Source organism: Muscardinus avellanarius, assembly GCF_963383645.1.
Source record: "Muscardinus avellanarius genome assembly, chromosome: 3".
Classification (NCBI taxonomy): Eukaryota; Metazoa; Chordata; class Mammalia; order Rodentia; family Gliridae; genus Muscardinus; species Muscardinus avellanarius.
In genome coordinates this window covers 20,488,971-20,557,349 of record NC_137788.1, presented here as the reverse complement: position 1 = coordinate 20,557,349, position 68,379 = coordinate 20,488,971, and the positions used below count along the sequence as shown (strand labels likewise).

The 68,379-nt window shown below is 48.5% G+C and overlaps 1 protein-coding gene across 1 annotated transcript; it reads left to right on the top strand.

The window, feature by feature from the left end:
* Positions 1 to 26,996: 26,996 nt before the first annotated feature.
* Positions 26,997 to 31,971, top strand: STMN1 (stathmin 1; the record flags this gene model as incomplete). The annotated part of the gene is made up of 4 exons (XM_080691353.1): positions 26,997 to 27,231; positions 28,840 to 29,012; positions 31,229 to 31,420; positions 31,900 to 31,971. 4 exons carry the CDS (start codon positions 26,997 to 26,999, stop codon positions 31,969 to 31,971), a joined length of 672 nt encoding a protein of 223 aa, XP_080547479.1.
* Between the last annotated feature and the right edge of the window lie 36,408 nt (positions 31,972 to 68,379).

Sequence of the window (68,379 nt, the reverse complement as noted above, 5' to 3'; positions counted from 1 at the left end):
CACTATGCCCAGCCCTGTGCCAGGGCTGACAACGCTTTTGTGAAGGACTCGGCAGCCCAGGATGGAGCATCCCCATGTGGTACACAGGCAGCAGTGCTGGCTGGAGGGGACGGTGCAGTCTATTGCTCAGAATCCAGCTTCCTTCCTCCAGGTGAAGTTAATTGTGTGAGCAAAGACTGAACCCATGACCTTAGCTCATGGGGACATAAAAAGAAATAATAGCAGAATAGTAAGTGGCCTTTTTTTTTTTTTGCGAAACTGGGGAATACCCCAGCCCTATTTTTTATTCTTTCTTTCTTTCTTTCTTTCTTTCTTTCTTTCTTTCTTTCTTTCTTTCTTTCTTATTATTATTTTGTGTGTGTGTGTGTTGGTACTGGGGTTCCTGGAAACCCTTCTACCTCCGGGCTACACTCCCAGACAATATATAAATACATATATATATATTTTTTGGGGGGGTCTGGGGATGGAACCCAGGGGCATTTGACCCCCGAGCTACACCCCCTGCCCTATTTTTTATTCTTTATTTTGAAACAGGGTCTCACTAGGTTGCAGAGGGCCTCACTAAGTAGTAGCTGAGGCTGTCCGCGAACCACAATCTTCCGGTCTCAGCCTCCCGAATACTGGGATTACAAGTATGCGCCACCACACCTGGCTCCATTTTATATTTTTATTTGGAAACAGGGTCTCTTAAACCAGCAAGGCTGGCTTCAAACCTGCGCAATCCTCCTGTCTCCGCCTCCCAAGCACGGGGATTACAAGTGTGCACCACCACGCCCAGTTTATTTTTGAAACAAGGTCTCACTGAGTTGCAAAGGGACTCACTAAGTATCTGAGGCTGTTTGGGAACCAATCCTCCTGTCTCTGCCTCCCAAATGCTGGGATTACAAGCAAGCGCCACCATGCCCGGCTCCTACATGTGGCCATTTCTGCAAGAAAGTGTAAAATGTCACACCAGCCAGCTGGGGATTTCATCTTATCCTCCGCTGAGCCTTGTAGGATTTGGTGCTGAAGTCAGGCGTGGTAGTACACCACTATAATCCCAGTACTTGGGAAGCTGAGACAGGTGGATCACAGGTTTGAGGTCAGACTCAGCAACTAAGCAAAGCCCTCTGCAACTTAGTGAGAACCTGTTCCAAAATAAAAATGAAAGTCAAGTGTGGTGGTGCACGCCTGTAATCCCAGGACTTGGGAGGCGGAGGCAAGAGGATCACAGGTTCAAGGACAGTCTCAGCAAGTAGTCACTCTCATCAGCCTAGTGAGACCCTGTTTTAAAATAGAAATAAAATAGGGCTACGAGGGAAGCTTAGAGGTAGAATGCCTCTGGGTTCAATCCCCAATACCACAAAATAAATAAATAAATAAATAAATAAATAAATAGGTCTTGAGGTGTAGCTCAGAGGTGAATGTCCCTTGGTTCAATCTCTCTGGTACCACAGACACACACAAAGATTTGGTGCTGGGTATCTGAAGAGGTGAGTGTGGCTCTCCTGGGGCCTTCTAAAAGGATGTGTCCCTAAGGCCCTGCACCTGCTGACCCCTTCCTCTGCTCCCTACCTTGCTCAAGGCCAGCAGGGTCCATTCTGTGAGTCATGTGTCCCCATGCACCTCCGGGAAGAAAACAAATAGCAAAGTGACTAAAGGGTGTTTGGGAAGAGGATGCTGGCTAAGTCACCAGTCAGCAGATCCTTTTTATGAGATCAAAGAACTAGGAAAATTACCTTCTTTCGGGGTTAGGTTGAAGTAAAACCCACCTGTTCTTCTTCGGCTGGAACTGGGTGATGGCAGGAGAGGCGGGAGGGTGTGGCTGCGGCCTGGGCCAGGGGATCCATCTAGGGGTCCTGGTCAGGGTGGGCCTGAGGCCTTGTCCACCCTGCGGGGTGTGCACTATGACATTTTCATCTTTCCCCTGGCATGTATATGATACCTCACAGGACATAAACTCTCTTCATCCCTGTATCTTCATAGATTTCTGTATCAACCCTGGGAAGCAGGTTCCTGTCACTTCTCAGAAAACTGAGGCTTCAAGAAAGCAATAACATTTCCAAGATCGGACAGCTAGAGAGGAAATCCCAAGTCTATGGCCCAGTTTTACTAGCTCTGAGTCCAGGCTTTCATAAATCTAGAAGCTTCTTTTTCTGGAGCCATGAGTTGAGCTTTTGCTAAGAAAGAGAGGTTCCAGCTGGGCACATGCCTGTAATCCCAGTACTTGGGGGCTGAGACAAGAGGATCACAAGTTTGCGATCAGCCTCAGCTACTTAGTGAGGCCCTCTGTAACTTAGTGAGACCCTGTTTCAAAAGAAAGAATAAAAACTAGGGCTAGGGATATAGCTCGGAGGTAGAATGACCCTGGGTTCAATCCCCAGAACTGACGAGAGAGAGAGAGAGAGAGAGAGAGAGAGAGAGAGAGAGAGAGAGAGAGAGAGAGAGAGAGAGAGAAAGGGAAATGTTTCCCAAAGGACCAAAGGCTCTTTGTTGACAAAGCTTCCTTTCCTTTCCTATGGGAGGTTGGCAGGGCCATCCAGGAGCCATGGAGAGGTGGAATGAGCCCCAGCCTCAGATCAGGAGGTGGGAACGCCCAATAGCTGGGCTGCTGTCTCTTCTGTGACCTTGAGTGGCATTGGTTTTCCATGGACCAGCCAGACCGGATTTTAGCCAGGCCACTGTGGTGGGAGCTGGTTTCCACAGGGTCCAGAGTACAACAGTCCATCCTGTCCTAGGTCTCAGCAGAATGGGTTTTTAATAACAACCCACTACACCCTTACCCAGACAGAGTGCCTGCTCTTGACCTGGATTCCCCTGTGGAGAGCTTTGTGGACTTCTCCTGGGGAAATCCATAGAGAGCTGGACCGGAGAGATTACAGTCCAATTTACTCAGTTTACAGATGGGGAGAGCGAGGCCCATAAAAGGCTATGGACTTGCTCACAATTGTCCAGCTGGTTAGCTGCAGGGCTGGGCCTAGAACCCGGGCTCCTGCCTCCAGCTGGGATTTCTGGTCAGTACATCAAGGTGCTCAATGCACTGTGTATAAGGCAGTGGGTCACATCCTGGGAATGGACAGGACACATAACCCCTGTTCTCTAAGAAAGTTACAACCAAGGTAGCAGAATACAAATAGAAAAAGAGAGCTGCCTGCTTCTAAATGGCCCCAGGAGAAGCCATTACAGTTAGGCCTATGACATTGTGTCCAAGAGAGAGAGGAGTAGGCTCTGAGCACAGCCTGACCCTGGGCGACCTAAGAAAGGTGATCACCAACATCTTTTATGCTCCAGTCTTGTTAGAACTAGGCAGGCCCACAGCGGGACTTCTGGACCCAGCCACAGGCCAGCAGAGAGCAGGGAACAGCCTGAAAGAATAAAAGAGGGTAAGAGCCACACCTCCTTGCTTACAACCTGTTCCCCAATCCATCTGCTCTTGCAAATCCCTATTTAGCATCCCAGAGCAGCTGGGGAGATGCTGGGGGCCTTTGATACACCAATCAGTGATTCAAGCGATTCCTTTGGGTCGAGGCTTCTCTTTCCTTTTTCCAAACAGATGAGGTTTATAAGGTGTGGGGTATATTGCCGCTGGGTGCGGCACCGTAGTCCAGCTACTCAGGAGGCTGAGGCCAGAGGAACAAATTCAAGGCCAGCAGGGTAGCTCACGCTGGTTGATCCCAGTACTTAAGAGGCTGAGACAGGAGGATCACAGGTTCAAAGACAGCCTTAGCAAAATGGCAACTCTCAACAACCTAGTGAAACCCTGTTTCAAAATAAAAAATAAAAAGGACTGGGGGTGTAGCTTGAAGATAGAATGTCCCCCCACCCTTTCAATCCCCAGTACCACCAAAAAATCAATAAAAAGGGCTTTGGGGGGGAAGGATGTAGCTCAGAGGTAGAACTCCTCTGGTTTTAGTCCCCAGTACTGGGTAGGGTGGGGGATACATGGAAACCACACATGGTATTTGGAAGACTGAGACAGGAAGATTACAGATTCAAGGCCAGTCTCAGCAACTTAGCTAGACCCTGTTTCAAAATTTAAAAACAGCTGGGCGTGGTGGTACAAGCTTATAATCCCAGCATTCAGGAGGCTGACACAAGAGGATCGCAGTTCATAGATAGCCTCAACTACTTAGGGAGGTCCTTTGCAACTCAGTGAGACCCTGTTTCAAAATAAAGAATAAAAAATCAGGCTAGGGGGTGTAGCTCGGAAGTAGAATGCCCCTGGCTTCCATCCCCAGTACCGAAAAAAAAAAAAAATTTAAAAACAAATTTTTAAAACAGGGCTGAGGGTATAAAATGCCCCTAGGTTTGAGCCTCAGTACCAAAATCCAAAAATAAAATAAAACCAAATATATAGAGTGTTTTTTCTGACTGGCCCAGGGCCTGCTGCTACAGTCACCAAGGATGCTGTCAGAGGATGCAGGGAGTGGCAGCGGCCTGACTTCCAGAAAGACATGTTGAAAACCCAGCTCCAAGGTAAGCTCCGGAGCCCAGACCCTGGCAAATTAGTCTTTTGGCCTGGTTGCCATGGAGACAGACAGGCAGCAGCTGCTAGAGAAGAGGAAACTGCAGCTTCCCCCACATCTCGCAGGCAGAGGCAACCGTGGAGGAGGGGGGGGGGGGCTGGACATCACCTTGTCTCCCCCAGATGCAGAGCCCCCTGCCTACACCCGGACTCCCAGACTCACAGGATCTCGGGCATTGCCCGGGGTCACCAAAGCAAGAAAGAGTGACTGTGCCAGAGACCACGGTTGCCTCCTGTTCCGTTTTTGGAGCAGACCGGTCTTCCGGTGCTGAGTCTCCAGGCCCCGGGAGGGTTCCTGAGCCCCCTCCTTAGAGGGGACAAGTCAACAGAGGTGAATCCCAGCATGTTGGCCACAGGAGGCCAATTTGGCCCACTGCTCTGTGCCCGTCTCTCTGGAAAACCTGGCAGCGGCTGTGTGGGTCTGTGACCAGCCATTGTCTGAGAAGGGAGCCTGACGCTGAGCCCGGAGGGAACTCGGCAAACGATGGGGTTTATCGTTTCTTCCTTTGATGCTACAGCGATATCATCATGCTGTGGCTTTTTTGGCCACATTGTCTGGCTGGCCGCCCTTCACACTCTGACCTCCCTGGCCTGTTGGACACAGTCCGGGCGCTCCCCTTCCCTTACGGTTATCTCCGGACATTGAAGGTGGGAGAGGAGGGGCTGGGATCCAGGTCACCCGAGTCCACATTCTCAGCAGCTGCCAGGAGGGAGCATCTCAGCATCTCGGTTTCATCCCTGGGTGAAAGGAGACCCGAGGCTGGAATCTGGGCTTGGAGTTCCTGTGCTGTGCCCCTGCACAGAGTCCTTACGTAAGGGAACAGAGACCTAGCGTGGAGGGACCCAGAAGACTGAGGAGAGTAGAGGCTGCTATTTATCATTTGGCCCATCTGGACTTTTGATGTTGCTGTTTTATTATTTATTTATTCTTCTTGTGGTACTGGGAATGGAACCCAGGGGTGTTCTACTTCTGAACCACACCCCCGTCCCGGTTTTATTTATTATTTGGAAACAGGGTCTCAGTTGCGAAGGGCCTTGCTAAGTTGCTGAGGCTGGCCTTGGGCCTGCGATCCCGTCTCAGCCTCCCAAGCACTAGGATTACTGGTATGTGCCACCATGCCCAGTGGGTTGCTATTTCACTGTGACAGTAGTTCAGGTATGGCTGTTAGTAAAGGAAAATCTAGTTTTACAAGGATTCTCAAGGAAATTGAGAAAGTGACGCATCACCTCGGCTGCTGTTCCTCCCTCCCGGGCACCACTTATACTGTCTTTGTACTTCCTCGCAGATCTCTGTCTGTACTCGCTCCCCACCCCCGTTTCATTGTTATTTTAAAATTACACAAACAAGATGAGAAGATGCAAACACTGCAGATAAACTCAGAGCCCAGAGCAACTCCATTTTGCTTTTTGCTTCACCAGACAGCTATTGTTAAGAATCTAATGTCAGCTGGGCACTGTGGCTCGGGCCTGTCGTCCTACTACTTGGGAGGCTAAGACCAGAGGATTGCAGGTTCAAGGCCAGCCTCAGCAACTTAAAGAGACTCTCCGTGACTTGGTGGGACCCTGTTTCAGTTTTATTTTTTATTTTGGGGGGTTTTTTTGTTTTTGTTGTTTTGTTTTGTTTTTGTTTTTGCGGGTGTGGGGATGGAACCCAGGGGCATTTGACCTCCGAGCTACACCCCCTGCCCTATTTTTTATTCTATATTTTGAAACCAGGTCTCACTGAGTTGCAGAGGGCCTCACTAAGTAGCTGAGGCTGTCCGCGAACCGCGATCCTCCAGGTCTCAGCTTCCCAAATGCTGGGATCACAAGCGTGCGCCACCACACCTGGCTCTATTTTAACTTTTTAAAATTGAAACAGGAGCCGGGCGTGGTGGTGCACGCTTGTAATCCCAGCATTCGGGAGGCTGAGACAGGAGGATCTCGGTTCAAGGACGGCATCGGCTACTTAGTGAGGCCCTCTGCAACTCAGTGAGACCCTGCTTCAAAATAAAGAACAAAAAATGGAGGTAGGGGTGTAGCTCAGAGGTAGAATGCCCCTAGATTCCATCCCCAGTACTGTAAGTAAATAAATAAATAAATAAAGTAGGCCTGGGGTAGAGCTTGGAGGTTGAATGCCCCTGAGTTCAATCCCCAGTACTAAAAAAAGAGGAGAAAGAAAGAAAGAAAGAAAGGGAATTTAATGTCCTCAAATCTACGTGTAGAATTTTAATTTTCCCCTCTTTAGCATAAATGCAATCATGACCTCATTTTGCTTTGCAAGTTGCTTTGCCCATCATCATAATAATCTTTAGATTTTTCCGTGGTGAATCTTCTCCATTCTCCATAATTGCTGCTTCATATCCTACAGTACAGATGTTCTGAAACTTATTTCCACGATTTCCAATAGAAACAAGCTATTTAATCTTTTCTTATTAATAATAATGTTTTGAGCAGTTGAATCACTACTTTATGCAAGGCTTATTTATAGAAGTAGAATTTCTGGGTTAACATGCCTGTGCATGTTTAATTTTTCCAAATACCATAAGGATTTATTTTTAAGTTTGTTGTTGCTGTTATTGTGGTACTGGGGATGGAACAAGATACACCCCCCAGCCCTTTTTTAATTTTGAATAGGGTCTTGTTAAGTTGCTAAGGCTGGTCTTGAACCTGTGATCCTCCAGTCCCAATCTCCCATGTACTGGAATTATAGGCATGAGCCACCACGCCCAGCTATTGTTACTGTTTTTTAATGATCCAAGGCATTTTCTTTGTCCATTGCAAAGAAACTGAAAAATATACAAAGTTATGGAGGAAGGAAAATCATTCACAGTCCTTCCCCACAGAAGTCATGACTGTTTACATAATTTTGGGCATGTTCTCTTCCATTTATTTTTTATGCCTGCAGTTGTTTCAATATTCAGATCATACTGCATAGATCTTTCTTTCTTTCTTTCTTTCTTTCTTTCTTTCTTTCTTTCTTTCTATTCTTTGCGGGTCTGGGGATGGAACCCAGGGACATTCAACCTCTGAGCTACACCCCCTGCCCTGTTTTTTATTCTTTATTTTGAAACAGGGCCTCACTAAGTTGTGGAGGGCCTCACTAAATAGCTGAGGCTGTCCGTGAACCGCGATCCTCCGGTCTCAGCCCCCCTCCCAATGCTGGGATTACAAGCATGCGCCACCACGCCCGGCTTGCATAGATAATTTTCTAACTGGCTTTTCTTAACAATGTAAGCATTTTTTAGGTCACTAAAATATTATTGTAAACATCCTTTTACAATTTCATGATAGGTATTATATGCACCTACCATTATTTTAAATACTATTCTATTGTTTAGCTTTCAAGTTGACTACATTTTTTCACTAACACCTTGGTGGATTTTTTTTTTAAACATAAATCTTTGTCAAAATTTCAATAATTGGGCTGGGGATATGGCTCAGTGTATACTGCTTGCCTATTATGCATGAAACTCTGGGTTCATTTCTCAGTACCACAAAAATCAAAACAACAGCAACAAAAATCGAGTAATTTTCTTAACCTAGATTCCCCTCAAAAGTACTGTAGCTAGAGGTAGAGATTTTAGTGAATCTATTTTTCTAAGTTTAATTTTGAATTTCCAATATGTACACGTGGTACAAAATTTCAGAGATACTAAAGATTATACAATAAAAAGAATGTCTTCCTCCTACCTGGTCCTTCAGCAGTGGCTCTCCTCTTTAAAGGCAATGTGGCTACCTGTTTTCTTGTTGTGTATGTTTCTTGTGGGGGGGACATAAACATATATTCTTTTTTTTCATATAGAAATAGCACATCAGATACATGTCTTTGCGCTTCTCTCTTTTCACTATTTCTTGATGACTCTTCTCCCTATAAAAGTGAGAACGGCTTCATTTTCTAAAAACATTGCAGAGAATTCCTCTAGATAGATGTTCCATAATTAAATCGACGGAATCTATTGATACGTGTTTAGGTCGGTTTTCCACACGTCGCTACTGGAGCAGGGCAGTAATGACTGTCCTTACTTATATACCATTTTCTGCGTGTGTGAGGCTTCTTGTCTGTAGTACAGATTCCTGTCCGTGGAATCGCTGGGTCCTAGGGAAAGGCCATTTTACTCAATAGCCATTGTTCTCTCCACAGAAGGTGACCATTACCTCGTTAGAGAGGATGGACAATGTTTAAAGCCCTTCATGCCAACGCCGGAGCGTGCTGCCTGACCAGCTCACCGCTTGCAGCCCACCAGGTGCTCCCTCCCCCGCTGCTTTCCCCACATGACAGGTAAAAGGCAGTGTGGCCATGTTTGCTGGGCTCGTCTCAATAGTCACCCCTCCCCCGCCCCAGGAGCCGCTCCAGATTAGCAAAAGTGAGCAAATGGTTAATTTTTGGAGAATCTCCTAACCCCGCTTCTTTGCCGCTGTGCAGTGTAGCCTTGGCGCCGGGCTTAGCCTCCGTAAGCCTGCCATGTCTTACACCTGTCGCGAGGTGGGAGTGAGACCAGACACCTGCTGAGGGGCCTGGCGCCAGGGCTCCAAGGGCGGCAGCGGCGGGAAACGTGTGTTCAGGACAAATGCCGGCCCTGGTCACAGGGCCCAGGGCAAGGCAGGCTTCCCGGCCGGGAAAGGGGGCTTGGGCGTGGCCGCGGCTTTGTTCTTGCCGTCAAATCCTCCCGCGGGTCTTTCCTGCCCTGCGAGCTGGTGGTCTTTCCACCCCCGCCCAGGGCTGGCCCTCAGGGGGACGGGGCGTTGCAGAAGCCCGGGGTGCCCACACCCACCCCCGCCGGAGGGGGCGAGGGACCCCTTTCTTGCTCGTGCTTACTCCGTTCTGCACTGGGTCCAGGCGCCCCAGAGCGTGGCCGCCAGTGACCCGGTGCCCACGCTCCCGCTGCCCAGGGGCGCGGGCCCCCACCCTCGCCGCCGGCGCCCGCCCGGTCGGAGCCCCCCACCCCCACCCGCCGCCCGGGCCCCCGGTGACGCGGGCGCTGCAGTCAGGTGGCACCTGCGCCCATCTGGGTCGGGCCTCGCGGGCTCCGCGCCTGCACAGACCCTGCGAGCCTTGGCTACCTTCTTCCAGCACAGAGCCGCTGCTGGAGACGCCATGTCGGTCCCCACCCGGCCCGGGCCCCGGCCCCGATCGCGGCGCGCGCAGCTGTGCGCACCAGGTGCGGCCAGGCAGATCTGCGCCGCGAGGAGCCATTTTCCTGGGCGTCATTTTCACTCTCGGTGCAATCACCATGTTGGAGAATTTTAGTCATTCCTTCCCCGCCCACGGACAAGGACGGTGTGGTGAGGGGGAGTGGGGCCAAGGGAACAGGTGACCCTGAGCAGCTCCGCGACTCGGCCCCAGGCCTCAGTCTTCCCATCTACAGAAGTGCAGAGAAGGCTTAAAATCAGACCATGACAAGTATGCGCGAGGTTCCAGGGAAACGGGTTATCTCATGTGTCCTTACCCGGTAAAATTCAAAGTATTATTCATAATGTGCCTGGCAATTCTGTTTCTCAGAAAAATGCTTGCAGCCCATACCTGTCCTTTGTGGACCTTAGCTAATAACAAACCACTAAAACCAGCTCCAGGGCCAACAACTGGGATGTGTAAATAAAATAGGATTTGCATGGTTAGAGGTCCCAGTGGGAAGGAATAAACGTGACCTATATGCAGGGACCTGGCTAGATAGGGCTCTGAATATATTAAGTAAAGGCATGAAGTTGCAGAATAATGCACACAGTGTAATACGATTTGTGCACATCAAACAGAACTGGGGATTTTCTAGGGTTCTATTTAGGGAAAAAGAAAGGACAGAAATGATATGCTCCTGCCAGGCTTGGTGGGGCACGCCTGTAATCCCAGTACTTGGGAGGCTGAGACCGGAGGATCACAGATTCGAGACTAGCCTCAGCAACTTAGTGAGTTTGTTTCAAAATAAAAGAATAAAATAGGGTAGAGATAGAATGCCCTTGGGTTCAGCCCTTGGCCCCCCACAAAGCTGGAGATGTATCTCTGAGGTAGATCACCTCCTGGATTTAATCCCCAGTACTACAAGGGAGAAAAAAGGAGTTTGGGGGCTAGGGATATAGCTCAGTGGTAAAGCACTTGGCTAGCATGTAAGAGGTCCTGGGTTCCATCGCCAGCACTGAAAAAAAAAAAAAAAAAACCCAAAAGGTAGTTAATTGACATGTAAGGAATTTTTTTTTTTTTTTTTTTGCAGGTCTGGGGATGGAACCCAGGGGCATTCGTCCTCCAAGATATACCCCCTGTCCTATTTTTTTATTCTTTATTTTGAAACAGGGTCTAAGTTGTGGAGGGCCTCACGAAGCAGCTGAGGCTGTCCGCGAACCGCAATCCCCCTGTCTCAGTGTGCCACCACGCCCGGCCTCCAGTTCAATCTTAATCCTCTACTTGAAGCCCATGGGCTCCAGCCAGGCACATTCGCCGTAGTTCACCTAGCACGTTAGGCTCTCTCTCTTCTGAGCACTTAGCTGCACTATCCCCTGTCCCCCGCACCCTCTTCCCCTTCCCCTTTGGCTGCAGACTTCCTTCAGGTCCCTCAGCTCAGCAGTCCCTCCACTTGGAGGCCTCCCCTGCCTGGCTTAGAGCTGCCCCTCTGTGCCCCACGCAGCATAGGCCCATGGCCTATTTGAGCCAGGACTTACCTTCTGGGCCTGACACCTCCTAGTTCTTAGTAACCAACCACCTATCAGAAGCAGCAAGCTCTTCTCCAGCCAGAGTTCCCTGGTGCTCATCCTAGAAACTCTAAGGGTCCCACCCACTCAAGCTAAGAGGCAGAACCAGGATTTGAACTCAGAGAGTCAGGTCCAGAGCCCACTCAGCATGTTCATGCACCAAAGGTGTACTTAGAATCTACTGTGTCAAGCTCTGTTCTATAGAACTGGAGAAAACGGACACTGCTCTATTCTGACAGGTCTTACAGTAAAGTCAGGGCTGCGGGTAAAGGAGAAACAGAAAATAAATGTAGAGGTTGTGTCCTTGTGATGGAGGAGCTTAGGAGTTTAGCTTTGGGCACATTAAGTCTGGAGACAACCAAGTAAAGTTGTGAAGTTGGAGATGATAAATATATTTGGAGTCCAGGACATAAACCTAGGCTGGATATATAAATCTGGAAGCCAGTGGCACCGATGGTATTAAAATAAAATCACAGGTCTGCCTGGGATCCCCAAGGGACTGGGCTAGAGAACAGGTCCAAGTACTGAATTATTTTCCTCCTTCTCTTTTTCCTCCTCATCCTCCTCCTCGTCCTCCTCCTGGTCCTCCTCCTTCTCTTCCTCCTCCTCCTCCTCCTCCTCCTCCTCCTCCTCCTCCTCCTCCTCCTCCGTGTGTGTGTGTGTGTGTGTGTGTGTGTGTGTGTGTGATACTGGGAATTGAATCCAGGGTCATTCTACCTCTGAGCTACAACCCCAGTCCTATTTCTGTTTTTTATTTTGAAATAAGGTCTTACTAAATTGCTGAAGGCCTCACTACATTGCTGAGGCAGGCCTCAAACTCTCGATCCTTACTCCCTCTGTCTCGCCTTCCTGAGTACTGGGATTACAGAGGGCAGTGGGCGGGGGGGGGGTGGATTCGGAGTTTAGCTTTGGACACATTTAGCTTGGTTGACGTGTACCATCATGCACAGCCGAGTTTCTTCTTTAGAGGTGAAGAAAATAAAGAGGTGCTAACACAGGAGACTAATAGGGAATGGGCCACGAAGTAAGAGGAAACTTGGATGAGTTAGCATCAGAAGCCAGATGAATACGGTGGTTCAAGGTCAGCTGTGGCAAAGACAAGAATTTGGAATTACCATTAGCAGTTGATTCAGTAACACAGATGTCTTGGGTGACCTCCACAAGAGCAGGCTCTGCAGAGTGATGTGAGCACAGTCTAGGAAGAGGGTTTAAGGAGAGAAGGTAGAGCCAGTGCACACCGGGAGGCTGAGACGGGAGGATCACAGGTTTGAGGCCAACCTCAGCAATTTAGCAAGACACTTTTCAAATAAAATATAAAATAGGGAGCCAGTATGAGGGTGCATGCCTATAATCCCAGCACTTGGGAAGATGAGACAGGAGGACTGCAGGTTTGAAGACAGCCTCAGCAATTTAGCAAGACTGTTTCCAAATAAAAAATAAAATAGGGCTGGGGTATAGCTTGGAGGTAAAATGCTTCTGGTACCACTAAAATAAAATAGGGGTACCACTAAATTCCTGGTACCACTAAAATAAAATAGGGGGCTGAGGGGTATAGCTCAGAGGTAGAATGCCCCTGAGTTCAGCCCCCAGTTCAACAAAGAAACAATAATTACAAAAAGGCCCAGCCCTTCCATAGAACAGTGTCATAAGGGAGAGAAAGAAACGGGGGCTCTGCAAGGGGAGGAGGGGCCAAGGGGGCCGCAGAGGCTTGAAGGCATCACCCCTGTGTGTGCTGATAGGAAAGAGCCCCTCGGGGGGACCCTGCTGCTCCCGAGGCTGTGCTGGAGCCCACTTCCCTCCCTCCCCGCTGTGCTCTCTTTCCCCGGCCCACTTTCTCTTTCTCTTCTTGTAATGAGCACCATAGTTGGCCTCTCTGTGAGCAGACAGTAAGCGATTCCCTGTTTCTGGGAGGGTTTATCAGGTAATCTTGATCTTTCTTCACACAAAGGGAGTGCTCTCTCTTGGGCACCGAACAGGATCTTTCCTGTCCTGGATGAGACTGCGCTCAGCAGTGGCCCCAGGGCCTCTCCTTCTGGGTCCTTGAGCTGGTCTTTGCGGTGTATTTGGACTGTAAGTGCCTTGAGGACAGGGACTCACAGCTGCCCCTTTAGGTCCCCGATGCAGCTTGTGGAGCGCCGTGCACAGCTTTCATTCTGTCCGCAGTTACTGAGTACCTGCTGGGCCGGAGTCTGTGCCAGGGGTTTCAGACCTGCCATCCCTCTTCCTTCAGAGCGTTCATAATTCAGACAGGTGATCCAGTACTGCTGAACAGACTAAGTGCTACCCTAGAGAAATGTAGGGCACAGTGGAGGCCTTAGGAGGAAAGCGGTTTTCTCTGTTGGAGGCTGGGCAGGGAAGGTTTCACAGAGGAGCTGCTGGTGAGGGACACTGGGCGATGGAGATGGCCAGGGATTTCTCCGTGGGCTGGAGGGGAGAGGACAGGAGGGGCGGACAGAGGACAGTGCAGAGGCACAGAGGGCGCGATGGGAACAGCGTGGAGCTGGGAGAAGGGTAAGTCTTTTAGCCAGCGTGGTGGCACACATCTGTAATCCCAGTACTTAGGAGGCTGGGACAGGGGGATTGCAGGGTTGAGGCCAGCCTCAGCTACTTAGTGAGACCTCCAGCAACCAAGTGAGACCTTGTTTCAAAATAAAAAAAAAAGGGTCAGTGATAAAGTAGCTCAGTGGTAAAACAGCCCCTAGGTTAACTCTATACACACACACACACACACACACACACACACACACACACACGTCTTTTTTTTTTTTTTTTTTTGGCAGTACTGGGGATGGAACCCAGGGGCATTCGACCTCTGAGCTATACCCCCAGCCCTATTTTTAATTCTTTATTTTGAAACGGGGTCTCACTGAGTTGCAAAGGGCCTCACTAAGTAGCTGAGGTTGTCTGTGAACCGTAATTCTCCTGTCTCAGCCTCCCAAATGCTGGGATTACGAGCGTGTGCCACCACGCCCGGCTCACGTCAAGTCTTTTGATGGATTTGTGTATGGGTAAGGACATGGTAGGGTCAGTAAGAAAGGACTTCGGAGAGGTGGGCATGAGTTGGACTGTGGAGGGCCTCACATGCAGTGCTAAGGAGGTGTGTGTGTGTGTGTGTGTGTGTGTGTGTGTGTGTGTGTGTTGTGTGTTTCTGGAGATTGAACCCAAGGATACTCCACCTTTGGGCTACACCCCCAAGCCCTTTTTATGGATTGAACTCAGGGGCATTCCATATTTGAGCTACCTCCCCAGCACTATTTTGTTTTTTAAATTTTGAAACAGGGTTTCACTAAATTGCTGTGTGAGGTTATATTGCTGAGGTTGTCCTTGAACTGCAATCCTACTGTCTTGTAGGAATGTACCACTGTACCTCACTCCAGCCCTTTAAAAAATATTTATTTATTGGTACTGGGGATTGAACTAAGGGGAATTCTACCTTTGACCTACCCCCAGCCTGATTTTATTCCCTATTTGTAAACAGAGTCTCCCTGGGTTGATAAGAGCCTCACTACTTGCTCAGGCTACCCTGTGATCCTCCTGTCTCAGCCTCCCAAGTACTGAGATTACAGGTATACACTATAGTTGGCTATTTTTTAGTTTGAAAGAGGGTCTCCTAAGCCGGGCGTGGTGGTGCACGCTTGTAATCCCAGCATTCTGGAGGCTGAAACCGGAGGATCAGAGTTTGCAGACAGCTTCAGCTACGTAGTAAGGCCCTCGGCAACTTAGTGAGACCCTGTTTCAAAAAAAGAATAAAAATAGGGCAGGGGGTGTGGCTCTGAGGTCAAGTGGTCAAGTGCCCCTGGGTTCCATCCCCAGACCCACGAAAAAAGAAAAAGAAAAACAAAAAGGGTCTCCTAAGTTACTGAGGTTGGTCCTGAACCTGTGGTCCTTCTGTCTCTGCCTCCCAAGTACCGGGATTACAGGCATGTGCCACTGTGCCCAGCAAGAGTTGCCCTTTAACCTGATAGGCACCAGGTGAACTGGAAGGGCAGCGTCAGAATTTAGAGAGAATCCAGTGCTACCAGTGGTGCAAAGGCGGTCTCATCTTCCACAGCCGTAGTATTAGAGTGTACTTACATCTATTTAAAAATAAGATGTCACAAAAAGTCCTAAATACCACTTGTTGTAGGACAGCCCTCATTCAAAGTTGAGCAGAGGATCCTCTCTTTTTCTTTCTTTTCTTTTTTTCTCTTTTCTCTGTGTGTGTGTGTGTGTGTGTGTGTGCGCGCGCGCGTGCGCACGTGCTCATGCGGGCTGGGGATTGAACCCAGGGGGGGTTACCACTGAGCTCCACTCCCAGCCTTTTTTGTTTTTTATTTTGAGATAGGGTCTCACTAAGTTGCCCAGGCTGGCTTCGAACTTGTGATTTTCCTCTCTCAGCCTCTTGAATCATTGGGATGACAGATGGACACTACCATGTCCAGCTCAGAAGCTCCCTCTTTAGGACTGACTCGTGTCCCCTAGAAAGACGCAAAGTCCTAACCCCCAGACCTGCATGTGTGACCTTATGTGGAAGCTGAATCTTTGCAGATGACAGTGTTCAGGTGAGATCACGGGGGCTGCTGATCCAGTATAAGTGGTGACCTCATAAAAAGGGCAAGTGTGGGCCCAAAGGCAGAGGTACAAAGGGAAGACAAGGGAAAGTCCTGGGGGAACAGCTTTTGCGTCACTGAGTTCTCTCTAAGACAGGAGGATCACACAGGTTCGAAGCCAGCCTCAGCTACTTAGTGAGGCTCTCAGCAACTTAGTGAGACCCTGTTTCCAAATAAAATAGAAATAAAATAGAAAATAGGTCTGGGAGTATGGCCCAGAGGTAGAAAGCCACTGGGTTCCACACCCAGTACCACCAAAACTAAATACATAAATAAAAGACTAAAAAAAATAGGGCTGAGGGTGTAGCTCGGAGGTAGAATGCCCCTGGGTTCAATCCCCAGTCACACGCGCGCACACACACACACACACACACACACACACACACACACACAGAAAAGTAATGCGCTTTCCTCCTCCTCCAGCTTCAGTGGGCTGTGCTCCACGCTTGCTAGTCCCCACCAGGCTGCACCCCCCCCCCCGCGGTGCTCAGAATGGACTGGAGGGAGGAGCAGCGCAAGGACCTCACTGGAAGAGGCTTTGCTATTAGTGACTCTGCCCCAGGCCCCACTGATGCCCCTGCCGGGCTTCCCCTCCTGTTTTCCTCCGGCAGAGCATCCTGCCTGGCACCCCAGCCACCCCCAACTTCCTGGCTCCAGTTCCACTGGTGTAGGCTTTCACCCTGCCTGGATGGGTGTGATTGCAGCGACCTTCCTTTCAGCTTCCGGTGACAGCTGTAACCTCTGTTCTCACTGAATTGTTGAGCTGGCTGATGATGCCAACTGCTTGGAAGCCTCAAGGGATGGGGGCCGTGCTTCCCTGCCAGGCCCTGGGAAAATGGGCTACGGAATGGCCCCGAGATGTAATGAATCCAAAGGAACCAGATGTTCTCCTGTTTTTAGGCCTTTAGAACCCATTCAAGAAGTAGGCTAGATTGAAAGAGAAAATCCAGCCGGGCGTGGTGGCACACGCTTGTAGTCCCTGAGTTTGGGAGGCGGAGACAGGAGGATTGTGCAGGTTCAAAGCCAGCCTCTCTGGCTTAAGAGACCCTGTTTCCAGATAAAAATATCAAATAGGTCTGGGAGTGTAGCCCGAAGTTAGAAGGGTTCCATCCCCTGTGCCACCAAAAAAGAAAAAGAAAAAAAAAAAAGGAAAGAAAGTGAAAATCCTCCTCCTAGCCCCAAGTAGAAAGAACAGTTAGATTTCCCAGTTGAAGTTCCAGAAGCCCGGCGAGGGCAAGTGCAGCCACCTCACTCTTCCTACACTCCTTTTTCTTGTCCCTATTTTGATTATTTGGACAGGGCTGGTTAGAGGAAACAATAGAAAACAACCATCCAGCCACCTCCTGAAAGGACAAGTCACTAGCTAGGGCGACAACACGCCACACACAAGAGGGCGTCCTGGAGTAGATCCCGGGACACCGAAAGGACCCCAGGGAAAGAGGGATCCAGTTTGAGTCAGCCGTGTAGGTAACAGGGTTGTACCCATGTCAGGTTGTAATTTAGATAAATGTACCTTGATGAGGTAAGATGTCAACAGCAGAGGAAGCTGCCCAAGGGTGTGAGGAGACTTCTGTGAACTGCCTTTGTTACTCTTTGGAAATAAGATTCAAAATGAAAGTCTAGGCTCTGTGTGGTGGTGTATGCCTGTAAGCCCCATACTTGGAGGCTGAGGAGGACCATAGGTTCAAAGCCACTTCAGCCTCTTAGTAAGACCACCATTTTAAAGGAAAAAGGAGGGGCTGGGGCTGGGGGTGTAGCCCAAAGGCAGAATGCCCCTGGGTTTATTTCCCAGCATCCCCCAGCCCGTTCCCAACAATCGAAGAGTCAAGTGGAAAAGGAGAGGGAGGTCCTTGAGGGACACTGATCAGGTGGACTGCGGTTAGCTGCGGAGGTCTCAGCTGCCATGCCAGGAATCCCTGAACTGTAACTCAAAGAAGGGAGGCATCAAATTTGCTTTTTTAGGTTCCAGAAATGTTCACATATGATATAGCCCAAATCTAAATTTGTCAATGTTTTCAAGCAGAAAATGGTACGATCAAAGCTAGCTTTTGATGACTAATGCCATAGCTGTCATCTATTGAGGATTCATTATGCACAGACATGATGCTAAGGACTTGACATATATCATTCCATTTAGTCCTGGCAACAGCTCTGGGAGGTAGGGGGTGGCATCTCATTTTGTGAATGATGAAACACAGGCCCGAAAGGGAAATTTATACAAAAGGAACTGAAGAACACCAGCAGGAAAACACAGGATTCGTGGGCCCTTGGTGACACGAGACAGCTGTGGGCACTGGGCCCGGCTTTCTTGTTTTTTGTTTGTTTGTTTGTTTGTTTTGTGTGTGTGTGTGTGTGTGTGTGTGTGTGTGTGTGTGTGTGTGTGTGTTTTAATTCAGGAACATTCTAGCCATGCGTGATGGTACACGCTTGCAATCCCAGCATTCGGGAGGCTGAGACCGGAGGATCGCGGTTCACGGACAGCCTCAGCTACTTAGTGAGGCCCTCTGCAACTCAGTGAAACCCGGTTTCAAAATAAAGAATAATAATAAAAAAAATAGGGCAGGGGGTGTAGCTCATAGGTCGAATGACCCTGGGTTCCAATATTGCTGAGGGCCTTTCTAAATTGCTGAGGCTGGCTTTGAACCTGCAATTCTCCTATCTTGGCTTCCTAAGTACTAGGATTATAGGCATGCACCACCACACCCAGCTAAAACTCTGTTACAAAATTAAAAAAAAAAAAAGGGCTGGGGGAATAGCTCAGAGACAGAATGCCCCTGAATTCAATCCCCAGCACCATAAAACAAAGAAACAAAAAACCCCAAGAGGCCCAGCATGTAGCAGAACCATTAATTGAATGTAGAAATGTGGATGTGGGTGGTGGGAAGATGTGACTTCAACATGTGTCATGGGTCTGAGGCCTCACTGAGCAGCCGAGGCTGTCCTCCAACAGATCCTCCTGTCTCGGCCTCCCAAATACTGGGATTACCAGCGTGCGCCACCACGCCCAGCTTCATTCATACAATTATAAAGTGTCCACTTTTCCATTGTCCACTTGACTGGAAAATACCACTGATTTCAAGTGATACCATTATTTTATGTACCACTACTGTCAATGCCTAAGACATGCTATTTACTAACTAAATAACTAGACATGCTGTTTACTATGAGGCCAAACTGATTTTTTTCTGTGTGTGTTATTGGGAATGAAACCCAAGGGTAGTCCATATCCAAGCTACAACCCCATCCCTATTATTATTATTATTATTATTATTATTATTATTATTATTTGCGGTATTGGGTATGGAAACAAGGGGTATTCTACCTCTGAGCTATGCCCCCAGCCCTACTTTGTTTTTTTTTGTGTGTATGTGTGTGGTATTGGGCATGGAATCCAAGGGCTTCTACCTCTGGGGTACACTCCCAGACCTATTTTTATATTTTATTGGAAACAGGGTCTAAATTGCTGAGAGCCTAAGTAGCTGAGGCTGGCTTCAAACCTGCAAGATCCTCTTATCTCAGCCTCTCAAATGCTGGGATTACAAGCGTGCACCACCATGCCTGGCTTTATTCTTTATTTTGAAACAGGAACTCACTGAGTCGCAATGGGCCTCACTAAGTAGCTGATGCTGGCTGAGAACCTTGATCCTCTTGTCTCATCCTCCCAAATGCTGGGATTGCAAGGATGCGCCTCCATGCCCAGTTCAAAGTGATTTTTAAAATGGGAAAATAGAGCCGGGGGTGGTGGCGCACGCTTGTAATCCCTGCACTTGGGAGACGGAGACAGGAGGATCACGCAGGTTCGAAGCCAGCTGTGCTCGCTTAAGAGACTCTGTTTCCAAATAAAAAGTATAAAATAGGGAGTGTAGCCCGGAGGTAGAAGGGTTTCCAGGAACCCCAGTACCACCAAAAAAAAAAAAAAGGGAAAATACATCTTAAGAAGAATTAATGACTGGGGATGTAGCTCAGTGGTACAGCACTTGCTGAGCGTGCTCTCGGCCCTGGGTTCAATCCCCAGCACTGCAAAAAAAAAAAAAAAAAAAAAAAAAAAAGTAAGATTTGTGCCAGGCACTGTGGAGAGGCACATCGGGCCCTGCCTTCACAAAGCTCCCGACCCGCTGGTGACACCAGCGGAGCCCGGGACCACAGGACCAATGGAGGCAAGTGCCACAGCGCAGGGCTGTTCTGAAATCAGCTGCTGCCGGCCAAGTATTTATAGGAGTCATTAACATACACAGAGCTGACAGCCACGCCTTTCCTGGGGTGTCTGGTCCTCCCCCTACTTTTCCCTAATGCCTGGCTGGGAAAGACAAAGCCTTTCCAATTCTTTTTGAGTGAATTGAGATAATGAATTAAATCACCACCTGGCGAGTACTGAATTGTTGCAACTCCTGTAGAAGTCAGTCTGGCACTATCCAAATGACAAATGTGCTTGGCCTTTGGCCCTGCCACACCACTTGTAGGAATATATCTTGCAGGTATACTCAGCCATGTCGGAAAAGCCGTGCATACAAGGTCATTCAGAAGAGCATTGTCTGAAATAGCAAGTAGAAGCTGTGCGTAATGGCACGCGCCTGTAATCCCAGTCCTTGGGAGGCTGAGACGGGATCGCAGGTTCAAGTGTAGCCTCGGCAAGTAGTGAGACCCATCAGTCTAGTGAGACCCTGTTTAAAAAATAAAAGCCAGGCATGGTGGCACATGCTTGTAACCCCAGCATTTGGGTGATAGAGACCAGAGGATCGCAGTTCTCAGACAGCCTCACCCCTTCCCAACTCAGTGAGACCCTGTTTAAAAAAAACAACAACAACTAAAAAATAGTCTAGGGGTGTATCTTGGAGGTACAATGCCCCTGGGTTCAACCCCCAGTACTGCCAAAACAAACAAACAAACAAACAAACAAAATCGGGCTGGACGTGTAACTAAGCGATAGAGTGCCCCTGGGTTCAATCCTCTGTCTGTCTGTCTGTCTGTCTCTCTCTCTCTCTCACACACACACACACACACAGAGAAAAAAGAAAAGGAAAAAAAGTGTAAAGAAATAACAAATAGTTGGGAATAGCCTAAGAGCTGTCATGGAATGTCCATCTGTGGACACAAGATCAGGGACGTGCCCCGGTGTAAAAGGGAGAAGACCGTGGATATGTATTGTTAAGTGAAAACTGCCCAGCACAGGCAGTTTCAGTAAGCTACCATTCGTTATTTATAAACAGGGGCGGAGGAGAAGAGTGCACAGCTACAGATTTGCTTACGTACACGTGAAGAAACATGGGATACTCAGGAAACCGGCAAATGGATGAGGCGAGGAAGAGAAGCAGACAACTCAGCAGACAGGGACAGACAAGGGGGAGGGGTCTTATACTTTATATTTAAACCACATGATGTGTTATCTATTCAAAAATTTAAATTAATTGAATTCTAAAAAGTATCCCATGGAGCCAGGCTTGGTGGCGCATGCTTGTAATCCCAATATTCGAGAGGCTGAGACTGGAGGATCGTGGTTCGTGGACAGCCTCAGCTACTTAGTGAGGCCCTTTGCAACTCAGTGAGACCCTGTTTCAAAATAAAGAATAAAAAATAGGTCTAGGAGTATAGCCCCGAGGTAGAAAGCTCCTGGGTTCCACCCCTAGTACCACACACACACACAAAAATTAAATTCCTCATGGGAAGAGTTAACCCAGTTACTACAATTTCTGCCAAAAGGTAAAAGCCTAGTAGTAGTCTCATTCATTCAATGACCTGTGTGGTGGTGCAGATCTATAATCCCAGTACTTGGGAGACCAATACAGGAGGATCACAGGTTCAAGGACAGGACAGCCTTTGCAATGTAGTGAGACTCTCTACAACCTAGAGAAACCCTGTTTCAAAAAAAAAAAAAAATGACTATGGGGTATAGCTCAGAGGTAGAATGCCCATGGGCTCAATTCCCAGTAAAACACACACACACAAGCAGTCAAGACTCTTCTTTTTTGGGAGAGGGGTTCCTGGAAACCCTTCGACTTCTGGCTACACTCCCAGACCTATTTTATATATTTATTTGGAAACATGGTCTCTTAAGCCAGAGAGGCTGGTTTCAGCCTGCACGATCCTCCTGTCTCTGCCTCCCAAGTGCGGGGATTACAAGCCTGTGCCACCACGCCCTGCTCAAGAGACTTCTTTGCAGTGAGAGTTGAGGAGGGCTCTGCACTCACCACAGGCCGGGCATTGTGCTCAGCACTTCCCATGCACTCTATCTTACCCTCACCACAGTAAGGATCTAATATTATGGAAGAGAACGCAGAGGATGCTCTTGCCCAACACTCTCTGCGAATGTCCCGGCCCCCATCCTGGGCCGGGCTGGGCGCTAGGCACTGGGGACACCAAGGCACAACGCCCCTGCCTTCCAGAACCTACATTCTAGTAAGGGACATGGGCAAGAGAAATAGCAGATTCACAGGCTTGGAACTGCAAAGGGAGGGTTAGAACGTGGAGACTGAGGACTAGGGACAAAAGCAAGAGACTGGACATGAGCAAACCTCTCCCATAACACCCCTGGGCCAAGGACAGGCCGGCCAGCAGCCATGGAAGTCAGTGGCGCCGATGTGGGAGACAAGCCCTGCAGCCTCCGAATCAACAATAAACAAAGGCTGCCGTCTCTGGGAATCGAGGCGATCTGACAACACCCGGCTCATTTCATCAGTGTAGACATCCCTCCTGGACTTTGAAGCCTGAAGTGCCCTCCTTGAGCTGTCTACACAGATCAAATAAACTGGATGGCTGCCATATCTCAACCTCATTTTGTGCTAATCCACAATCACAGCCAGCTCCGTAACAATCCCACCAAACCATCTGAGCAGAGGCAAAAATAGTTCTCATGGGCAAAGACAGTTCCAAGATGGGAACGTTAACTCCTTGCTGCCTCTTGGAGAGGAAGGAGATCTCCAAGTGAGTTTTAGGAAGACTTGGAGAAGGGCGATTCTGTCCCTCTCCAAAGTGAAGTGGCACCCCTGTTTTTTCTCCTTACAGTTAAATGCCCTTCTGATTCCAGGAACCATAAATGAACGCCTGTGAGTTGACAACACACAGTAATGGTCTGGCTCTCAGAAAGGCAACCACACCATTAAGAAAATGGACTGTGCCAGGCTTGGTGATGCGCTCCTGTAATCCCAGTACTTGGAAGGCTGAGACAGGAGGATTGCAGGTGCAAGGCCAACCTCAGCAATCTAGCAAAGCTCTCAGCAACTTAGCGACACGCGTTTCAAAATAAAAAATAAGCCGGGCGTGGTGGCACACACTTGTGATCCCAGCACTTGGGAGGCTGAGACCGGAGGATTGCTCAGGTTCAGAGCCATCCTCAGCTACTTAGTAAGGCTCTCAGCAATTTAGTGAGACCCTGTTTCTAAATAAAATAGGAAATAGGCCTGGGAGTATAACTCAGGAGTAGAAAGCCCCTGGGCTCCATCCCCAGTACCACAAAAGAGACAAACAAATAAAAATAAAAAATAAAATGGGGGCAGGAGTGAAATGCCCCCCATACACACACACTAAAAAAAAAAAAAAAAAAAAAAAAAAGAGAAATAGAAAAAAGAACAGGTTTTGCCCTGTCTCCCAGGCACCTTTGTATTCACAGGAGCATTCTAGGGGAAATCTTACTCCTCCCTTCCCACCCCTGTCCACAAGCAGTATTCAGGATGTCAGAAAAGCCTTGTTCTTGTCACAGAGACTAGTTTGTCTAACAACAAACTCAGAAGCCAAGAGGCATTGCTAAAAAAATTATTAAAAATCTACACGAGTTCTTATATACACGTTCCTAGCTGTGGTTTCCATGGAAATAGACATCTGCTCTAGGGAGAAAGGTGGAGCGGTGGTGTAAGTGCTTTAAAATAATCAGTGTTTTGAAAGATTAATTTTTCCCCTGTCACAACATTAATAGAAATGTGAGATTTTTGTGTGGCAATTTCTTATATTTTGAAAAAAAATGCATCAAGTGGGTGGGACCTTCCTAGGCAAACCTCCTGATCAAATACAAAGACTTCAGAATAAAAGGCAGGTCTAGATCTCTTGGCCTTGGGGCCCTTGCTCATTCGAGTTGCCAGTTTGCCACATCAGCGAGGCCTTACCTCCACTCCCCTATAGATTTTTTTTTTCTTAATGATTGCTGAGATTCCACTCAGAAAAGCGACAGATGGAAGCACCTGGCGGTTCCAAGGCTAAGTTTCTGGGAGAGAGAAGCCTTTCAGGGTTTGGAATCTGAATCATTGCTGGTCCTGCTCACATGCTGAGGGAAAGCCCCGGACATTGTCTGGGGGAGGCCGACCCCACACAAGGGCGATTGTTGGAGAAATGCGGCAGCAAGCATATTTTGGGCAACATCGAATTGCTGATTGTTTCCTTTGTGTGGTGTTTGCTGCCTGTATGATCCAGTTTTCCTTGTCCTTAGCACCTATTGTGCTTAACTCTGGCACAACCCGGTGACTGACTAAACAGGAGAGTCTATTCATTTATTTAAGTATTGTGGATTGAACCCAGGATCATTCTGCCTCCAGGTGACACCCCCAACCCTTTTTTAAATTTTGAAACAGGGTCCCGCTAAATTGCTGAGAATCTTGCTACCTTGCTGAGGCTGGTCTCCTGCTGGAGCCAGCCGGCAAAAGTACGGGTTCTGAAGAGGGGGGTGAGGATGAAGAATTTTTAATTCTAATGTGGGGGAACCGCCAGCCTACTATCTCTACTGGCCGACCCCTGTTCCTGGGTCAGTATTTCCTACGGGTCAATGACTACACCTGAGTCAGTATTCTCTATTGCGTCGACGCTCCTGGCTGACGCTTATTTCTGGGTCAATCTCATCTTTATTGCGCCGACCCCGGGTTTGTTTTTCCAGAGTTATTTATACAGTCACAGGTCAATCAGCATTCTCGGCTATCACCACTGGAATACAATACAGACCAATCCAAAGCACATACATTACAGATAGGTAAATCAATACCCTCGTGCCATCACCACCTGATCTTCTCTCAGACCTTTTTGAACTTTCCATAACCCCAAACCTTGTTGACTCTGGGCGAAAGACAGTCAGCTGAGTCAGAAACATTAATCTAAGCTGGGCGTGGTGGTGCACGCTTGTAATCCCCGCGCTTGGGAGTCTGAGACAGGAGGATCGCACAGGTTCAAAGCCAGCCTCAGCTACTTAAGTGAGGCTTTCAGCAACTTGGTGAGACCCTGTTTCCAAATAAAATATAAAAAAGGTCTGGGAGTATAGCCCGGAGGTAGAAAGCCTCTGGGTTCCACCCCCATTACCACCCCTCCCCCCAAAAAAGAAACATTAATCTAGGGGAAAGCCTTAATGGCTCCCCATTAGTCTCCAACCTGCAATCTTCCTGTCTCAGCCTTCCAAGTGATAGGATTACAGGTGTGGCCACCTCATCCAACATGGAGTCTTTTTAAATTAATACTGTTGGCCAGGCGTGGTGGCACACGCTTGTAATCCCAGCGCTTGGGAGGCTGAGACAGGAGGATCGCATAGGTTCGAAGCCAGCCTCAGCTACTTAGTGAGGCTCTCAGCAATTTAGTGAGACCGTATTTCCAAATAAAAATATAAAAGAGGTCTGGGAGTATAGCCCAGAGGTAGAAAGCCCCTGGGTTCCACCCCTAGTACCACCAAAAAAAAAAAAAGGTTCTGTTAAAAAAATAAATTAGGACTGTTGTTCAGAGTTGATCCTATGTGTTTCATGGTTTAGAGGGACCAAGCCCATAAATAAGATGGTGTCCCTTCTGTTTAGGCTCTCAGAGTAGGTGCCTTGAGGTAGTGGCCATCAGCATAGCCTTGACAGGGAATGGGTGGAGGGGTCTGGGAACCACTGGCATTTCATTTATTTTCCCCCTCATTTTGATGTGAAAGGGGGGCCAATTATGCTAACACAGTCATGTTCAGACCAATATCCTTTGTGCTTCTGCTACGGTTATGATCTACTCAGGCCGGAGAGGACAGTGACCTTGTGGCTCCTTTTGTTTTGATTCTTAAAAAGAGCACTGCACAGCTCCGGGGAGCGCGTGCTCCAAGAACAAAAGCGACACTTAGCTGCAGTCTGCGCATCTAGAACTGCTGTAGCTCGTCCTTCCCTAGCACAGGGGCGGCTTGGCAGAACAGATGGAGTCCGCATTTAAGCCGAGTGGCTTTGTTAGACCAGAGGAGATCAAATTCCTGAGTCTCACGCTTTCCCGCACGGGTCCGGGTCACCAGCTCAGGAAGCTGCGGACCGCAGTGAGGACGCACCGGGCGGGGGGCGGGCCACGCCCGTGACCCGTCGACACCGGGCGGGTTAGGGACCAAGATGACGGCACAGTACAGGGGCACGGTGTGTCCGGAGTGAGACGCGGGGGCGTGGGCTGGCATTGTCCGGTCACAGGGCTCGGGCATCCCGGGCGAGGCCGCGGGGTGGGACACCAGAGGGCACCGCTCTGTCCCGCGCGGCCGCCGGGGTGACCGCCCAGGTCTAAGAGGTAGGGCGGACCCCCGCCCCGCCCCGCCCCGCCCCTAGGGATGTAGCGCCCGTGGCGACTCCGGCCGGGCCGCGACCCCGCCCTCGTGCGGGGTGAGGCCGCCGCCGGCCCGCGCTGACACCTGCCGACCCCGCCCGGCCCCCGCCCCGCATTGTCCTCGCCGCCGCCCGACTACACTTCCCGAGGTGCCGCGGGGGCGGGGCCGCCGGGGCGCACGTGCCGCGCGCTCAGCCAATGCGCGGCCCCGCGGGGACGTCACGTGCCGCTGTTTGGCGCTTTTGTGCGCGCCCGGGTCTGTTGGTCCTCAGTGTGGCCAGGCGGCTCGGACCGAGCAGGTGGGTGCGAGCTCCGAGCCGGCGGCGGCCGGGGGCCGGGGGCCGGGGGCCGGGCGGCAGCGGCGCGGTGGGGGGCGGCGGGCGGGGCCGCGGCCGGGGCGGGCGGGGGTCGCCGCTTTGTGCGGCTCGGGCGGAGCCTCGCCTTTGTCCCCGCTCCCTGGGGGCGCGGCCGTGGTGCGAGGGGCGCGGCCAGCGGGGCGAGCTCGCGGGGTCGGCCCCGGGCGTCGAGGAGACAATGGGGGGCGTGGGCCCGGCCGGCCGCCCCCCGCGCAGGCCTGCGGCGCCGTCCTCGGGGGTCCCCATTGTCTAAGGGCAGCGCGCGAGCCGCGAAGCCAGGGCCGGGCGGTCGGCGCTGCGCCCTCCCCACGGCGCCCTCGCCCGTGTCCGAGGGGCGGCGCCCGCGGAGCCGCGTGGACCCGGGGCAGCCGGCGGGGGATGCGGGCGGCCGGAGGAGGGGGCCGGCCGACGCGGGCCCGCAGGGCGGCCTTTCTCTCGGCCTGCCCCACCCGCCCGGGTGCGGCGGGGGTGGCGGCGGCTCGAGGTGCTTTTGGCGGGAGCTGGGGGGGCGCCCGCGCGGGGCGAGCCCGGGAGGGGCGGGGTTACCCGGATGGGACCGTTAGCCCCGCCCCGCCCTCCCCTTCCCACGCGCGCGGGCTCGGCGGTGTTGAGAGTTCGCGGAGATTCGAAAAGGCGCGGGGAGGAGAGGGGCGGGGCCAGGGGCCGGATTCAGGGCGCGCTCTGATTGGCCGGGGGGCAGCCTGTCCGCCCTGCTGGCCCTGGCTAGGGCCACGCCCATCCCGGTCCGGTGTTGCGTCTAAAGCCTTGCCGAGGTTCGGGGTTTTCGCTGTCGCAGATTAAATTCTAGCTGTTGGGGACCTGTGCTTGTAATTTTTCGGCACTAGCTTGGGATCTACAAGAGTCATCGTATAAGAATGCACAGGGGCTGTGGGATTTTTTAAAATTACTAAGGAGGTAAATATAACTTAAAACCTACAGGTTTATAACACAATTTTGCTCGCTGCTGGGCAAAGAGCTTAAACCCCAAGAACAATAGGAGTTGAACATTATTGGTTAATAGCTTGGGCGTTTTGTTATCCATCATGGCAGAAACAGACAAAGCAAGGGTGGGTGTTTCATTTGCACAATGAGTTGTAGACTGTATGTATTAAGATGGCTCCTATCTCACCATTGGGTTGAATCTAGAATACCTCCTCGTGGTTTGGGGAGGAATTTAATTTAGGGGAGCAGCCTTCAGCCTTATGGCTTCACCTCTTAATTTTAAAAATTCAACTGATTTTTAATAAGCAAGCTCAATTAATGTAATTCTCTGCAAATTTGCTTGAATTTTCCAGTATGTTTCAGTAATTTTTAGGAATATTGATAATTTTTCTCTCCCAGTTCATGTCTTATTCCACGTAGTGGTTATTCTGACATTGATGTATGTGTATGTGATTTGGGGTCCCTTTGTTGGTGACATACAGAAATTGATGCATGGTTTTGAAAATCGTTTTCAGGGTTTTCCTTGCCAGTGGATTGTGCAGAATACACTGCCAGTCTCTTGTCTTCTATTCACCATGGCTTCTTCTGGTAGGTAATCTAATTTAGAAAAGCTGAAATTGTGATGGGCATATATGATTTTAGAATAGGAGGTGGATCAGGTCTTGAGCTTTAAATTTGGCTCTTGTGTTTTGGTCTTCTCAAAACCTATATTATGAATAGAAGAATAAGAAATGATTATCACTTGAATGTACTGAAAGCCCATAATTGTTTCATAATTAGACAATTTGGCTTGGTCCAAAGCAAAATTGTAGAGTTTGTACAAGCCTTTGTTCATTAAAATGATGTCAAATACTAATTCCTCAAAATGATGTTTATTAATCCAAAGATACTGAGCTTTTTTTTCCTGGAAGATATTTAAATAGTTCCTTGCCAGCCGGGTGTGGTAGCGCACGCTTGTAATCCCAGCATTTGGGAGGCTGAGACTTGGAGGATCTCGGTTCGTGGACAGCCTCAGCTACTTAGTAAGGCCCTCCACAACTTAGACCCTGTTTTAAAATAAAGAATAAAAAAATAGGGCAGGGGGTGTAGCTCGGAGGAATGCCCCCCTGGGTTCCATCCCCAGACCTGCCCCCCCCCAAAAAAAAGGTTCATTACCTACAAACACATCTTCACCAGTCCTAATTTTATTAATTAAATTGACAATGGTTTTTAGAAAACTATAGAACCGTTTGTTAGGAGAAGTCTGTTTCTGAATTATCATAAATATGATCAACTCCAGATATTCAGGTGAAAGAGCTGGAGAAGCGTGCCTCAGGACAGGCATTTGAGCTCATTCTCAGCCCTCGGTCAAAAGAATCTGTCCCAGATTTCCCTCTTTCCCCTCCGAAGAAGAAGGATCTTTCTCTGGAGGAAATTCAGAAGAAATTAGAAGCTGCAGAAGAAAGACGCAAGGTAAACTGTGACGGAAAACAATATTTATTGATGCCACGAGGCAAAATGATTTTGTTTCCTTAATCGTAAGAAACAGTTGTAGCTACGCTGTGGTTATAGCAAAATTCATATGCGCCAGTGCCTAGAGGAAAATACCAGCCATTGTTTTGTCGCACTCTTAAAATGTTTTACTAAATTTTTTTTCTCCTTTAGCACAGTGACTAGGGTAGGAGTTCTCTCAAATAATGAAAATGAGAAAATAGTCTTAAGAATGTTAAGTAAGCCATTTTCCTGAAATCGTACAGCTAGTAAGTGTTGGAGCTGCACTCCAAGCCTACATCTGTTTTAAGCCAAAGTTCATGCTACTCAAGCTTCCTCTTTTTAAAAAACATTTTGGTGCCGGGGATTGAACCCAGAGGCATTCTACTTCTGAGCTACACTCTCAACTCTTTCTATTTTTTTATCTTTGAAACAGAGTCTTGCTAAGTTGCTGAGGCTGGCCTCACACTTACAATCCTCTTGTCTCAGCTTTCCAAGTACTGGTATTACAGGCATGTGCCACCACACCTGAATGGCTCATGCTTCTGAAGAACACAATATTTGTTGGCAAATGATTGTTTTGTTTTGCTTTTTAAGAATCATATAATAACACTTTAAGTTGTTAGTGAATATGTTGCTCAACTGGTATTATAATAGCTTTTTTTTTTCTTTTGGTATAAGGGATTGAACAGGGGAACATTCTGCCTCCAAGCTACAACCCCAGTCCTTTTTATTTTGAAATGGCCTCGATAGGTTATTGAGGCTATCCTTGAACCTGTAACCCTCCAGTCTCAGCCTCCCAAGTATTAGGATTACAGGCATGTGCTGCCACAACTGGCTATATGATAGCTTTTATCTAAGCAGAATCTATATAGAATTATTATAAAGTAGCCATCTTTAAAAAGAACTAATCAGAAAACAAATGCCAACATACTTGTGAAAAATTGGAAAACAAGTTTATAATTGAATATTAAAAGTATACCTTTCAGTATTATCCTACTCACTAAGCACTATATAAACTCATTTAGTCTCCCCTTTCTCTGTGACTATTGGCATTGGTAGGGTTGGGCATGGTGATGCCTGCCTGGAATCTTAGTACTTGGGAGGCTGAGACAGGGAGAATCACATATTCAAGGCCTAGTGCAGAAACTTAGGGAGACCCTGTTTCAAACTTAAAAAAACAAAACAAAAAGGACTAAGGTGTGTCTTGGGGATAGAATGCCTCTGGGTTCTGTCTGCAGTACCACACACAAAGTTGAAACACAAAAAGATGCCGTATAGCTGGGGTGTGGCTAAATGGTAGAACATTTGTCTACCATGCTACGGCCCTGGATTCAGCCCCAGCACAACAACAACAACAAAAAGAGGTGAAGTAGTAATTCACCCCAGACTAACACAGCTTCAGTGATTTGAATTCTAGCATCCAGACACAGACACATATAAAGGCCCCTTTGTAGACAGGTATAGTATGCCCTGTACCTTTCAGTGCCACAAGCTGCATGTGCACTGACCCACTGTTAGTGTGAGGATCATTTCCCCAGGAAAAGTGGCATTGTTTACATTGGTGTATCATCTGCCTGTTCTTATATAACTTTGAGGTCATGGAGTAGGAAGAAGCAATGCACCTGATGGGTAGACCAAGGAAAGATGTTTCAGGAATCACCCTGGCCCTCCAGTCATTAGCCTGTGCTTTATGTGGTAACTAGCTAAATATAGTGAAACTCCTATCATGATGAGGATATTGCAGAAGCAGTGGCAGGTATCTAGTTATACCCTACACGCCAGTGCTTCCAAACATTTCTGAATCTGTTTATCAGTAATGGCTAAAAATTTTTACAGTGAGCTCATTTTCTTTTGGTTAGCCTTTGAAATTAAACCAGAATTCTTTACAGTAAAGTGCCATTCCTAAGTATATATTACTCAAGTCATCTGGGTACCATTAAGCAGTAAATATTATAAGGATTTCCTTAAATAATTGGGCAAGAAATTTCTGAACAAATATGGGCAGTTTTCCAAAGTAAATACAAATACTAGAAAGAGATGATTTTCACTGTTTCACGATAGGGGTAGTTCAGGTCCTAACTAGAGTTTCAAGGACTCTTATTTTCTGCCTCTTCAGTCTCTCCTGACAATTTCTGTTGTAATTTTAACAAATACTGGAGACATATCAGAATCTAGCCTGCTAAACTTTCTTGCAGTCTCATGAAGCTGAGGTCTTGAAGCAGCTCGCTGAGAAACGAGAACATGAGAAAGAGGTGCTTCAGAAAGCAATAGAAGAGAACAACAACTTTAGTAAAATGGCGGAAGAGAAATTGACCCACAAAATGGAAGCTAACAAGGAGAACCGAGAGGCACAAATGGCTGCCAAACTGGAGCGCTTGCGAGAGAAGGTTGGTCTCTTGCTTGTAGAAGAGTTGAGAGCTTGAAGTCTGAGGCACCAAAGAATTGGCCTGATTGAATTAATTGCCTTGATAAAAAGTGATGTGTCTTTTATCATCAGTTTTGGAGCTTAACACATTAAATGAGAAAAGTCTTAGAATGGAATATGGAAGATTGGAGACTAGCTGAGTGATAGAGCACCTACCTAGCACATGTGAAGCCCTGGGTTCTACTCTGAGTGCTGCAAAGAAAAGGGGAATAAAAGGATATTGAGTAATTTCCAGCATAATCGCATGTTCCTTGGAAGAAGCGTAGGAGGCTTGGTCGTTAAGTTCCATAGTGACCCAGGAGGTTTAAAAATGCTGTCTTGAAACTCTTGTGTGATTGCCATGGGCTGTAGTATATGTGTTGAGGCGGAAGGAGGGAGGGTGCTTCAGGGTTGTTGTCTTTTTATCCCATTGATGATAGTTAATATACAATTTCTTTACAGGATAAGCACGTTGAAGAAGTGCGAAAGAACAAAGAATCCAAAGATCCTGCTGATGAGACTGAAGCTGACTAATTTGTTCTGAGAACTGACTTTCTCCCCCTCCCCTTCCTAAATATCCAAAGACTGTACTGGCCAGTGTCATTTTATTTTTTCCCTCCTGACAAATACTCTAGAAGCTGATGTAGGACTGTATAGGTAGAATCAGACTGTAAGATGTTGTTTTAGGGGCTAAAGGGGAGAAACTCAAAAGTGTTTTAATCTTTTTCTAAAGTGTTGGTCTTTTTAATGTAGCTATTTTTATTGTTGCATCTTTTCTACTTCAGTGCACTTGGTGCGCTGGGTTAATGGCTAGTACTTTTATTGGCTCTGTGAAAACATGTTTGTGAAGAGTATGTAGTGGCTTCTTTCAAACTGTTAGATGCTGAATATCTGTTCACTTTGCAATCCCAATTCTGTCCCAATCTTACCAGATGCTACTGTATTGAATGGTTAATAAAGTTGCGCAGTGCTGTTGGTGACAGTGACTTCGTTCTGTCCAGGTGATGAAGCTGTAGAGACCCGCCCTCCTGGTTTATATTTGTTCCCCGTGGGGCCTTTGGGCTGGTGGGAACCCCAGCGTGCACATCACTGCAAGTCCTCTGGCCTGGGTTCCTTGTCCAGAGTTGGTGGCATTGTCTTCTCCCACAATCATCACTTTGTGTTGCTGCCTCGGCCCAGATCAGCTGTTATTATATTTCTTCAGATGTTTATTTGCAAACAAGCAGTTACTTGTTCTGTGTCCCTGGTAAGAAGAAAGATAAAAGGCACAATGGTGTTTCTAGAGAACAGTTTAGAGGGAGTCTTAAGATCTTCGGATATTTGATGGTTTGCTCAATATTACAGTTGGGGTGGTAGTGCAACTAATACTCTCCTTCTGTAGAAGTGATGGTTGACTTGAGAATTGGAATACTAATAAAACTTTCAAAGCTGTCATAGCAAATCCTGTGATGGGGGACTTTGACTATTTCCTGGAGTAGCTTTTAACTTGGGTGGTAGAAGTTGGCAGGTAGTTCATCTAATTCAGAGGCCACAGTACCCTTATCAGCACATTGCCTCTCAATTCAGGGAAAGCCTCTGGATTGCCTAGGTTGTTTGGGAAATAGCCTTAATTGCATATGAATATCTGCTTCATATATATCTATGAAGCAAATATACATATATATATATCATGTATGTTTGGAAGCCAAGTATCTATAGTAAGAATAGTTTCAAGAGGATTTCTACAGGTGCAGTGGGAATACAAGCTGCTAACCTGTGGGCTTCTGCAGCTCTGGCTCTTTTTTTGTTGTTGTTTTGCAGTGCTGGAGGTAGAACCCAGGGGCATTCTACCTCTGAGCTACACCCCATCCCCATTTTTTACTCTTTAATTTTGAAACAGCATCTCACTGAGTTGCAAGGGGCCTCACTAAGTAGCTGAGACTGTCCACAAACCCTGATCCTCCAGTTTCAGCCTCCCAAATTCTGGGATTATAAGCATGCGCCACCATGCCCAGCTCTGGCTCAATCTTGATTTGGGTTTTAAAGAATTTATTTTGTGCCGGGCGTGGTGGCGCACGCTTGTAATCCCCGCGCTTGGGAGGCAGAGACAGGAGGATCGCGCAGGTTCGAAGCTAGCCACGCGCGCTGGCTTAGGAGACCCTGTTTCCAAATAAAAATGTAAAAATAGGTCTGGGAGTGTAGCCCGGAGATAGAAGGGCTTCCAGGAACCCCAGTACCACCAAAAAAAAAAAAAAAAAGAATTTATTTTGTTTCTGGGGATTGAACCCAGGGGCATTCTACAGTGCTACACCCGCAGCCCTATTTTATTTGGAAACAGGTCTCACTAAATTGCTGAGGCTGGTCTTGAGCTTGCGATCATCCTGTCTCAGCGTCCCAAGTACTGGGATTATAGGCCTCCTCCATCAAGCCCGGTTCACTAAACTTATTTATGGGAACAATAATATACTACTTCCTGTGTTAGGATTGAATGAGTGTGGGTAGAGAGAGGCCACTTAGAAGTATTCAGTATGTATTTAAGCACTATAAGAAAGTAATTATTGCTGTTTTCAGCCAGAGGCTAAATAAGCAATCTTAGTTTAGAGTTTTTTGTATGTGGTACTGGGAGTGGAACCCAGGGGCATTCTACCTCTGAGCTGCACACCCAGCCCTATTTTTAAATTTTGAAACAATCTCATCTGAAACAGGTCCATGGTGCCCTGACTTCCTGTGAGAAGGTGCTCCCAAGCCTTCATCTCATGACCACGATGTCAGAGAACTGAAAGGAGGGGATGCTACTTCCCCATGAAATTGGAAGCCGGGGCCTCTGCATCTCACTCTCACCTTTGGAGAAGCAGGCCTGGGCCCAGTTTAAGGATCAGGTGAAAAGGCAGGGCTAGGTCTGTTACGTAACCACCTCAAGAGTCTACATTAGACTTGGGAGAGGAGTGAGGTACCTGTGAGCTGCTTGGGGGGGTGTTTGTTTTGCAGTACCAAGACAAACCCCAGGGCCTGGTGCATGCTAGGCCAGGCTCTCAGACTGAGCTACATCTCCAGCCCCGTGGGGAGTGACAGCCCCTTCCCCAGCCTAAGTACTCTGTATCTTACTCTTACAAGTCAAGCAGCACTTCCTGTAAGTTGGTCTCATAAGGCCAGAGTCGTGTGACTGCAGCCTGGGGCCTGTTATCATAAGCAGACACCATTCTCTACATCTTTAGTGATAGTGGGGTTTATTCCTTCCTCAGGTTTTTGCATGTGGACTTTGTGACTGACTGCCCTCCATGGGAGAGACATTTGCAATGGAGGTCCTGGAATCAGCATGTTTAACAAGCACCAGAATGTGCTCCGCCTTGGGCTAGGGTTAGGAAGAGGCTGAGGTAGGCCCAGCCCTTCCTGTCACTTCCAGTGCTTACTCATGAAGGGGAGGAACATTGTAGAGCCTTCCCTGAGTGATACTCTGGACCAGCGCCTGACATCAAGTGTGCTCTAGGGCTTGGCACAGTAGTAATGGCCTGGGCAGCCTGCGAAGTGCAGAAGAGAGGGCTCTGCTCTAGTCTTTTTATTTTTTTTGTACTGGGAATTTAACCCAGAGCATTCTATACCCTCAGCCCCCTACCCCCCCCCTTTTTTTTTTTTTTTTTAGTACTGGGGATAGGCCCCGGCATTCTATTTCTGAGCTACACCCCAGCCCTATTTTTTTTTTTTTTTTTTTTGCGGGTCTAGGGATGGAACCCATGGGGAATTTGACCTCCGAGCTACACCCCCTGCCCTATTTTTTATTCTTTATTTTGAAACCGGGTCTCACTGAGTTGCAGAGGGCCTCACTAAGTAGCTGAGGCTATCCTCGAACCATGATCCTCCAGGTCTCAGCCTTCCTAATGCTGGGATTACAAGCGTGCGCCACCACGCCCGGCCCTATTTTTTATTATTTATTTTGAAACAAGGTCTCATGGAGTTGCCAAGGGCCTTACTAAGTAACTGAGCCTGTCCTGGAACCATGATCCTCCCATCTCAGCATCACAAATGCTGGGATTACAAGCGTGGGCCACCACACCCAGCTTCCCCAGCCCATTGTGTGTGTGTGTGTGTGTGTGTGTGTGTGTGTGTGTGTGTGTGTGTGTGTGTGGTACTGGGGTTCCTGGAAGCCCTTCTACCTCTGGGCTACACTCCCAGACCTATTTTTTTTACTTGGAAACAGGGTCTCTTAAGCCAGCAAGACTGGCTCTGAACCAGCACGATCCTCCTGTCTCCGCCTCCCAAGCGCAGAGATTACAAGCGTGCACCACCACATCCGGCTCCACTTTAAATTTAACTTAATTGTATGTTCTGGGAATTGAGCCCAGGGTCTTTCACTTTATTTTGTTATGGGTGGTACCTGGGGCATTCTACCTCTTGAGTTATACCCTAGCCCTATTTTTAAATTTTGAAACAGGGTCTCAATAAATTGTGGAGTGCTTTACTAAATTGCTGAGGCTGGCCACAAACTACAATCCTCCCAAGACCTGGGATTACAACTGTGCATCACCATGCCCAGCTCATGTTTATTTTTTGCGACAGTAGGGATTGAACCCAGGGGCATTCTACCTCTGAGCTACATCCCCAGCTTTATTTTTATTTTGAAACAAGGTCTCACTAGGTTGATGAGTCTTGCTACTTGCTGAAGCTGTCCTCAAGCCTGCAATCCTCCTGTCTCAGCCTCCCAAGTACTGGGATTAGAGGCATGTACCACCACACCTGGCTTACATATTTATTTTAAATTAGTTTTCGTGGTACTGGTGATTGAACCCAGGGGCATTCTGCTTTCAAGCTACACCTCCAGCCCTATTTTTTATTATTTTATTTTGAAACAAGGTCTCAGTTGCAGAGGGCCCAAGTAGCTGAGGCTGTCCACAAACCAATGATCCTCTTTTCTCAGCCTCCCAAGTACTAGGATTACATGCATGGGCCAGCACACCCAGCTATTTTATTTTGAAACAGTCTCACTAAATTGCTAAAGGTATCAATAGATTGCTAAGGCTGGTCTTGAACTTGTGATCCTCCTGTTTCAGCCTACCAAGTACAGGGATTACAGGTGTGTACCACCATGCTTGGCAAGAGATAGTTCTTTGAAAACTTGGACCATATTTGAACCCTAACAAGGCACTTAACACTTAGTAAGCAAGCCATACTTAATGGCTTGTAGCAGACTGCCCTCCATGCCTTTGTCCTAAGCAGTGGATGTCCAAGCTATGCCCAGCACTTTATTATTTTTTAAACAGTCTCACTAGGTTGCTGAGAGTTTTGCTACATTACTGAAGCTGGCTTTGAGCCTGTGATCCTCCCATCTCAACCTCCCAAATACTGGGATTGCAGGCATGTATCACCACACCTGGCACATTTGAAGGCTTTAGAATACAAGGAACCCGCCAGGTGTGGTGGCGCACGCTTGTAATCCCTGCGCTTGGGAGGCTGAGACAGGAGTATCTCACAGGTTCGAAGTCAGCCTCAGCTACTTAGTGAGGCTCTCAGTAACTTAGTGAGACCCTGTTTCCAAATAAATTATAAAATAGGGCTAAGGATATAGCTTGGAGGTAGAAAGCCCCTGGGTTCCACCCCCCAGTACCACACACACACACACACAAAGAATACAAGGAACCATAGGTTGGTGAACACAGCCTTTTTTTTTTTTTTTTGGTGGTACTGGCGATAGAACCCTTCTACCTCCAGGCTACACTCCCAGACCTGTTTTATATTTTTTTTATTTGGAAACAGGGTCTCTTAAGCCAGCGAGGCTGGCTCGAACCAGCCAGATCCTCCTGTCTCTGTCTCCCAAGTGCGGGGATTACAAGTGTGCCTTGGCAAACACAGCCATTTTAAGGAAGAGAAAGTGGAGGCAGGTGACTAGGAGAGCAGATGGAATAGAGACCACACTGGGGAGCTGCTGGAAACACAGGTTGGGCGGGTGTTGGCTAGAAGGGATGCCTTTGAGCTCTGGAGGGTAACCTTAGTGAGCCAGCAAGGAGCCGGGAAGTGCGTGCTGAACAGGAAAGCCCAGCAGGAGAAGCAGACCTCCACAGCTGAGAAGAAGAAGTACCAGTGCCAGAGCCACTGTTGAGTGTTTGACTCGCAAGCATGTTATGTAAAAATGGTTCACTGCAGAGAGAAGGGAACAGGTTTGCGAAGGTCCTAAGCTAGTAAGGGAGTCTAACCCGGCAGTCCTACTCCAGGCCCTGGATAGGAGGGGAGCTCTGTCAGCCCAGATCCTCTGTTGCCCTGAACAATACTCCAGACCCAGCAGCACCACCCCCCTAAAAGGCAATTGTGACATCTCATGATTCTGGCATACCATCTTCCTCTCTAGCACTTTGTAAAGGTATTCCTGCCTATCGTTTTCCCAGTGACAATTGGCCTTTCCAAGCAAATATCTACTTGTTGACAAGAATTTGGCTGCCTTCCTGCTAATTCAGCTATTTGAATAACTGGTTTTGTGTGGGGTGGGGGGTGTTGGGGATTGAACCCAGGGGTATTCTACTTAAGCTATACTCTCAGCCCTATTTTTTTTTTTTTTTAATTTGGAAACAGGGTCTCACTAGGTTGCTGAGGGCCTTGTTAAGATGTGGAGGCTGGCAGTGATTCTCCTGTCTCAGCCTACCAAGTACTGGGATTATAGGCATGTGCCATCTCACCTGACTAGAGTCATTATTAAATAATAAATGATAGGCTATAGATGCTCTTCTCTTTTTGGATAGAGGTTGAAGTAGGTGCACTGGAAGTTCCAAATCTAAGGCTATGATTCTCTACCTGGATATATATATATATATATATATATATATATATATATATATATGTACTTTTTTTAGGTGGGGTCTCATTGTTAGGCCAGGCTGGCCTGGAATTCATGATCTTTCCACCTCAATCTTGTGATTAGCTGGAATTACAAGAAACATGCCAACACACTCAGTTCTCTACCTCAGTCGATTGCAGGCTCCCTGTAACCAGGGGCCATGTCACAGTTGCTGAAGATTCCTCCACTGAACTGAACCCTGAAGTTCCAGAAATACATTGGTGAGCCAAGTCTCCTGACACCTGCCTCTGCCCAAGTGAAGTAGAAGATCACAAGTATCCCTGTGGCTGAAGCCTCCTGCCAGTGGAAGCTGATATGTTTCTTGTGTATGGATGTACTTAGGTTTGTGTGTGTGTGTGGTACTGGGGTTCCTGAAAACCCTTCTACCTCCAGGCTACCCTCCCAGACCTATTTTATACTTTTTTTTTTTAATTTGGAAACGGGGTCTCTTAAACCAGCATGGCTGGCTTCGAACCTGCGCAATCCTCCTGTCTCCGGAGGCCTCCCAAGTGCCGGGGATTTGCAAGCGTGGACCACCACGCCCGGCAGTATCTAGGTTTTTATTTATTTATTTATTATTATTATTTTTTTTTTTTTTGGTGGTACTGGAGGTGGAACCCAGAGGCTTTCTACCTCTGGGCTATACTCCCAGACCTATTTTATATTTTATTTGGAAACAGGGTCTCACTAAGTTGCTGAGAGCCTCACTAAGTAGCTGAGGCTGGCTTCGAACCTGTGCGATCCTCCTGTCTCAGCCTCCCAAGCGCTGGGATTACAAGCGTGTGCCGCTACGCCCGGCAGTACCTAGGTTTTTAAAACTTAGTTGTAGGGTTTGGTTGGGCTCGAAAATGCAGCAGCCTCAGCAACAGGGCTCACCTGTAGCTGAAAGGCCTCACCTTTGCCCAGGATGGCCAAGAGCATGGTATCTTGCCTGGCCTTGGCCACCAAGCCCTGCTGAGACAGGTAAAGTGCTGAAGTTGGATCCAAGAGAACAAATAAGCAGATGCCCTGCGACTGCCATCTTGGAAGGTGGCAGGGAGGGGAGGACTGAGCCTCTGCAGTGCTGGGGCTTCTGGCCTGGGCTTCCCTCACTGGCAAAAAGCCCCTTATGCACTGGGGGAGTTGGTGAGTGCTCCCCACGCTAAGCTAGCTTCCCTCCTTTCCTTTTTCTTGCTGTCTGTGCTTAAGAGAAGCAGCTGAATATTATTTGCATTGTCTAACTGAATTCCCAAAAGAATGTTCTGAGATTATCATGCCTATTTCACAGGAGAGAAATAAGGCAAGTGAGACATTTAGGTGATTTGCCAAAAGTGACAACCGGCAGGTACTAGAATCAAACCCAAATTTTAACATCCAGGCTATACTGGAGCTCCTCATGTATCCCATATGTAATTCATTAGTAATTATGCACTTGTTGATTTCAAGTGTGTCTCAGCCAGAACACAGGGTCTTCAGGAGCTGGCAGTGTACCTGAGTCCTTGCCACTAACTCTCCAGCTCTGAGCCTGGCTCCTGGTGAGAGGTTAGTCAATACGTGCTGAATTAAATAATTGAGTTGGGAAGCCGGGCCTGGTGGCGCACGCTTGTAATCCCACATTTGGGAGGCTGAGACAGGAGGATCGCACAGGTTCGAAGCCAGCCTCAGCTACTTAGTGAGACTCTTTCAAAATAAAGGATAAAAGGGCTGGGTGTGGTGGCGCACACTTGTAATCCTAGCATTTGGGAGGCTGAGACAGGAGGATTGCACAGGTTTGAAGTCAGCCTCAGCTACTTAGTGAGACTCTTTGCAGCTCAGTGAGACCCTCTTTCAAAATAAAGGATAAAAGGGCCGGGTGTGGTGGCGCACACTTGTAATCCTAGCATTGGGGAGGCAGAGACAGGAGGATCGCAGTTCACGGACAGCCTCAGCTACTTAGCAAGGCCCTTTGCAACTCAGTGAGGCCCTGTTTCAAAAACTAAAAGACTAAAAATAGGGGTTAGGGGTGTAGCTCAGAGGTTCCATCCCCAGTACCGCAAAAAATAAATAAATAAATAAAATTAAATTAAAAAAAGAATAAAGAACTGGGCGTGGTGGTGCACGCTTGTAATCCCAGTGGTTGGGAGGTTGAGATAGGAGATCACACAGGTTCAAAGCCAGCCTCAGCTACTTAGTGAGGCTCTCAGCAACTTAGTGAAACCCTGTTTCCAAATAAAGTATAAAATAGATCTGGGAGTATAGCCTGAAGGTAGAGAAGTCCCTGGGTTCCACCCCTAGTACCACACACACAAACACACACACACACACACACACACACACACACACACACACACACACAAAGAATAAAAAATAAGGCCGGGTGTGGTGGCGCACGCTTGTAATCCCAGCATTTGGGAGGCTGAGACCAGAGGATCGCAGTTCCAGGACAGCCTCAGCTACTTAGTGAGGCCCTCTGCAATTCAGTGAGACCTGGTTTCAAAATAAAGAATAAAAAAATAGGGCAGGGGGTGTAGCTCGGAGGTCGAATACTCCTGGATTCCATCCCCGGACCCACAAAAAAAAAAAAAAAAGAATAAAAAATAGGAATGGGGCGGAGCTCAGAGGTAGAATGCCTCTGGATTCAATCCTCAGTACTAAAAATAAATAAATAATCCGGGTGTGATGGTTATGCTTGTAATAATCAGTCCTGAGGGGCTAAGACAGGAGGCTCTCAGGTTTGCAGCCAGCCTCAGCTACTTAGGCCCTCTACTACTTAGTGAGACCCTGTTTCAAAATAAAGAATAAACATAGGGCTGGGTAGAATGCCCCTGGATTCCATCCCTAGTACCACAAAAATAAATAATAAATATAATAATAATTGAGTTCGGTGATTCCTGTGGTCTACCTAAGGGCACCTGCTTTGTCCTTGTTCTATGTGGACCCCAGGGAGAGTCAACTGGAGTTCTATTTTTTTTTTTCTTTTTGTAGTACTAGGGATGGAACCCAGGGGCATTCTACTTCCAAGCTACACCTCTGGCCCTTTTTTTTTTTTTTTTTCATACTGGGAATGGAACCCAGGGGCATTCTGCCTCTGAGCTACATCCCCAGCCCTATTTCCTATTTTTTATTTTGAAACAGGGTCTCACTGAGTTGCAAAGGGCCTCACTAAGTAGCTGAGGCTGTCCATGAACCGTGATCCTCCTGTCTCAGCCTCCCAAATGCTGGGATTACAAGTGTGCGCCACCACACCCAGCTTTTTATTTGTAATTTTGAACAAGGTCTCACTGAATTGCAAAGGGCCTCACTAAGTAGCTGAGGTTGTTTGCGGATGGCAATCCTCCTGTCTCAGCCCCCCAAGTGCTGGAATTACAGGCGAGTGCCACCACGCCTGCTTACAACTTGAGTTCTTGAAGCAAAGGATGGCTCTGCTCTGGTTTTGCAGATTTGCCTGTGCCCAATTCTTAATGGGATCCTCCTAAAGACACAAGCTGGTGGCCTGCAGCCAGCTACAGCCTATGCTGTTTTAAGTTATTGAATTAGTTGACAATTCCAAGTGAAAATCTGATTTGAGGCTTAAACTGTTAGATCTGGCAGCCCTGAGTACACAGTCCCACCCAGGCGCAGCAGCTGCTCTGAGCAGCTGCTGCCCTCTTGAGGTGGGACTGTGCTCTGCAGCTCTCCCTACCTTTCTGGACCACACACTTTGACCCGTCCTGCCCCGCCCACCTGGAGGGAGGCCTGGGGATTCAAGTCCCTGACACAGATAACAACTGCATCAATCGGCCAGACTTTCAAAAGTGTAGCCGCGCATGATGGCCCTGGGCAACTCAGTGAGACCCTGTTTCAAAATAAAGGATAAAAAATAGGGGGTGTAGCTTGGAGGTAGAATGCCCCTGGGTTCCATCCCCAGTACTGGAAAAAAAAAAAAAAAGATGTAAAAGAAAAAGTGAGGCCCGGTGTGGTGGCACACACTGTAATGCGCTTGGGAGGCTGAGACAGGAGGATCGCATGGGTTCGAAGCCAGCCTCAGCTACTTAGTGAGGCCCTCAGCAACTTAGTGAGACCCTGTTTCCAAAACATATATAAAAAAGGTCTGGGAGTATAGCCCGGAGGTAGAAAGCCTCTGGGTTCCATCCCCAGTGCCACCAAAAAAAAAAAAAAAAAAAAGAAAAGAAAAAGTGAACCTCCCTCTAAGTCCCCCAGTTGCCCCTCTTATTGGCCAGACACCAAATGGGCATCAGGGTAACTTGGAACTTTTTTTTAAATGGAGATTCTGGACCCTCATCAGATCCCTAGAGGTACAATTTTTAAAACTGGAATCTAGGTATCTAAGGGGAGGGTACTGGGGATTGAATTCAAGGACATCCTACCTCTGATCTACATCCCAGACCCTTTTTAAAATTTTTTATTTAAAACAGGTTCTTGCTAGGTTTGTTTGTTTGTTTTTTGGTGGTGGTACTGGAGGTGGAACCCAGAGGCTTTCTACCTCCGGGCTATACTCCCAGACCTTTTTAATGTTTTATTTGGAAACTGGGTCTCACTAAGTTGCTGAGAGCCTCACTAAGTAGCTGAGTCTGGCTTCGAACCTGTGTGATCCTCCTGTTTCAGCCTCCCAAGCGCAGGGATTACAAGCTTGCGCCACCACGCCCGGCTTCTTGCTAGGTTTTTAAGGCTAGCCTTGAACCTGTAATTCTGTCTCAGCCTCCCAAGTACTGGGATTATCAGGCATGTGCCAGTGTTCCTGGCTAGTACCTAAATTTTTTCTTTCTTTCTTTTTTTTTTTTTTTTTGGTACTGGGGGCTTGAACCCAGAGGCAGTCTACCTTCAAGCTACACCCCCAGCCCAATTTTATTTCTTATTTGGAAACAGGGTCTCACTAGGTTAATAAGAATCTCACTACTTGCTGATGCTGTCCTTGAACCTGCGGATCTTCCTGTCTCAGCCTCCCAAGTAGGGGACTACAGGCATTCGCTACCACGCCCAGCCAGTTATCTAAATTTGTAAAGACCCAAAATGTTTTCTGTTGCTCCTGCAGGTAGAGACCACTGTACTCAGGATGCCAAGTCCTGCGTATAGTGGCCATCGCTAATCCTCATGGTCTGGTGGAGATGAGTCTGGAGCTCTGCCATCAGTGCAGATTGTACTCTGAGCAGGTAAGGGGATGCAGGGCCTGAATTCAGCCATGCCTGAGAACCAAGGCACATGAGCATCCTACACCCACCCCAGTACCCCCAGAAGCAGGTACCACTTTGTAACTTACTATGTCAACTATTCCATACACATACACATGCAGGGAGACCTGTGCTGGGATGTGGGGTGCAGACCAAGGACTTCTCGGTCTGGGTGCAGGCTTAGGATGACTCGTTTGGTGTGCAATTCGAAATAAGAGAAGGCATCTCAGTCCTGTACTGCCCAGCCCCACCCTGCAGCTCCCAGTGGCACTGGGCACCGCCCTTCTCCCGCCACTGCAGGAGCACTTTAAAAGCAGCACGCATCCAAAAGGCCCTGGGGACTGGAGTGGAAGGAGAGGTCAGCCATAGGCCAGACCACTGCGCCTGGCCTGCACTTGGGTTGACTCGTTAGTATCTAGAAGTATCCACAAGGGGGCGTGGAGGTGCGGGAGCCTGCAGGGCCAGAGCTGTCAGCGTGTAGTCCAGGGGTCTCCGTCTACAATCGCACAGGCACAGAAACTGAAAGGAAGCATTCAGAACCTTCTAAATAACTTTACAAGATCGATTGCAGACTATCGAAGTGAAGGCTAGTATTTGACGTTCTTTTAATTTTTTTCTATTTTTAAAATATACATAACATAAATGTAACATTTTAAGCTGGGCATGGTGGCATACACCTGTAATCCCAGTACTTGGGGGGCTTGAGACAGGGAGGTATCAGGTTCAAGGCCAGTGAATGGTAACTTAGCAAAACCTTGTTTCAAAATAAAAAATAAAATAGGGCTAAGGGTCTAGATCAAAGGTAAAACACCCCTGGGTTCAATTCCTAGTATCACCAAGAAAAAAAGTACCATTTTAACTTTTTTTTACTTTTTTTTTTTTTTTTGTGGTACTAGGGATGGAACCCAGGGGTATTCTACCTCCGAGCTATACCTCCAAATTTAATTAAGGAATTAAATTATTTTTTAAATTCTTTATCTTGAAACAGGGTCTCACTGAGTTACAAAGGGCCTCACTCAGTAGTTGCTGGGATTGCAAGCATGCACCACCACGCCTGGCAACTCTTTTTTTTTTTTTTTTTTGGTGGTACTAGGGATCAAATGGAGGGGGACTTCTACCACTAAGCTACACTCCCAGCCCTTTTTATTTTGAGACAGGATCTTGCTAAATTGATTAGGCTGGTTTTGACATTGAGATATTCCTGTCTCAGCCTCCCAAGTATATACACTACCACATCTGGCTCATTTTAACTTTCTTGTGTGTGTGTGTGTGTGTGTGTGTGTGTGTGTGTGTGTGTGTTTTACTGGGGATAGGGACATTCTACCTCTGAGCTACACACCCAGCCCTATTGTATTCTTTTTTTAACTTTTGTAGTACTAGGGATTGAACCCAGTTGCATTGTACTTTTGAGCTACACCTCCAGCCCCTATTTTTTAATTCTTTATTTTGAAACAGGATCTCATTAAGCTGTGGAGGACCTTGCTAAGTATCTGAGGCTGGCCTCAAATGTGATCCTCTTGTCTCAGTCTTCCAAGTATTGGGATTACAAGCATGTGCCACCACACCTGGCTAAGTATTTTTTTTGAAGATTTAAAGAAGTTTATTAAAAATATAGAAATACAGAAAATAGAAATACAGAAAATAGTTACAGCCCCATGCCAAAATGGCATGAGGGGGGAGGGTGGCCCAGGACAACTCACCACTCCCCCTGGCTAAGTATTTTTTAATTTTAAAAAATTGTTTAATTTTATTTATTTACTGTGTGTGTGTGTGTGTGTGTGTGTGTGTGTGTTATTGGGGGTGGAACCTAGACGTTTTTTCTACCTCTGGGCTATACTCCCAGACCTGTTTTTTTTTTTTGGTGATACTGAGGGTAGAACCCAGAGGCTTTCTACCTCTGGGCTATACTCCCAGACCTTTTTTTTTAAAATATATTTTTATTTGGAAACAGGGTCTCACTAAGTTGCTGAGAACCTCACTAAGTAGCTGAGGCTGGCTTCGAACCTGTGTGATCCTCCTGTCTCAGCCTCCCAAGCGTGAGCCACCACACCCGGCTTTATTTACTTTTTTTGTGGTACAGGGACTTGAACCCTGAAACATTCTACCTCTGAACTACACCTATAGCCCTATTTTATTTATTTATTTATTTATTTATTTTTATTTTTATTTTTTGTGGTACTGAGGATGGAACCCAGGGGACTTCTACCTCTAGGCTACACTCCCAGACCTATTTTATATTTTATTTGGAAACAGGGTCTCTTAAGCCAGCTCAGGTTGGCTTTGAACCTGCACGATCCTCCTGTCTCAGCCTCCCAAGTGCGGAGATTACAAGCGTGCGCCACCATGCCCGGCTAGCCCTATTTTATTTTTTGAAACACTTTCACTAGGTTGACGAGAGTCTCACTACTTGCTGAAGCTGCCCCCAAATCTGTGATTCTCCTATCTCAGTCTCCTCCCAAGGACTGGTATTATAGACATGTACCACTCTGCCTGGCTTTACTTTTTTTAAATTTCAAGACTGGGAATTGAACCCATGGTTGGTCTACCACTGAGATACACCCCCCAGCTCTTTTATTTATTATTTTAATTTTTTTTCCAAAAGTATGTTACCTTCAAATTTTAAAATATTTGAATATAGCTCAAGAAGCACTAATCTAAATCTTTTTTTTTTCTCTCTTGTGGTTCTGGGGATGGAACCAGGGGTTTTCTACCAGGAGTTCTACACTCCCAGAACTATTTTATATTTTGTTTGGAAACAGGGCCTCACTAAGCTGCTGAGAGCCTCACTAAGTAGCTGAGGCTGGCTTCGAACCTGCAGGATCCTCCTGTCTCGGCCTCCTAGTACTGGCATTACAGGTGTGCGCCACCACGCCCGGCTGCTGATCTAAATGTTGGGACTTCCCAATGTCTTGAAGGTTGGAGGACTCGATTGCATTGTTTGGCTTCATTCCCCAAACAGCTGAATGGAGCTCGGCCCCAGAATGCAGTGGGTGGAGGCCCGGGCTGCTGGGACCAGAGGGTAGACAGATGGACACAGCCCTGGAAGGAGGCCAGCGAGGCGGCTCCCCTGGGCACAAGGGCTGGCAGGCTTTCCTCTGACTCAGCTGCAGAGGTGGAGGCAGAGGTGGAGGCCGATGTTTTTGTCAGCTCCAGCCAATGGGGCCCTTAGCAGTTGGGTGGCTCCTGCCCTCCTTGTATAGAGGAAGAATCTGAGGCCAGAGAAGGAACCTCCTGAGGTCACTGCTGGTTAGTAGTGGTTTCTAATACAGACCTTCAATCGCAGGCAAAAGCTGGGCAGAGATTTTTTGGAGTCACACAGAATGGGATTCAGGTCCTGGCTGCAGAGGCTCTGCAGGGCTCTGGGGCGTCCACAGTTGTATCTGTTAACTGGGGATGACGTCCGCTGGCTGCGCGAGCATGGAGCCCACTCAGGTCCCCCTGCCCAGGGACCCTGGGCTTCCTCGGTCTTCTCAGCTTGCCTTTCCCCCCATTGTGGGTGGGGGAGAAAGGAAGGAGAAGCCCACCCCACTGAGGAGAGCAGGGGCTCGTGACCCGCGGCGCCACCCCAGCACCCTAGCTGCTTCTCTCTGCTCTTGACTCTCCTGTCAGCTCTCTGATGTCTTTGTCCTTTCCGGGATTCAGAACATTTGTAAAATGATAGGATTGGGCCAGAAGAACTCCCTTTGGGGAGGAGTGTTGAAGTCTGAATGCTTTAAATTTCTGCACCTTCTCTGGGAGGGCACTGTGGCCCAGCTGGCCGCCTGCTCCCGGGCCTGCTCTCCTGCTCCCTCATGACAGGAGCCTGAGAGGTTTTCCTTAAGTGCTGATCTCTCTGGCCTCCTTACAGCCTTCCCCATCTAATCTGACACCTAGAAGTACAGCAGCCACCTGGGATCACAAAGGTAAAAGTTGCAGGCTAAGAGGTCTGGAGAAGGGGGTGGAGAGCCTGGGTTTTCAACAATACCAGCAGGCTGAAAAAGCTTAGATAGCCGACTGCCAGCTTCTTTTTTTTTTGCAGGTCTGGGGATGGAACCCAGGGGCATTAGACCTCCGAGGTACAGCCCCTGCCTATTTTTTATTCTTTATTTTGAAACCGGGTCTCACTGAGTTGCCGAGGGCCTCACGAAGTAGCTGAGGCTGACGGTGAACCGCGATCCTCTAGTCTCAGCCTCCCGAATGCTGGGATTACAAGCGTGCACCACCACACCCGGATTACTGTCAGCTTCTTAACTAGGAAGCTAATCAGTCCTTTTCCTTGTTTAAGACACCACTTTGTAGCTTTGCACTGATTGCTGCTAGAGGAGGTCATAGCTAATGGATCCTGCCGAGGGAGAGGTTTTGGAGGAAGGTTCTGAGTCTAAAGCAGGGAGGGTGGCTACCTATATACATCAAGTTAGCCGAGACAGAATTCAGTGCACTTATTCATTCAAGGGCTATTTATGGGAGGTCTGTCGTTTAGTGGTAGAACATGGAACATGTGCTTCACATGTATCAGGCCCTGGGTCCAATCCCTCTTACCAAAAGGAAAAAGAGGTACGTATGGGGAAACTGCTATGTCCCAGACACTGTCCTAGGGGCTGAGAATTCCACAGTGAGCAAACAGAACCCCCGCCCTCAGGGAGGTGTAATGGAGAGGCCAGACCTGACTTCTGCGCCATGTATTTTTGTTTGGTTCCAAAGGTGCTGGCGGTTTGAAGTCTGTGCTGGTGACGGGTGGAGCGTGGCCTGTCGGCTCTCAAAGCCCTCCTCACCCACCCACTATCTTAGCAAATCAAAATGGTCGACATATTTCTCCAGTGTCTTGGAGGAGCCGAATGCCGGGCTGCATTCTCTCCGAGGGGGGGTGTTACCACCACCTTATCATAAGAAATTTGAAGAAGCCAGACAGAGAAGGTGGCAAGAGCCTGTAATCCCAGTGCCAGGGAGACTGAGACAGGAGGATCTCAAGTTCAAGGCCAACTTCAGCAATTTAGCAAGACTCTCAACCTAGTGAAACCCTGTTTTAAAATAAAAAATAAAAAAAGGGCCGGGAGTGTAGCTCACAAGTAAAATGCGTCTGGGTTCAATCTCTAATCAGACACACACACACACACACACACACACACACACACACACACACACACAGCTAGAGTCTGTCACACAGCTCGTAAGCACTTGCGCTGGATTTGAGCCCAGGACTTGCTGACTCTAGAAAGTACTGCAAACTCTGAGCCTTTGGCTACCTTTGGACCGTCTTTTCCTGAACATCCTTCTTTCTTGTTTGACAAACCATTTTCTAATCGTCCTGTCTCCTTGCTTTGCGTAGGGCTTGCTTCTTCACCTCTGTAGCCAGGCTCCTGACGAGGGCCCAGCAGCCCTCATGCAGTCATCTACTTCTCAAGAAGCTCTCTGTACTGAGTGCTAGGAATAAGGACAGGTCACAAAGCCCAGGAGGGGACAGGCGATCAACTGGCATCACAGTGCTGTGGGTGCGGGCAGGGTCATCAGAAGGACCAGTACAACTGCAGAAGGGAACCAAGTTAGACCAGGTGTGGAGGCAGGATGGCACCAGGCCGGGAGGGCTTCCTGGAGGAGTTGACACCTGATCTGAGTTCCAAAGGAGAAGAGGAGTTGAGCAGATTAAAAAGCAGCAGTGGTACTTGTAATCCCAGCACTTGGGAGGCTGAAACCGGAGGATCATGGTTCGCAGACAGCCTCGGCTACTTAGTGAGGCACTCGTAATTTAGTGAGACCCTGTTTCAAAATAAAGAAGAATAAACAGGGCAGGGGGTGTAGCGCAGAGGTCGAATGTCCCTGGTTTTTAGCCTCAGACCCGCAAAAAAAAAAAAAAAAAGTAGTGGATTGCCAAGCATGGTGGCACACACCTATAATTCTAGTACTTGGGAGGCTGAGACAGGAGGATTGCAAGTTCAAGGCCAACCTCAGCAATTTAGTGAGACTTTATTTATTTATTTATTTTTGCGGTACTGGGTATAGAACCCAGGGGCGTTCTACCTCCAAGCTATACCCCAGCCCTATTTTTTATTCTTTATTTTGAAATGGTCTCACTGAATTGCAAAGGCTGAGGCTGTCCGTGAACTGAGATCCTCCTGTCTCAGCCTTCCAAAGCGAGACTGTTTTATTTATTTTTATTTTATTTTATTTTATTTTATTTTTATTTTTTTGGTGGTACTGGGGGTGAAACCCAGAGGCGTTCTACCTCCAGGCTATACTCCCAGACCTATTTTTTTTAATATTTTATTTGGAAACAGGGTCTCACTAAGTTGCTGAGAGCCTCACTAAGTAGCTGAGGCTGGCTTTGAACCTGTGCGATCCTCCTGTCTCAGCCTCCCAAGAGTGGGGATTACAAGCGTGCACCACCACGCCCAGCAAAGTGAGACTGCTTTATTGTATTTATTTATTATTGTATTTATTTATTTATTTATTTATTTATTTATTTATTTATTTATGGTGGTACTGGGGGTGGAATCCAGAGGCTTTCTACCTCCGGGCTATACTCCCAGATTTTTTTTATATTTTATTTGGAAACAGGGTCTCACTAAGTTGCTGAAAGCCTCACTAAGCAGCTGAGGCTGGCTTCGAACCCATGCGATCCTCCTGTCTCAGCCTCCCAAGCACGGGGATTACAAGCGTGCACCACCATCCCCAGCAAAATGAGACTGTTTTAAATTAAAAAATAAAAAGGGAAGCCAGGCGTGGTGGTGCATAATTGGATCACGGTTCATATATATAAATATAGCAATTGGGTGTTTCTGGCACTGGGAGTGGCAGGTGGAGCTGAGAGACGGGTGAGGGGCGGCTGCACTGTGGATGGAGACTCATGCTCCATAAATACTCATCGGTGGAATGAAGGCAGCAAGAAGGAATGGTAACTATTGTGTTTCAGGCAGTGTCCTGCAGGGCGGGAGAGGGGCAGTTAAATGATCTGATGGTGAAATAAGCCGCACAGGTGCTTAGACACCCGCCGCTCCCCTGTCTCGCCTCCAGACCCCTGTGCCTGGGCCACCACCTTCACTGGCTGGGGCTTCACCACAGCCCCCATTCCTCCTCCAGCGTGTTCCCCTGTAGCGTGGGGCCTGAAAGCCAGTTGCTCCTCAGGGCTCCGCACATTTGCCACCATGGCTACATCAAAACGGAAGAAGAAATGGCTGTTTTCATCATCCACAGCGGCTTTGGCAGGGGCAGCGCTGGCCTCAGAGGGCCCGTGTCCCCAGAGGGCCATGGTTTCACGTGAGTGTGAGCTCAGAGCAAGGGCGCCACCCTGACCCTGGAAAGCCCTAGAATGGCTGGTGCAGAAACCCCGCAGGGCACACCCTTCATCAGCTTCCTGTCACCGGGAGGAGCCACCAGATCCGACCCTCAGGTCTGTAGCTCCCACCGTGTGCCCTGGAGTTACTGATGGAACGCGAGGGGCGGTCACAGCAGCCCGACCTGGAAGAAGGCTGCTCTCCTGGACGCAGTGGCGCACGCCTGGAATCCCAGGAGGACAGTAGGAGTGTGGGCTGGCCAGTGTGTGGTAACTCAGTGAGACCCTTTCTCCAAATAAAATGTCACTTGGGCTATAGCTTAGAGGCAGTTCAATCTCCAGTAACACACACACACACACACACACACACACACACACACACACACACACACACACAGAAACCAGGGGTCAGTGGCCTCTGAGCTGCTGCTTCCTCCCCTTTTGGCAGGTGTGGGTGAGCGGCAGGAGGATGAGGGGGGCCATCGCTGACCCCTGCAAATGCTTCTATCAGTGATGCGACTCACAGCATCTGTTGCATAAGTTTATTCTCAGTGTCAGTTTGCCCTGGCTTGATACACATGCTCCCAGTGGCCCGCGAAACAGGCACGAGCCTTGAGAAGCCTGCACTGAGAGGGAGCGTTCTCCCTGCACTGTAAAGTTAATGAGCCAGTAAGTAAAATGTACGGCATACCCTTGCACCCCACTGCTAGGAACCTCCGGTGGGCTCCACATAGCTCCGTGATGTCCTCACCTCCTACCCTTCCCGGGCCAGCCTCTGCTCAGTGTGGGGCCACGCACCCCCAGAGCCCCCACCTAATGACCACGCGCGTGTCACCGCAGCAGCAGAGACTTATCTAAAATAGCAGCTTCAGCCACGAGTACGGTGGCACATACCCATAATCCCAGAACCTGGGAGGCTGAGACAGGATCACAGGTTCGTGGCCAGCCTCAGCAATTTATCAAGGCTCTTGGCAACCCTGTTTCAAAACAAAAGATGAAAATAGTGATGGGGTGTAGCTCAGAGGTAGAATGCCCCTGGGTTCAGTTCCCAATATCACCAAAAGATACATCAATCAGCTGCTCCCTGCCTCTCCATCTCTCTGTTTCACGGCCTGCTTCATTACTATTCACAGTATTATGTGGGGCACCCCCCCACTTGCTGGATGACCTGCTTCAGGAGAGTGGAGACAGTGTTTATTAACCCCTGGAGTGGCCCGAGAAGTGCCCGGGTCCCTGGTTCCCCTCCCCTCCCTTGCCATGGTCTCTGTCTGGGTCCAGCCCTGGTGGTGCATCTCCCACCAGCTCTCAGGGACAACGTGGAAATTTCCACTTGGAAGCTGAAGAACAGCTAATTCCCTGTCCTGGGCTGGAGGGGCCGAGAGGAAATTTCCACAGCCACAGACTGTCTGGCAGGGAGAGCAGAGCAGCTGGGGAGCGGGGCGGGGCCGGGCGGCTGGGGATGTCTGCCTGCCCCTCTGCCCAGACCAGAAGGCACCGCACCGTCTGAGGGTCTACAGTGAGCTCACCTCCCGCTGCAGGTCCGTCGTGCAGGGGCCTGGGGTCGTCAACCAAAGGAGGAGCCAGAGGCTTTGTGACCATCACATGCAAGCACTTCTTTTGCAGATAGAGAAACTGAAGCCCAGAGAGGGGAAGCAATCTGTGCAGGGTCACACAGAAAGTTAATGACAGGAAACAGCCTCACCCCTGCGCTGCCTGAGCTTGGGCTCTCTTTCCTCGTCCATTCCCTCCCTCCCTCCTGCGCTTCCCTCCTTCCCTCCCTCTGTTCTCTGCCTCCCATCTCCCCAGTGGCTATTTTGGGCCATCCCAGCACCCTGGCTTCTCTGCCTGGAAACCTGGGGCTTCCTGAAGCTCTGGCATTGCACCTGGTCCTCAGGCCTCACAGCTGCTGCCCTCCTCCCTGCACTCCCAGGAACCCAGTGTCCAGGTTGTCCCCCTCCCAATTAGATCAGAAAGCCTGGGCTTGGCCAGGCAGCAGCAGTGCTTGGTAAGATCCTGTGCTGATTTCATTTGCACCACCATTTACCCTTGATTAATGAAGGGCACCCCACCTCCTGTCACTCGGCCCCTGGGCTGCACATGACTGGTGACCCCCCGCCCCATGCACTTTCTGGACTCCCGGGCCTGAGCCTCAGGACGGACCTTTGTCTGAGCCGCCCTGCCTGCCTCCTGCTCCTGGCCTTTGCTCAGCCCCGGCCTCTGGTCCACCTGGATTGCCTGGTCTGACCTGTATTGCCATCACTAGGTACTTAAATATTTACTGCTGATGATGGCAGTGACCCTGAGACTAATGAACAGCCGGGCCAAGAGGACCCGGATGTGGAGCAAAGGAAGGGCTGGGGGCAGCAGCCTTGGGCACCACCACCAGCGAGCTGCACTCCTGTGCCTGGGCCTCAGTTTACAAATTCATTTACAGCCGGGCGTGGTGGCGCATGCTTGTAATCCCCGCGCTTGGGAGGCTGAGACAGGAGGATCACATGGGCTCAAAGCCAGCCTCAGCTACTTAGTGAGACTCAGCCGCTCAGTGAGACCCTCTTTCCAAATAAAATAGAAAATAGGTCTGAGAGTGTATCCCAGAGGTAGAAAGCCCCTGAGTTCCATCCCCAGTACCACCAAAAAAATTAAAAATTTAAAAAAATCTGTTTAGAGGGGGCATGAAAATGCCCACTTTGCAGTCTGTGGTAAGGATTAGAGACTGCCCTACATGTAGAGGGCCAGCCCCTTGCTCTGGGAGCAGGCTACTTCTGCCCTGATAGGAAGACGTGAAAGCCTTGTAGAATAGCTGCCTCCTGCCCCAGCCTCACTCCTCCTCTTACCCTGCCTCATTTTATGTATTTATGTATTTATGTATTTATGTATTTATGTATTTATGTATTTATGTATTTATGTATTTATGTATTTATTTATTTGTGGTGGTACTGAGGATGGAACCCAGGGGCATTCTATGCTATATCCCCAACCTTATTTTTTATTCTTTTTATTTATTTTTTATTTTTTTTAAATTTTTTGGTGGTACTGGTGTGGAACCCAGAGGCTTTCTACCTCTGGGCTATTCTCCCAGACCTATTTTCTATTTTATTTGGAAGCAGGGTCTCACTAAGTTGCTGAGAGCCTCACTAAGTAGCTGAGGCTGACATCGAACCTGTGTGATCCTCCTGTCTCAGCCTCCCAAGTGCGGGGATTACAAGCGTGCGCCACCACGCCCGGCTTTTTATTTTGAAACAGAGTCTCACTGAATTGCAAAGGGCCTCACTAAGTAGCCGAGGCTGTCCGCAAACCTGGATCCTCCTGTCTCAGCCTCCCAAATGTTGGGATTACAAGTGTGCGCCACCACGCCCGGCTCCCCTGCCTCATTTTTATTCTCAGCTTTTATATAGGATCATGTGCTTCAGAAGGCCTGTTCTGTGAGCAACAGTGTCCCCAGCACTGAGAACAGGGCCTGTGCAGTGCACGGGAAATGCCAATAAATATTGGAAATGCCAATAAATATGGAAATTTCCACATCTGGTGGAAAAGCCAGATGTGGTGGCATAGGCATAGGGAAGCTGAGACCGGAGGATCACAGGTTCAAGGCTGGCCTCGGCAACTTGTGAGGCCCTCCACAACTTAGTGAGAGCCTGTTTCAAAATAAAGAATAATATAGGGCTGGGATATAGCTCAGAGGTAGAATGCCTCTGGATTCCATCCCTAGTACCCCTGCCCTCCACACATACACACACAGTAGTTATCCAGATAGAGCCACTGTCTGCAGGGAGAGGTCCCTGATGGGAAATTTTCCTGGAAATTGACAGAAATGTCCCTGGGGACAGGACAGAATCTGCCTTTGAGTACCTGCCATATCTCAAGGCAGCAAAGTCCAGTTACAACCATGGGGGACAAAGAGGGCCCTTCTCATGGCTGATCTCGCCTGCACTCCACGGCCTGGCAGAGAAGCAATGAAGGAACTGGCCCCAGTAACCTGTAGACTGAACAGGAAAGGAAAGCCTTGATAGCAAACAGGACCAGACCTTTTGGTTCCTAGAAGATGGGTCTGTATTTGTGGACCCAATAGGTAAAAGGTAGGGGAGCCTCTCTGGGGAAGGGGGGTCTCCAGAGGAATGACAGGGGCTCCGGTGAGAAGCCAGGCACTGCCTGAGCCATGCCAAGTCCTGCTCCTTCGACCACTGTCCCCTGATTGTCCCACCGTGAGCCTGTGTGCCTGGCATGGGTGAAGTTGCTGCCGGAGGCTCTGTGGCCCCAGCAAGGCCCTTTCTGTTCCATCCCTAGTTTCTCTCGCTGTGAGATGCCCCTGTTCAAAGGGCCCTCAAGAGTCTGCCGTCTGCAAAAGAGACCAAGGGTCCCTGGGTTCCCAGCAGGGGCACTGAACGCAGGCCAAACCCAGTGGTGGCACAGACTGGGAGGCCTCGGGAGGCAGGCTGCAACCTGAAGATCTCTGTGTGGTGAGGAAACAACACTTTAGAATTTGTCCTTTAGCTGCTGGGCGTGGGGACACACCCTTGTAACCCCAGTACTTGGGAGGCTGAGACAGGAGGATCTTGGGTTGGTGGCCAGCCTCAACTACTTAGTGAGGCCCTCCGCAACTCAGTGAGACCCTGTTTCAAAATAAAGAATAAAAAATAGGGCCGATGTAGCTCAGAGGTAGAATGCCCCTGGGTTTCATCTCTAGTACTGAAAAAAAAAAAAAAAAAGAATTTGTTTAGAGCTGTGAGCGTGACTCAGTGATAGAGCACGTACCTCGTGTGCATGAGGGCCCACGTTCAATGCCAGCGCAAAAAAAAATTCCTCAAGTCATTCCCACCCTACCACAAGCAAACACTAGTCTACTTTCTTTCTTAAGACTTGCCTTTTCTGGACAGTTCATAGAAATGAAATCATTCAGTAGGTGGGTTTTTCATTTTCTTTTCTTTTTCTTTTTTTTTTTTTTTTTAGCATGCCCTTGGGTTCAATCCCCAGTATCTCCCCCACCCAAAAAAAAAAAAATTGTTTTGCGACAGGGTCTTGTAGGCTGCCAAGGCTGGCCTCGAACTTTCTGTCCTACTGCCTCAGCCTCCCAAATGCTGGGATTACAAGTGTGCGCCACCACGCCCAGCTTAGTGGTTATTTTTATAACATTTAATATTGAAAGAAAACAAAAATATCCTGAATATGTAAGGGAAATGGTTGTGGGGATTAGGGCCTATCCTATTGATAGGCCATTCTGGAGTTATTTTTTTGTTTGTTTATTTGTTTGTTTGTTTGTTTTTTGCGGGTCTGGGGGTGGAACCCAGGGGCATTTGACCTCTGAGCTACACCCCTGCCCTATTTTTTATTCTTTATTTTGAAACCAGGTCTCACTGAGTTGCAAAGGGCCTCACTAAGTAGCTGAGGCTGGCTTCGAACTTGCGCAATACTCCTGTCTCAGCCTCCCAAGTGCTGGGATTACAAGAGTGCGCCCCACGCCCGGCTTTAACCTGAAGGAATTTTAAAGCCTTAAAAACAGGCTCAATCTGGGCATGGTGGCGCTTGCTTGTAATCCTTGTACTTGGGAGGCTGAGACAGGAGGATTGTGTGCCAGTATTGGGAGTGGCCTAGGAAGATTTGGGAAAGCTCTGATTATTAATATATTTCAAAAGAAAATAACTGATATATTTCAAAATAGTTGTGTCAAAATGGCAGCAGACAAGGGTAAAGAAAGGACTTGATTTCTGCCTAAAACAGGCAGCTATTCCAATGTAAATAAACCTAGCTCAAAGCAATTAACCAGTCCATAGGCGAGGAGAACTAGGCCTTTCTCTAAAGACAGATCTACATGATTGGATAAGCTAGCTAAGATGATAGGAGGGGTCGACCTTCATGAAAGGAGACACCTCACCACACCTTGCTAGGGGAGGTACCTTACAGGGATGTTCACTACGTCAGGATTACATGAACAAGATGGAGGTCATGGGTATAAAAGGCTGAGTCCACGTGTAATTCCTTTGGTGTATTTATTTCAAATCACCCCCTCATGCCATTTTGGCATGGGGCTGTATTTCTATTTTCTGTATTTCCATCTTTTAATAAACTTCTTTAAATCTTCAGCAACTGTCCAAGCTATGCATATTTATTCTTAGCTTAGGACAAGAACCCACGGTAATTTTATGTTTTTGGTCGTTTTGGATTTATGTTATGGGTTGGGGGAAAGTGTGTCCGGGACCCTAGCAGGGGTCCCCGGGGAACAGTTTCCCCACAACCATATTCTCCCAATCCATAACAGATTGCAGATTCACAGCCAGCCTCAACTACTTAGTGAGGCCCTCTGCAACTTAGTGAGACTCTGTTTCAAAATAAAGAATAAAAAATAGGGCTGGGGGTATAGCTGAGAGGCAGAGTGCTGCTGGTTTCAATTCTCAGTATGGGGGGGTAGAGGGAAGCAGGCACAGAGTTGGGCATGGTGGTGCACACTTGTACTCCCAGCACTTGGGAAGACTGGGATAGGATGATCACAGGCTTGATGCCAGCCTCAGCAGCTTAGTGGGATGTGGAGATTCTTCTCCAGGACTTGGGAGGGAGAGACCTGAAAACGAAAGCACCGAACAGCTGCCTGATGAGCAGCTGCCCTGAAATGAAGCACAGACAATTGCCTGATGAGCAACTGACAAAGTTTATTCTCTAAAACCAAGATCTTTATGCCCTTCTCCAGTTAGGTTAATCATCAGATCCTAGTAGAAAAGTGTAAACACCAAAGTACAATAGTGGGGTATTAAGTGAAGGACATGTAAATCACAAATCATAAGCAAGACAAAAGGAAGACTTGAGACATCACAGGTCTTGTGATTAAGATCAGCCCCCTGCCCTCACTGGTGGGCTTTAGAGGGCAAATTCTGGAAAGGACAGGAGTCACACCCAGAGTTTTAGAGGATTTGACCTTTTGTAGAATCTCTTTTTACTCTTTCGAACCTTTCATTCCTCAGGCTTCCGTCATCCCCCCGTCATTTCCCCCTCTTTTATTAAATTGAATGTTGGCCCACAGTGAGCGCGAGACTATAGGATTTCCAACTGGATAGGGCTCTCCGCATCCACCCGCATCCTGAAAATATGAGTACAAAACATAGACCGATAAGTAACAATTGTAGTATTCCAGCCAGCGTTCTCACTACATCTGACAAAGGGTTATTAGTCATAATATTATTTAAGGCACTGAAAAATTTATCATTGTACCAGTATTGGGAATGGCCTGGAAAGATTTGAGAAAGCTCTGATTATTAATATATTTCAAAAAGAATTGTGTCAAAATGGCGGCAGACCTGGAGAGAGAAAGGCTTGGCTTTGGTCAGGAAGCAAACAGCTACTGAAACTTAGATTGAATTACGTAAACAAGATGGAGGTTATGGGTATAAAAAGTCCGGTCCATGTGTGATCCCTTGGGTGTATTCATTCGAGTCACCTCTCCATGCCACTCTGGCATGGGGCTATATTTCTATTTTCTGTGTTTCTGTCTTTTTAATAAACTTCTTTAAATCTTCAGCAACTGTCCAAGCCATGCATATTTACTCTTAGCTTAGGACAAGAACCCGCGGTTTTATTTCTGGTTTTGGTTGTTTTGGGTTTTGTTGTGGTTTGAGGGAAAGTGTGTCCGGGACCCTAACAGGGGTCCTCGGAGACAGTTTCCCCAAAATCACACCATATTCTCCCAATCCGTAACACTTTGTTCAAAAAGTTGTATGGTTTTTTACCACAGGGCTCAAAGGGGGAGCGAGCGCTGGCGCTAGGGCGCTCGTTCCAACTTCTTTTCCTGGGCTTTCTGAGGCAAACATATCCTTCTGAGTTTTAGCACGATCTAGGTCTTTCTCTGACAATTTATATACATGGAGCGATTTTTCAGTCTCACTTTCTATATCAAAAACCATGCCGTCAATTTGTTGGATAATAATTCTAATTAAAGACTGTGACCCACCACTGAGGGGAGGGTGTTTATCCCCTTGCCAACAGGCTTTCATAATATTTTTCGAACTCTGTCCCATATTTCTTCATCTCAAGTTCCTTTATCAGGAAGCCAAGGATTATATTCTGCAGTTAAGTTATAACAATTTAGCAATTCTTCTTGTGATACCTTTATCTCATATTGCTTTAAAAGATGATGTACTAATTTTGTAAAAGGATTCTTACTTATTTGCTTTCCCATGCTGCTTACCTCATTCTGCAGCGGCCTCTTCTCTACGGGATTCCTTCAAGTCCCTGTTCTGCGGCACCATTTGTGGAGATTCTTCTCCAGGACTTGGGAGGGAGAGACCTGAAAATAAAAGCACCGAACAGCTGCCTGATGAGCAGCTGCCCTGAAATGAAGCACAGACAATTGCCTGATGAGCAACTGACAAAGTTTATTCTCTAAAACCAAGATCTTTATGCCCTTCTCCAGTTAGGTTAATCATCAGATCCTAGTAGAAAAGTGTAAACACTAAAGTACAATAGTGGGGTATTAAGTGAAGGACATGTAAATCACAAATCATAAGCAAGACAAAAGGAAGACCTGAGATATCACAGGTCTTGTGATTAAGATCAGCCCCCTGCCCTCACTGGTGGGCCTTAGAGAGCAAATTCTGGAAAGGACAGGAGTCACACCCAGAGTTTTAGAGGTTTCATAAAATCTCCTTTAACTCTTTCGGAACCTTTTGTTCCTCAGGCTTCGTCCATGTCCTCCATCATCCCCAGTCAGTGGGACCCTCAGCAATTAAATGAGACCTTGTCCAAAAAATAACAATAATAATAATAATAATAATAATAATAATAAAAAAAGACAGGTATGGTGCCCCAATCCTGTCCCAGTATTTGGAAGGCTGAGATAGGAGGATCACAGTTGCGAGGACATCCTCAACAAGTAGTGAGACTCTCACCAACCTAACAAGATCCTGTTTCACAATAAAAATTAAATTGGGCTGGGGGTGTAGCTTGGAGGTAAAATGCACTTGGGTTCAAGCTCAGGTACCCCCCCCCCACACACACACAAATAGAGCTGGGGGTGTAGTTCAGAGGCAGAATGCCCCCAGGTTCCATTGCCAGTAACACACACACACACACACACACACACACACACACACACACATACACAGAATAATTTTCATGGCTATTTAGCCTCCCTCATAATAAGAGCGTTGTGAACTAAAAGGAATTTGAGAGCTCATGTTGCCTAGCATATTGGCAAAGACTGTAAGGCTGGAGACCAGGCTCCCTCCGCAAGTGAAACAGACACTTCTTTACTCTGCATCTCTCAAAATCCCCTTTGACTGTGCTTCTAGGACTTAATCTGTTGAGTATTCTGTTCCCAGAGAAGCTGATGTAGGTGAAAGGTCGTTCGCTGCAGCACTGTTTATAAACCAAGACTGGAGACAATATAGTGTTCATGAATAGGAGACTCGCTAAGTAAATTGTGATCCAGACACACGGAGGGAGCTATTCAACCCTCGGCGGGATGGAGGAAGCACACAGGACTGAGCCCAGGAGCTTTGAACCTCTGAGCTACAACCCCAATCCTTTTTATTTTTTATTTTTGAAAACTGCTGCCTGTGGTGGTGCACACCTGTAATCCCAATACTTGGGAGGCAGAGACAGGAGGATCGTGCAGGTTCGAAGCCAGCCGTGCTGGCTTAGGAGATCCTGTTTCCAAATAAAAATATAAAAAAATAGGCCTGGGAGTGTAGCCCAGAGGTAGAAGGGCTTCCAGGAACCCCAGTACCACAAAAAAAAAAAAAAAAAAAAAAAATGAAAAATAAAAGCTGGGCGTGGTGGCACACGTTTGTAATCCCAACATTTGGGAGGCTGAGACAGGAAGATTGCACTGGTTCGAAGCCAGCCTCAGCTACTTAATGAGGCCCTTTACAACTCAGTGAGACCCTGTTTTAAAATAAAAAATTTTTAAAAATAGGGCTGGGGGTGTCACTTGGAGGTAGAATGTCCCTGGGTTCCATCTGATAAGTTGGGTCCTGCACTCGTGTGACTTTGTGTCACATGACCTCTGCAGGGCAAGGGAGGGGCCGGAACACCCCCCCACCCTCCCACCCCCCCACCCCCACCCCCCGGAGAATTGGGCATTCCCACGAGTAAAACCCCCATCTCCCGAGATGCATGCCTTGAAAAGGAGAGCCCGCGTGCTCTAGCTTCGGACAGACGCGCTGGCCCCACGGTGCCTCTCCCTGATCCCCGGGAGAGCCGTGCCATTAAAACTTTACATGCCACGTGTACTGGACCTCTCTCGTGTTTTTCACACTCCGCCGTACTCACATTATTTTTTATTTTACTCGCATAATTTTTTATTTTACTTATCACCATCCAGGGATGAGAAAGAAAAAAAAGGAAAAAGAAAAAAAAAAAGAAAGCCAGGCGTGGTGGTACACTTGTAATCCCAGCATTTGGGAGGCTGAGACAGGAGGATCGCGGTTCGCAGACAGCCTCAACTACTTAGTGAGGCCCTTTGTAACTCAGTGAGACCCTGTTTCAAAATAAAGAATAAAAAATAGGGCAGGGGGTATAGCTCAGAGGTAGAATGTTATGGGACAAAAACTGTTAACGGTGAAACACTCGGGGTAGAACAACATTACAAAGGCAGAAAGAGGGGACAGAGTTAAAGCCCTAGACCAGAGGTAGTATGGGAGTAACTTGAAAATAAGTTACTTAAGTTTTTGGATAAAGAACAGTTTTATTTATTTATTTTTTATTTCTTTTTGTGGTACTGGGGTTCCTGGAAACCCTTCTCCGGGTTACACCCCCAGACCTATTTTATATTTTTATTTGGAAACAGAGTCTCTTAAGCCAGCAAGGCTGGCTTCAAACCAGTGCGATCCTCCTGTCTCTGCCTCCCAAGCACGGGGATTACAAGCGTGCGCCACCAGGCCCGGCTCAGAACAGTTTTATAAAGATACATTATCCTTTATCTTGCTCTACCAATAATCTTCTGACTAGATCTGCCCCTTCAGGGGCAGGTCTTTTGATGTGGGGATTCCTTCCTGTAGGCCTGCCCTGTCTCCCTACAGACCCCAAGCCTTTTGTTAAACCCCAAAATTTGTTAAGTGATTACCAGAGTCAGAGCTCTCTTGAAGGTTTGTGGCATCCCCCCACATCCTTGGGGAATTTTTGCTTGTCTTCAAAATGTAAAAGATCTTGCTCCCTCTATTTTCTTGCTAATCACCCTTGGTTCCTGGAACTCTGTAGAGTCCATTCCCTGTCTGAGTACCTGCCCGCACCCAAGCTCTGGCATTCTAATACCAAAGCTATTTTTAAATACATTTTGAAGCCATTTCCCAATACCGGCACATAGAATGCCCCTGGGTTCAATTCCTGATAACACACACGCGCGCGCACACACACACACACACACACACACACACACACACACACAACCAACCAAACAAAACCAGGATTTCCCTAGGTTGCTGAGTCTGCTACTTGCTGAGATTATCCTCTAAACTGGGATCCTCCTGTCTCAACCTCCCAAGAACTGAGATTATAGACATGTGTCCACGTCCAGCTAAAAAATGTTTTTAAAACGTTTTTTTCTACTTGATCGTGGTGACGCACTCTTGTAATCCCAGTACTTGGGAGGCAGAGAAAGGAGGATTGTACAGGTTCGAAGCCAGCCTCAGCAACTTAGTGAGGAGGTAGAAAGGAAGTAGGCAGATAGGGAAGAGGCCTCCGTAGAAAAGCTTAATTTCCTGAGGGGCAACGAATATTAATTAACTTCCAAGGCTCCTAAAAGAGACCAGCTCTTCCAAGGTTCAGAGATGAGAATGACCAAAGCGTCACAAAACCATCTGTTTACTAATCAAAAAACCCAGGAGACATCACTGGAGCAAGTCTGACACCCCTACTGAAAGGAGACCCTCAAAGGACATGCAAATACCCTATGCAAATTTTAATAACTGCCTCCCAGGCGCCAACCAACAGAGGACATGCAGAGATATATAAACCCCTAGAGCAGTCACCAGGACGGTTACCCACTCTGGGAACCCCTCCTCTTTGGGGACCTTTTCTCTCTCTTGCAGGTCGCATTGGCTTTGAGAGAAGGTGGGGTGCAATTGAAGGCACTTGGCTCGGGCTACCCTTGGGTAGTGACCTGAAGGCCTCCACTGGACGTCAAGGCTGACCAGGGCCCCTAGGGGTGACCTGCACCTCTTTTCTGGCAGATCGCATGGACTTTGGGAGAAAGCAGTTTGCAACTGAAGGCACTTGGTCTGGGCTACACTCGGGTAGTGACCTGAAGGCAGTTGCTGGGCACCAGAGACCTGACAGCCCTTAGGCGTGTTCTGCCACTTTCCCTATTCCTTTCTGGCAGATTGCGTGGACTTTGGGAGAAAGCAGCTTGCAACTGAAGGCATTCGGCTTGGGGTACACTCAAGTATTGTCCTGAAGGCAGCTGCCGGACTTCAGAGTTCCGACAGCCCCTTCAAGGTGTTCGGCCACTTTTCCCTATTCCCTGTTGTTTCCAATATACCTTTTACTCTCCTTTCTGCAGTCTGTGGGTGTCATTCTTCACTCACCGCAGACAAGAATCCGGTAAGGAAATGCTGAGTTTCTTCTCAAGAAACTCCGTTTCATCTTAAGGAAACACTGTTTCTTCTCAAGAAACTCCGTTTCATTAGTGAGACCCTGTTTCCAAATAAAATATAAAATAGGTCTGGTAGTGTAGCCTAGAGGTAGAAAGCCCCTGAGTTCCATCCCCAGTACCACAAAAATAAATAAATAAATAAAGTTTTCTTCTGCTGGGTGCTATGGCACACACCTGCAATCTCAATACTAGGTAGACTAAGACGTGAGGATTGTAGATCTGGGGATAGCCTCAGCAACTTGGAGGAATTCTCAGCAATATAGAGATATCCTGTTTCAAGATTTAAAAAAAGAAATACAGTGGCCGGGTGTGGTGGCGCATGCTTGTAATCCCAGCGCTGGGGAGGCTGAGACAGGAGGATCGCACAGGTTCTAAGCCAGCCTTAGCTACTTAGGCTCTTGGCAACTTAGTGAGACCCTGAAAGTATGAAAAAATAGGTCTGAGAGTATATCCAGGAGATAGAAAAGTCCCTGGGTTCCACCCCAGTACCACCAATTTTAAAAAATAAAAAATGGGGCTGGAGTGTATCTTGAAGGCAGAATGCCTCTGCCAACTCCTCTTAGATAACTGACTTTGATCTGCCCAGGAATCTGGTCTCACTGGAGACTTGTTCCTCTGAGGACCAAGCCAGGGAATGGGGGTGCAGCCAGTGGAGACAGGGGTATCCGATAGGTCGTCTCCCAGAGTGCAAAGGATTGTCAGGGGCCGGGGTCCTGGACAGGGAATCTTCAGCCCCACCCAGATGCCTTGAACTGAGCTGGAGGAAGACAGAGAAGGAATGTTCCCAGTTGTCCCCGGGGCTGTTTTCACCCTGCCTAAGCTGGGGAAAGGAGTAGGAGGGGCAGAGGATCAAGTGTTTGTGCCCCACAGGTCCCTCCTAGATCCCAGGCCTGTGCAGCAGATAAGAGCTGGGCTTGGGCCAGGCCTTGACTTGGGTGGCCTTGGGCTAGTAGCACCCTTCCCATCCATCCTTATGCATTGTACTCTGTGTGTGTGTGTGTGTGTGTGTGTGTGTGTGTGTGTGTGTGTGTAGTGCTGGGGATTGAACCCAGGGGTGTTCTGATAAGTTGGGTCCTACACTCATGTGACTTTGTGTCACATGACCTCTGCAGGGCAAGGGAGGGGCTGAAACCCCCGCGACAATTGGGCGTTCCCGCGAGTAAACCCTCATCTTGCGAGATGCATACCTTGAAAAGGAGAGCCCGTGTCCTCAAGCTTCGGACAGGCGCGCGGGCCCCACGGTGCCTCGCCCTGATCCCCGGGAGAGCCGTGCAATTAAAACTTTACATGCCACATGTACCGGACCTCTCTCATGTTTTTCACACTCCGCCGTACTCACATTTTTTTTTATTTTACTCGCATTAATTTTTTATTTTACTTATCATTTGGTGCCGAACTGGGAGAACTCTTGGGTCCCTCCCCATTTTTTTCTTTTTTTTTTCTTTTTTCTCTTTTTATTTTTACTCTCTTTTTGAGCCCCAGACTCTCCGACCCGCCAGCAGCTCGACTGTAAGGTCCCACACCAGTGCTTCGCTTGCAGACGTTGCTTCCACCACTGCCGCCGCTGCCGCCCCGTGCCTGCCCGGACCGTAAGCCTTCTTCCCCAGCCCCGCGCTCTCCGGGAGAGCCAGCGGCCTTCTTCCCGCCCCGGGATCTGCTGAGAGTCCGCGGCCATCTTTCCAGCCCCGAGCTCTGCTGAGAGCTCGCGGCCATCTTTTCGGCCCCGCGCTCTGCTGAGAGCCGGTGGCCATCTTTCCGGCCCCAAGCTCTGCTGAGAGCCCGCAGCCATCTTTCTGGCCCTGCGCTCTGCTGAGAGCCGGTGGCCATCTTTTCCCGCCCACGTGCTCTCTTCTGGAGCGCCGGCGGCCATCTTCCACTGCCACCGCGGCCGCAGCCACCACCGCTGGGGTGTGCAGGCTCTGCCGGCCGCCAGGCTGCCAGTTCCACCCACCCGGAGCCAGGCTCCTTGGGTGATGCTGGCACCTGCTCTGCCTGCTGACCGCCTGCATGGGCCAGGACCTCTGCCTGCTGCTTGGACCTCCTAAAACCGCCATTCCAGCTCGGCGCTCTGGTCACCGCCGGGACCTCTGTCCGGTTTGCCCCGCCTGCCCTGAGCCAGGCTCACTGGGCGGCGCACAGCCGGCTTCGGTGTCCGCCACAGTCACCCGCGCCAGGCATAGCTCTACTCACTGCTGCTGCTCCGTTGCGCCCGCCCAAGCCAGGCTCACTGGCGGTGCTCCTCGGGGCCCAGCCTCAGCGACTGCCGCATGCCTGGAAGCCATTTTGTCTCCACGCCGCTAACCCGGCGAGCCATGCCGCCTGCGTGCCACCGTTTGATCCCGCCTGCGCCGGCCACCAGTGCCATCCACACCAGCCACCGGCATCTGCGCGCCCCAGCTCCACCGCGCCCCCAGCAGCTTCTCAGCGCTTCTGTCACAGCCAGCACTGGCTGGCAACGCTTCACTCCGGTAAACTGCCTCCTTCCCTTGGTTAGTGGGTTCCGGACTTGGGTCTTCCGGTCCACTGGGACCCCAAAATCCAAGCGCTTGGTGACCCATTGTCCCCCGGTCCACTGGGACCACCCTCCGGATGACCAGGTCATCCTCCGGTTTGGAGAAGGGATGAAGACATTTATTTTCCCGCCAGCTGCCATTTTGTGATGGCGCGTAGTCGCTGCCTGGTGATGTCACAGTCGCCATCTTGGCCCGCGCCAGACTGCAAGTTTGCTGGGCGGCCCGCTCGGGCGCACCCTAGGTGCTGCGGGAAACGCCAGGCCGGGGCTGGGGCGACACCCTCTGTCTGCCCATGGGGAGTCTGTGTTGCCATTCTTGCCAGACATCCGCTCCGGGATGCGCTCTTTGTGTGTGAGCGTAGGTCCGTCACAGCTGACAGAACCTTAACATGGGATCTAAAGTTTTAATTCCAGAGAGAAACAGGCGGAGATGGAGCATACACTCTGACTTTGCCAAAAAGCAGATCTCTGGTAGCTGCCCTTTGGCTGGTGGTGATGGCTCAGCCCTCTGGAGCGCCACCTAGGTGTGGAGGACTGCAACGACGACTACCTCCAGGAGCCTGCCTGAAGTGGGGCGAAGCCACGCCCACCAATCAGACTGTGCCCGGCGTGTGGCCAGGAGGGCCACTGGAACAGTGCCCTTGGAAAAGGATGAGCCCCAGGTGCCTCAACACAGGGGGAGCACCTTTCCAGACCAGGCCCCGCCGCTGGCCCTACTCAGCCTGGCTGAAGACTGACGGCTCCTGGATCCCTCAACCTCCATCCTCTTTGCCAGCTCAGGGTAGCTCTCCAGGTACTTAGTAAGCCAGTCTCCTTTTTGGTCGCCTGCTCAGTCTCATGATTTGTTTTTTTCTTTAATAGCCCTTGCCTGTTCAAGCCTCCTCAAGCGCACATCACTAAGCTGTTCAGGGTAACCTCCAATTCGCACTGCAGCTATGCACCCACCTGCACCCCCTTCTGGGGGACTGGACTCCTGACTCCTCCCGGCCTGGGGCCCCTGACGACGCCCCTTGACAGCAGGAAGAAGCTAGAGGGTCCAATCGTCATCCTTTATCCCTACCATCAAAAGGCCGGGATGATAAGTTGGGTCCTACTTTGTGTCACATGACCTCTGCAGGGCAAGGGAGGGGCTGAAACCCCCGCGACAATTGGGCGTTCCCGCGAGTAAACCCTCATCTCGCGAAATGCATACCTTGAAAAGGAGAGCCCGCGTCCTCTAGCTTCGGACAGGCGCGCGGGCCCCACGGTGCCTCGCCCTGATCCCCGGGAGAGCCGTGCCATTAAAACTTTACATGCCACGTGTACCGGACCTCTCTCGTGTTTTTCACACTCCGCTGTACTCACTTATTTTTATTTTACTCACATTAATTTTTTATTTTACTTATCATGTTCCACCTCTGAGCTACACCTCCAGACTTATTTTATTTCTCTATTTTTATTTTTCACTGGTTGCTGAGGGCCTTGCTAAGTTGCTGAGGTTTACCGCAAACCTGAAATCCTCCTGCTTCAAGGTTTTTTTCTCTTTTTTTTTAGCACCTTTTTTTTTCTTTTTTAATGTGGTACTAGGGATTGAACCCAGGGGTATTCTACCTCTGAGCTACACTCCTAGCTCAGTTTTATTTATTTATTTATTTATTTATTTATTTATTTTGCGGGTCTGGGGGTGGGGTCTAGGGGCATTAGATCTCTGAGCTACACCCCCTGCCCTATTTTTTATTCTTATTTATTTATTTATTTATTTTTGCAGTACTGTGTATGGAACCCAGAGGCATTCTACCTCTGAGCAACACCCCCAGTCCTATTTTCTAACTATTTATTTTGAAACAGGGTCTCACTGAGTTGCAAAGGGCCTCACTAAGTAGTAGCTGAGGCTGTCCACGAACCACGAATCTCCTGTCTCAGCCTCCCAAATGCTGGGATTACAAACATGCATAACACACCTGGCTTTTTATTCTTTATTTTGAAACCGGGTCTCACAGAGTTGCAGGGGCCTAAGTAGCTGAGGCCATCCACGAACCGCGATCCTCCAGTTTCAGCCTCCCGAATGCTGGGATTACAAGTGTGCGTCCCTAGGCCTGGCTGGTGCATATGTATTTTGTTAGCTTATAGAATGTATTTTTAGACTGATCTCTCAATTAGCTAACATCAACTTGAAGGTTCCAAGTCCTCTCCATTCACCCCATGACATCAAGCTGAAGACTGAGGATTATGGCTTGTTCTGTGCCCCACAGCCAAAGGATTTCAGCTCAGCCCCATGTGCTCAAGGCTTACAAAGTTTCCTGTATAAGAAGAGTATGAGAAGATGGCGACCGAGAAAAGCGGGGCTTAAGAGCCCCACTAACAACCAATCTCCATTACCACAAAATCAGCGCCTTTCATAGCCAGAAAACACCATCATCAGAGAAACAAAAAAATCACAAGGCTCCAGAGAGGAGGGGGACTCAGAACGGAGCTCAGAGCCACAGAGGAGATACGCCGGCCTCACGCCTGAGGACACGGCAGCAGCGCCTTACTGCCGGCAGCAGGGGAGAATTCACCGGATGGCTACGGCTACAGACCAATGCACTCAACAGCCCACCAGGCTCCAGAGAGAAGCGGCAGACAGCGAGCCAAGGGACTCAGAGCGGAGCTCAAAACCAGAGAAGAAATACGCCAGCCTCACGGCCGAGGGCGTAACAGCGGTGC